The sequence below is a fragment of the Phocoena phocoena genome, chromosome 11 (assembly GCF_963924675.1).
Source record: "Phocoena phocoena chromosome 11, mPhoPho1.1, whole genome shotgun sequence".
Classification (NCBI taxonomy): domain Eukaryota; kingdom Metazoa; phylum Chordata; class Mammalia; order Artiodactyla; family Phocoenidae; genus Phocoena; species Phocoena phocoena.
The window spans coordinates 9,521,400-9,591,215 of record NC_089229.1 but is presented as its reverse complement, the minus strand read 5'-3'; the positions used below and the strand labels follow the sequence as shown (position 1 = coordinate 9,591,215).

At 53.4% G+C, this 69,816-nt stretch overlaps 2 protein-coding genes across 3 annotated transcripts; both read right to left on the bottom strand.

Annotated features, from left to right (window-relative positions):
- Positions 1–17,852: 17,852 nt before the first annotated feature.
- Positions 17,853–36,112, bottom strand: NPTXR (neuronal pentraxin receptor). The gene is made up of 6 exons (XM_065888127.1): positions 36,002–36,112; positions 34,876–35,778; positions 22,227–22,452; positions 21,148–21,395; positions 18,396–18,575; positions 17,853–18,083 (listed from the first exon to the last, which is right to left on the bottom strand). Exons 1-6 carry the CDS (start codon positions 36,110–36,112, stop codon positions 17,853–17,855), a joined length of 1,899 nt encoding a protein of 632 aa, XP_065744199.1.
- Positions 36,113–55,561: 19,449 nt separating this feature from the next.
- On the bottom strand, positions 55,562–61,791 carry CBX6 (chromobox 6). Of its 2 annotated transcripts, none has more exons than XM_065887556.1 (5): positions 61,723–61,791; positions 61,499–61,542; positions 61,279–61,344; positions 61,070–61,136; positions 55,562–56,563 (listed from the first exon to the last, which is right to left on the bottom strand). In XM_065887556.1, the coding sequence occupies exons 1-5, from the start codon at positions 61,789–61,791 to the stop codon at positions 55,562–55,564; spliced, it is 1,248 nt and encodes a 415-aa protein (XP_065743628.1). The 2 variants fall into 2 exon arrangements, with proteins under 2 accessions (XP_065743628.1, XP_065743629.1); XM_065887557.1 differs by having other exon boundaries at positions 55,562–56,509.
- Between the last annotated feature and the right edge of the window lie 8,025 nt (positions 61,792–69,816).

The window sequence follows — 69,816 nt, the reverse complement described above, 5'->3', positions numbered from 1 at the left end:
GGCTTCTCCTAGGCAACAGGAGGCAGAGGCAGGGCTCTCCATCTTATCCTCTTGTCAAAGCCTGTGCCCCTTGTTCTTCTGTGGCAATGACCTCAGGTCACTATTTATTACTTTGCTTTTGAAGTGTTTGGGAAGAATCCTTAAGAGGGTTAGGGGATGTGGGAAGGAGGAAGGAAAACTGAATGAATTCTGGGAAATAAGGCCAAAAGTGTCAGCCGGCACCCCGACCCCCCACCCCAAGCCACTCAGCGCCTGGAACACGCTTGGCTCGTGGACCACGGCTCGCCACCCCTTTACCGCCTTCCAGCATCCGAGAGGTGGGAGGACACGCTTGGCACACGGCATCATGCCCCGCAGGCAGGTCTGACTTCACACCTCGGTCTGTCTCGGGTAAGTGTTTACATCTCTAGGCCTTGGTTTTCTCATCTGGAAACTGGGCCTAAGAATAGACTCTGCCTCACAGTAAACGTCAGCTCTTGCTACTGGTGTGGAAGGAAGGGGAAGTGCAATGCCCTTGTTCATATCCCAGCCAACTAGACAGCTAAATGCTAGGCCAAACAAACCAACACTCACCGAGTCCCCCCCGGCGCTCTTAGTAGTGAAGCAGGAAGGACTCACAAGGAAATCTGGTAAACACAGTTGGGCCGGGGGCTGTGGTGTGGTGACACTGCGCTTTCACACTTACTGCCTCATTTCATCCCGTAACAACCTGTGAGGGCAGCACCCGCTCCCAGTTCTCAGACAAGACACTGGGGCTCAGTGAGGTTTGGGGGCTGGCCTGTGGGCACACAGCCAGCAATGACAGAGCCAGGAGCGGAGCCCACGTCTCTTCTTCTGACGCTACCTTCTGTGCTTGCTTTCCTGTCACAAGCAAGTAGGAAACAAGACAGTAACACAAACAATGTCAAACCTCGGCAGCCACTGGTCCAGCCCCTGTCCAGGCAGGCCTCCGACTTCCAGCCGTATCGGGGCTACACACACACTCGGCACCTTGGTTATCCTCCTGCCTTTCCCTGACACGTCCGCCCTCTGCCTTCTGGCAAACAAAGGGCAAAGCTCGTAAGGTGAGGAGAAAGGAACCTAAGGACTTGAGAGCGTTCGTCTAAGATGTCGGTGGTGACGTCAGGAAACAACACGGAAGATGTGGATTCCACAATCAGTTTAAAATGCACCTGGGACTTCCCTGGTGGCGCACTGGTTAAGAATCTGCCTGCCAGTGCAGGGGACATGGGTTCGATCCCTGGTCCGGGAAGATCCCACATGCCGAGGAGCAACTAAGCCCGCGCACCACAACCACTGAAGCCCACGCGCCTAGAGCCCGTGCTCCACAACAAGAGAAGCCACCGCAATGAGAAGTCCGTGCACCGCCAGAAAGAGGAGCCCCCGCTCGCCACAACTAGAGAAAGCCTGCGCACAGCAACAAAGACCCAACGCAGCCAAAAATAAATAAATAAACGAATAAATTTATTTTAAAAAATGCATCATCTACTATAAAAGGAAGTTTTAAGAGTAAGAAAGAGACGATCGCAGGATAAAGAACAGTCCTGCTCAAGAAAAGAGTTACCTTTCATGCACACAAAGCCTTTTTTTTTTCACATCACCCTTCTTTTTTCTCATTTCACTGAGGTCCAGTGAAAACTTCTGATGTGTCTTAAACCAGGGGGAGGGAAGGAAAGAAAGAGGGAGAGAGGAAGAGAGAAAGATGAGGAGGTAGAGATCAAGACATTTTCTTTATGTATAAGATGATGCGATAAACAACACTGACTCATGTGGTACACCCTCACGGACATACCCAAATCCAAACATTTTTGTCAGGATACAAAGTACAACAAAAAGCCATAACTATCACAGACATCAGCTCCACAGGAGAACAGATGCTTACTACAGACAGCGGATTCCACAGTCTCCCACCCCCCACTTTCCCACCTACCCCCTCCTTTCCCACTCGAGAGAACAGATTTGAACGTAAGGGACTGAGAATGACGTTATCACAGAAATGAGTTGGAGTTAGCCCTGATTTACTTTTTTAAAAAATCAGTCACAATCGCTAACTATTGGTGACATCTCACAACCAGTCACGACTCAGCAGTGCTTCGTGAGTCCAGACAATCACCTGGGGCTGAACGACTTGCTCCGTTCTCCTGGACACCAAGAGCACCAAGTCCAATGTCTGACACATGGCAGAAGCCCAACAAATATCTAAACTGTAATTAAATTATATTTCATTTGCACCCTGGGAAGGGAGAGGACCTATCAAATCCATTCAATAACATTTATTAAGCACTGACCCTGAGCAAGACAACAGGATGGGTGTTCATTTACTCCCCCTAAGAACTCTGTCAGATGGGTACTATTATCCCTACTTCTCTGATGAACACTCAGGCTGAGAAAAGCAAAGTGACTTTCCACCCGGCTAATAAACGGAGGAGCTAGGATTCAACCAGCTATATATGACTTCAGGATTAAGCTTTTTCAACTACTCTGCTATAAACAAGAGGCGGTCTCTGCTTTCAAGGAGGATACAATCCAATATAAGAGACCCACACACATAAGGAATTAACTATGGTTCATGGCAGAAAGCAGTAAGTGCCACAAGTAAGTGCAAAGATAGAGGAAATAGGAGAATTCTGGAGGTGGCAGAGGACAGCAAGAAAAGCTTGGTGGTAGGGGCAGCATTTGAGTCAGACCTTAAAAGGTGAGTGGGAATCCTGATGGGTGGGCAAGGTGAGCAAAGGCCTTCCAGGCAGAGAGATGAACAAACACAGTGATGTAAAGCAGAAAGCTCAAAGCGTTTTCTGGGAAAGTCCAACAGTCCAATTAGGCCTGAGGACAGAACTTGGCAAGGGAGAAAAGAGAAAGTAGGCTGGGAAGAAAGACTGGGGTCAGGTTGTGGATATACAGCAGGGCCCTAAGACCCAGGCTTAAGAAGTACGGATACTGGGGTCAGGTTGTGGATATACAGCAGGGCCCTAAGACCCAGGCTGAAGAAGTATGGATATTTTTAGTGGAGAAAGAGAAGCCCTTTGGAAGTGTCTTGGGGGCTGGTGACATGGTTGTGTTTTGGGGCAATTATTCTGATGGGCTGGGTTAACAGGAGAGACTGGAGGTAGGAACACCAGTTAGGAAGCTACAGCAATGGCCCGGGTGACAGGCATTAAAAACTTGAACCAGGACGGTGGCTTTAGGCGTAGAGAGAATGTGAGACCCTTGCAGAGGCACGATCAAAGACGACACTGCCTAAGTGGGGTGGGCGTGGCAGAGTGATGGAGGATGACCCAGGAGGATGGTGATGCCACTGAGACAAACAGGGGAAGTCAGGTAGAACACATGGATAGATAAAGACGCGGGCTGGTCTGATTTTTGAACTCCTGAGTTTAAGCTGTTGGTGAGATACACAAATGGAGATGTCTCATCAGGAGCAGGGAATCATGGAATAATGGATTATCAGGGCAGGAGGAAAGCCATCAAGGCCAAGCACCACATCAATATATCAATCTCTACTCCAACCCCCACTCCCAAAGTCCCTCTAACCACGGAAGCCCAGGAGAAAGATCAGAGCTAGAGATGTGGATTTGTAGGAGAAACGGAGAAATGACAGCTGACCATAAGGGAGCTGGTGACACTTCTCAGATGGGGAAAATGTGTGGAAATGAGACAAAGGAAGGAAGTTCATATTATCCTCAGAATCCCCAAAGGAGATGTGCTGCAGGTTCCTAATTCTATATATACTCAGACTGGACTCCAGAGAGATTAGGTAACTTGCTAGGGTCCTGTAATTGGGAATCCAAATTAGGTTTGCCAAGTCCTTTTCACTACACCCGAAACTTCCCAAAAGGACCACATCGTCAGGGAAGCCTACAGTTGGGTCAAAGAATCACATCTTAGAACGTCAGCGTCAAAGAGACCTTAGAGATCATTCAACCTAACTTCCCGTTTACAAATAGGGAAACTGAGGCCCAAAAGGGAAATGACCATCCTCGAGTCCCAGCACGTCGTCAACTGCCCAAGTCAAGCGGTCTGGGGGGAGGCTATGGCGACCACCGGCCCACCCGCGGGAGGAGGGGGTTACCCGGCGAAAGATAGGGGATCAAGGCGCGAGGAGGAGTTGGGTTAGGGAGGACGGGGGATCGTGAAGCTGGAGGGGACCTCGGGAGGGTAGGGAGGGGCGGCCTGCAGAGTCGCGACGGCGAAACTGTCTCGACAGAGCTCGCGGGTCCCCGAAGTGGTGGTGGAGGGAAATGGGGGTTGGGAGGACCTGGAACTGCGGACCAACAGGCAGGAGGCTGAGGTGGGGCCTCCGCGGTGGGAGAGGCCCCGCCCGCCCGCAATGCCTCCCGGCCCCGCTTCGGGCCGGCCCTCCCCACCCGGCTGCCCACCGCTCGCCCGGGCCTCACCTGCTCCCGCGGGGGCCGGAGCCAGGGCCTCAGCGAGCGCACCCCCGCCAGGGTTGTCAAGGAGGGAAACAAGAGTGTCTTAGCAACAGCAAGGAAGTCTTGCCCCCTCACCGGACGTTGACGGAAATTTTACTTCTTATTGGTCAATAAAAACGTCAATCAATGTCGAAGGGCCCACAACGTAGAGATTTGTGCGGAAGGGGGCGTGGCTTAGAGGTTGGGTAGGTGGGGCTTCACTTATAGTTGTCTTAAGTGGGCCTGAGGAGCCGGGCACCTTAAGAAGTTCTCGTTTTAGAGAAACTTTGAAAAGCAGTATTGCCTGGGGAGTTCCTTTTAGTCATTCGAAATAACAAATGCAATTTGTCGGTGTCGTGACCCTAAGATGCCACTTTATTGGGATCTCAAAAGCCTAATATTAAGTAGCATTATGTAGGGCTTTTACAATGAGTATCGCACCTGATTCTCACCACAATGAGATGTGGTTACGAATACTATTCGAATAGTGTTCGTAACCACATCCATCTGAACTAAGGTTCAGAGAGGTTAAGTAGCTTGTGAAAGGAAAAAATCAAGGTTAAGTTCCTGGAGAAGGAACCCAGGGGCCCTCGCACAGCAGCACACCCTCTTATAGTTGCCTAGTCCTAGCCCGTGGGAGACATTGTACCATCTGACCTAAAGATCCCATTGTCCAGAGCCTGCCTCTTCTTCCCCTTAGGAGAAATTAATCTGAACATATGAGTACAACTAGGGAGAAGGGAAAGGGGGGAGGGGAGAAGAACCTGCAGATTCAATTATTTGATTGGTGGATCAAAGGGTCAGTGGGGTGCTCCATATTTTAACCATTTACCCTATCATGATGGGTCCTTAGGGTGGAACCCCACTTCACATTCACTGGCGTTTACTGGGAACTCAGCCCTGGCCAGGTGCTGATGATTCAGAGAGGAGTAAGGTGAGGGCCTTGGTCCCAGAGAATGCACAGTCCAGTGTGGGGAAAGTCATGTCAACAAATAGATAGAGAGTAATTCATTCTACCTGTGCTCTGGTAGAGGCGTGGGCAAGCTGCCGGTTCTCTCCAAGGAGGGAGGAACTAACTCTCGGAACAGGTGGTGCTTGAGCTGGCTGAGTCTAAGATGACCAGAGGCTAGGAGGGCACACACAGTTCACTGGGGAACTGCTGGTGGCTTCACGAGGCCTGGGGAGATGATGAATGTGGTACAAGTGGGAAGGGGGATGGTGAAGACAGTGGAAGTGAAGATGCAGAGGGAAGTAGGGTTTTGAACGCCAGGTTCAGAGAAGGGAGGTGAGAGTGGGGGCACGTAGCTGCTGGAGGGTTTTAAGTAGGGCAGAAACATGGGCAGATTTGGGTTATGGAAAGATCACTTGGATGGAGACGATGGTGGACTGGATTTGGAATGGGTAGGTGAAGGCAGGTACAGCAGGTTTAGCTTTGAGACTTGGAAGCTTGAGGTGCGCCAGGCCTTTGCCGATTCCCAACTTGCCTCCCTGGTGTGTTCTGAGGGTCCACGGGACGTGTGACTCAGCCTCCAGATTTCCTCAATCCTCTTTGCCAAGTTTCTCCAAGAGATGGAAGGTGGCCTTTGAGGGGGATGAAGCTCTTGCTTCCGCCTCTGATCCAAACTTCTCCCAAAAGGGGTCCATATTTGTTGTCTTCTCTTTCTCACCTCCCATTCATTCTTCAGCCCACTGCAATCTGGCTTCCACTCCCACGACACCACCAAAATTCCCTCTTCCATGGTTACCAGTGACCTCCTGAAGAGTAGAATCCAATAGACCCTTTTAGTCTTTATCTTAGTGGACCCATCCCCCTGCTGGCATAAATCTGTCGACTACACCCATCTACCTGAAATTCTCCACCCCAAAGATAGTGCCTGCAGAACCCTTTACAATGCAGATTCCAAGGCCCCAAAGTATCAGAATAGTGAAGGGCAGTAATCTGTATTTTTCACAAGCACCCCTGGTGCGCACTCACCATTGAGAATCACTGCTCGATCCTAACACCTGGGGCACCTCATTCTCCTGGGTCTCCTCAAAACTCCCTTCCTTTCTGGCTCCTTCTTCCTTTGATCTCTGTGCCCACCTTGACCCTCCTCTTATCAATGGTCTCAAATTCCTTCCTACCCTAGGTCACCTCCTCATCAGCAAGAGTTTCCCTTGGTCATGCTGCCTAGAGTATTTACTGGAATTGAGGGTTGGGTGTGTATTTTGGAAAACCTCTCTGGTGATTCCAAACACTCTTCCAGGGAGTTATGCCACCCCCCACACACCTTGTTGAGAATTGCCACCTTAAGGACTGTCCTTTGGGGATCTCATCCACTCCCACGGTTCCATTGTCAATGTCCTTGTAGATTCTGATGGCTCCTGTGTTTCTCTCTCCAGATTAGGCCTCTCACTGGAGCTACAGGCCTAAATATCCAAATGCCCCCTGGCCATCTCCACCAGAATGTCCCACAAACCCTTCAAACTCAGTGTCCCAAAGTGAATCCATCTTCCTCCAACTTGCTCTCTTGCATCCCTGTCTCAGTAAATGGCACCACCACCACCTGCAGTTGCCTCCATCAGAAATCAGGGAATCTTGTCCTTCCCGCTTCCCCCTACCATCACCCACCTCAAATCAATCACAAGCTTGCTGATTCTAACTCCTATGTCCTGATTACAGCCCCTTCTGGCCATCTTCATGGCACTCGTGTGCACAGCGCCATGATCCCACCTGTATTATTGCCAATAACTTCCTAATAGGACTACCTGACCGCAGTCTTGCCCTTCTCTAATTCACCCTCTATACCACAGTCAATGCGATACTTCTAAAACCCAAATTTCACCACTGCATTCCTCTCTTTAACAACTGCTTCCCTCCCTCCACAGTTCCCCAGCGCCCACCAAGTGACATCCAGATGCCACGACCTGGCATTCAAGCCTGTGACATGGCCCGTGGGCACCTCCATCTCCTTGCCTCTCCTTCCCCTGTGTTTATGTTCCAGCCACTCCAGCTCTCATGGCTCTCCACACACTCTACACTGTTCCTCACCTCCCTGCATTTGCTCACGCATCCTCTCTGCCCACATTCTTCCTCTGCCCGTCCCTCCTTTTTTGGCTATCGGAGCCCATACTCTTTTGGTCTTAGCTTGCACACGTTGGGATTCCACCACTTACAACCAGAAAAGTCCTTTGTACTCCCGTCTCATCTGGTGCATGTTCCTGCCACTGCTCTTCTCCACTGTTTTGTACTTGAGTTTAATTCTCCGTCTTCCCCTGTGAGCTCCCTGAGAGCAAGGACTTTGTCTTATTCACGTCTGCATCTCTGTGCTTCACACAGGATCCAGCAGAGTAGGGGCTTTGTAAATGTTTCATGAATAACTATATGAATAAATGAATGGGGGGGATAGGATCCTACCCTACTTCTTCAGACTCAGCTCTTGTCGGTCCCCAGGATTCAACCTACATTCTAGCTACGCCTCTTCATGCACTGCTCCTGCTGTTTGGAGTGGTTAATGGTGGACACCCTGGAATCAGTTAGCAACTGCATCAGCTGCAAGTAGTAGATATTGGAAGGACAGTGACCTAAAATGACGTAAATTTATTATCTTACAGTTCTGGAGTCAGAAGTCTGAAATGGGTCTCAGCAGCCTAAAATCAAGGTATCCCCAGGCCTGCGTTCCTTCCTGAGGCTCTAAGGAAGGCTATTTCTTTCCCTTTTTCAGTTTCTAAACACTTCCTGCCTTCCTCTGACACTGACTCTTCAGCCTCTTTCATATCTAAGGACCCTTGTGATTACCTTGGGCCCAATCAGATAATCCTAGTTAATCTCTTTATCTCATGGTCATCTGATTAGCTACATTAATTCCATCTGCAACCTTATTTCCCTTTGCCATGTGACAACATATTCACAAGTCCTGGGGATCAGGAAGTAGACATCTTTGGTGGGGGGAGGAGGGCATTATTTTACTTACTATAGTCAGTATGGGTAAAATTTTCACATGTAATTGAAAAGAATGTCTATTCTGTAGTTGCTCTGTTAGGTCAACTTTGTTTATCATTTTGTTCAGATGTTCTGCACTCATGCTGAATTGTTTTTCTTCTGCTAGCCCTATACATTATCGAGATTACAGACTTGTCAACTTTTCCTTTGTTTCTATCAATTTTTACTTTATATAATTACGCTGTGTTAATACACACATACAAATTTGTAATTGTTATATCTTCCTAAGAGGCTGACTCTTTATCATCATGAAATGTGTCTTTTATCTCTAGCAGTGATTCTTGTCTTAAAGTCTACTTTGAACTAAGTAGAGCTACACCAACCTCCTTTGAATTAGTGTTTGCATGGTATATATTTTTCTACCCTTTTAATTTCAACCTTCCTACAGACTTATTTTAAAGTCCAGTTCGACAATATTAATATTTTCGTTGGGATATTTATCTTTTAATATTTAATGTAATTACCCACTGACATTAAATTTAGGTTTAAATCAATCACCTCACTATTTTCTACTTATCCCTCCCTTTCTGGGTTCCTTATTTCCCCCTTTTTTGGCCTTCTTTGGATTTTTATTATTCTATTTCTTTCTCCTGTAGTAACTGGTTAGTTACATATTCTTTTACAGTCTTTTTAGTGACTACCCTAGGAAAATTCAATATCGATCCTAGACTTGTTAAACTTGAATGTAAAATTAATACTTTTACTACTTCCAGGACCCTGCAGGGACATTAGAATATTTTAATTGCCTTTACCTCTTCCCACTTTTTAATTCTGTTGCTGCCATGCATTTCAAAGTTCACAGACATACTTCTTTTCCAATCAATATTAAGTTAGATTTAGCCACATATTCACCCTTTCCTTTGTTCTTCACTGGAATTTCCATACTTCCTTTCAGGACCTTTTCCCCTTCTCCCTAAAGAATTTCCTTTAGTCTGTCCTTTAAGAGAAGCTCTGTTGGTAACAAAAAACTTTGGTAATAACGATTCTGTTTTTCCTTTGTCTGAAAACATCTTTACATCCTCCTTATTTCTGAAGGGTCTTCAATGAATATAGAGTTCTAGGGTGGCAGTCATTTCCTTTCAGCACTTTGAAGATGTCATTTTATTGTCTTCCTTTTTCCATTCCTTCTATTGAGAAGTTAGCGGTTGTTCTGGTCATCCATCCTTGGAAGGTAATGCATCTTTTCTCTCTGAGACCATTTAAGAATTTTCCCTTGTCTTTGATTTGCAGCTGTTTCACTATCAGAGTCCTAATTATGGTTCTGTTCGCACTTCTCATTCTTGAAGTTCCCTGAGACTCTTGAATCTCTGGCTTAATGTCTTTCAATGGTTTTTGGAAAATTCTCATTGTCTATTCAAATATTATTTCTGCCCTATTTGCTCTCTCCATTTCTGGGGCTCCTTACATGTTAGATTTTTTCATTATGTCCCATATTAATCTTTTTAAAAAAATATCTTTATTGGAGTATAATTGCTTTACAATGTTGTGTTAGTTTCTGATGTAAAACAAAGTGACTCAGCTATATGTATACATATAGTTTCTGATGTAAAACAAAGTGACTCAGCTATATGTATACATATATCCCCATATCCCCTCCCTCTTGAGCCTCCCTCCCACCCTCCCTGTCCCACCCCTCTAGGTTGTCACAAAGCATCGAGCTGATCTCCCTGTGCTATGCGGCTGCTTCCCACTAGCTATCCATTTTACATTTGGTAGTGTATATATGTCAATGCTACTCTCTCACTTCGTCTCAGCTTCCCCTTACCCGCCATGTCCTCAAGTCCATTCTCTACGTCTGCGTCTTTATTCCTGCCCTGCCACTAGGTTCATCAGTACCGTTTTTTTTAAGATTCCGTATATATGCATTAGCATAAGGTATTTGTTTTTCTCTTTCTGACTTACTTCACTCTGTATGACAGACTCTAGGTCCATCCACCTCACTACAAATAACTCAATTTTGTTTCTTTTTATGGCTATGTAATATTCCATTGTATACATGTGCCACATCTTCTTTATCCATTCACCTGTCGGACACTTAGGTTGTTTCCATGTCCTGGCTATTGTAAATAGTGCTGCAGTGAACATTGTGGTACATGTCTCTTTTCAAATTATGGTTTTCTCAGGGTACATGCCCAGTAGTGGGATTGCTGGGTCATATGGTAGTTCTATTTTTAGTTTTTTAAGGAACATCCATACAGTTCTCCATAGTGGCTGTATCAATTTACATTCCCACCAACAGTGCAGGAGGGTTCCCTTTTCTTCTCACCCTCTCCAGCATTTATTTTTTCTAGATTTTTTGATGATGGCCATTCTGATGATGAGAGGTGATACCTCATTGAGGTTTTGATTTACATTTCTCTAATGATTAGCGATGCTGAACATCTTTTCATGTGTTTGTTGGCAATCTGTATGTCTTCTTTGGAAAAATGTCTATTTAGGTCTTCTGCCCATTTTTGAATTGGGTTTTTTGTTTTTTGATATTGAGTTGCATGAGCTGCTTGTATATTTTGAGATTAATCCTTTGTCAGTGGCTTCGTTTGCAAATATTTTCTCCCATTCTGAGGGTTGTCTTTTTGTCTTGTTTATGGTTTCCTTTGCCATAGGTCCCATTTGTTTATTTTTGTTTTCATTTCCATTACTCTAAGAGGTGGGTCAAAAAGGATCTTGCTGTGTGTGATTTATGTCATAGAGTGTTCTGCCTATATTTTCCTCTAAGAGTTTTATAGTGTCTAGCCTTACATTTACTTTTTTTTTTTTTTTTTTTTTTTTTTTTTTTATGCGTTACGCGGGCCTCTCACTGTTGTGGCCTCTCCCGTTGCGGAGGACAGGCTCCGGACGCGCAGGCTCAGTGGCCATGGCTCACGGGCCCAGCCGCTCCGCGGCATGTGGGATCCTCCCAGACCGGGGCACGAACCCGTGTCCCCTGCATCGGCAGGCGGACTCCCAACCACTGCGCCACCAGGGAAGCCCCCATTTACTTTTTTAAAAAAGATTTAATTTTACTTATTTTTGGCTGCATTGAGTCTTTGTTGCTGCACGCGGGCTTTCTGTATTTGCGGAGGGCAGGGGCTACTCTTCGTTGCGGTGAGCGGGCTTCTCCTTGCAGTGGCTTCTCTTTGTTGCAGAGCACAGGCTGTAAGCACGTGGGCTCAGTAGTTGTGGCGCACGGGCTTAGTTGCTCCACGGCATGTGGGATCTTCCCAGACCAGGGATCGAACCCGTGTCCCCTGCACTGGCAGGCATATTCTTATCCACTGCACCACCAGGGAAGTCTCTGGCCTTACATTTACGTCTTTAATCCATTCTGAGTTTATTTTTGTGTATGGTGTTAGGAAGTGTTCTAGTTTCATTCTTTTACATATAGCTGTCCAGTTTTCCCAGCACCACTTACTGAAGAGGTTGTCTTTTCTCCACTGTATATTCTTGCCTCTTTTGTCAAAGATAAGGTGACCATATGTGCGTGGGTTCATCCATATTAACCTTATGCTTTTTTTCCTGTACTTTCGTTCTTTCCCCTCAGTCTTTCTTAAGGATCATTTCTTTTGAGGTCATAGAGTTCACAATTCCTTCTTCATCTGTGTCTGGGCTGCTGTTAGACGTATGGAGTTCATAAGTTCAGTTAATGTATTTTTCAGTTCTAGAATTTTCATTTGATTATTTTTTTAGTTTACGGTTCTCTGTTGAAATTCTATTTGTCATCTACATTCTTAGTTATATTAATCATAATTATTTTCAAGCCTGGGTCTTATAACTCCACTCTATGAATCTCCTATAGAGATCATTTAAAAATTAGACTTTTAATTTTGAGATAATTATAAATCTACATTAAGTTGCAAGAAATAATAGAGAGATTTTTATGTGCCCTTTATCCAGTTACCCCCAATGGTAATATCCTGCAAAACTATAATGCAATATCACAACGAAGATACTGACATTGATACGATATTATTCCAATTTCCCCAGTTTTACTCGTACCTGTGTGTATATGTGTGCATGTGTGCCTGTGCGTGTTTATTTACTTCCATGCAATTTTACACGTGTAGGTCTATTGGCCCTTAAAATTTTTCTTCTCTTGATTTTCAGTCATTCAGTTTTGTCTCCAGATATGTCTGATAATTTCTTATTGAATGCCAAACTTTGTGTAACAAAATATGTGAGTTTGGGTGACGTTATTTTCCTCCAGAGAGACTTTACTTGCTGGAAAGGAAGAAACGCCCCTTGGAGATCTCTGCCCATGAATTTAAAATGAGAGTCAACACCCCTCGGAGCCCTGTGCTTTTCCACATCAGCGTTCAGCTGTGCGGGTGCTGGCACGAGCAGGTAGACAGCGGGATTTAACCAAGGTTGGACAGTGCCAGCTGAGTGGGACAGAGGGAGAGAGGGTGATTGTAAGTAAATCAGTGCAAGAGAGGATAAACAAGGCATACCTGCCTGCAGCTTCATTTTGCTCAGTGGTAAGTAATTAAAAGCAGTATTTTAAAACAAATCTGGATTCGTTCTGGAGTAGTATGTGGAAAGAACAGGAGTTTTACCGATGACTTGGTAGACTTGAAATATGGTTTTCCTATTTGAAGTGCTGCTTCCGGCTATACCCCCTGCTCCTTACGGGGTGAATTCCTCTTGTTGGAAGTTTGGGAAACTTGGGAAAAGTCTGAGAAAGCTGTTCTGCTGGTGTGACCCCCCCCTGTTACCCCTGACTGGTCCCCTGGCATTTCACAGGGACCATCTAAGGTCCAACTAAGAGCAGTGACAATATTGCTGGAGCAGGAGGGTGGAGGCTGTGCCCCTAAGATGGTGGGCACAGGGAGGGCTGGGGGCTAGATCAAGACCTCTCAGGGATGGGGTGGGTGCCTGGAGGGGTGGGTGAGGGTAGCAGACCCTGTGGCCAAGAGTAAGTCTAGAGGCCACACGAGTCAGAGGAGTTCACGTAGACTGTGGGGAGGGGATGGGTTGAAATACAACAGGGCCCTCCCTCTCCCCTACCCGATCTCCCCAGGACCCCAAGGGAGGCAACACTCTGGGGTCCAGGCAAGTAACTCAGGCAGATTGGGTCTCAGGGAACAAGTCAGGGACCTGGTTCCCATAACTGGGGCACGAGGTGGGGATGAGGCGTTAGGAATGAGGCCAAAGCCCAGTTATCAGAACTAGGGCACTTTCCATGTGGGACCTGTGTTCTTTACATCCTTCCTGCATAAGTCCTGGGAAAAGTGGTGTGTCTACACCTGGGACCTGGCAGAGCCTGGTTGGGGGGCACAGGTGGGTTTGGGTGAGGCTTTGGGGCCCCAAGGTGGCACCTGTTCTGGCTTTGCCTACTGCCCCGCCCCAAGTAGTAGCCACTTCATTCCCTTCTGGCACCCCCAGGGTAGCCCCACACTTGCAAGAAGAGCCTCAGAGTAAACATGTTTATTTTGAACATTCAAATTTACAGAAACAAAAAAGTAACAAAACCTTGACATATCATACACACATACACACACGCACACGCACGCACGCATGTTGCATCTCATGTCACTTTATGTACAAAATCAGGCAGGAGAAGGAGAGGGGGAGGCAGGTCGCCAGTAGGATGCACTAATTTCACAGTGTCTGACAGCTCGACATGCTCTCTCACTGCTCAGCCTGGGCCCACATGAGCCCCTTCCCCACCCAGCGGGGTCGGGGGTGGTGCTGGGAGGAGGGGTTTAGAGTGGTAGGCAGCTGCGACAAAGAGGGTGAAGAGAGTGAGTCCATCTCTGGGAGAGGTGTCCCTTCTCCAGTTTGCTCAGAGCAAGGGTGCTGGGAAATGTAGAAAAGGAGGGACCGTTTCGGGGGGAGGGGGGACGGGGACTGGGGCCACTGCATCATGGAGAGAGCACTGAATGCAGAGTCCGAAAGCTGGGTTCAGGTCTCCCAGTGTCCCGGCTGGGTGTCCCCAAATGCTGTTCATCTTCCCTGGGCCCTGGCATCCTCACCTGTAAAACGAGGGCTTTAGAGCCCTTCTTGCCCAAATCTGTGGTCCTAGGTCACGCACAATGGTGGCAAGGTGATCTGTCCCCTTGGGATGTTGATTAGGGGCACCTTGTGCCACAAGGTGGGAAAACTGGCAGATGAGAGCTGTGAAGCACCTGGCGCAGGGCTGGGCCCGAAGCAGGGGTCTGAGAAATATCAACTTTCTTCCCTTCGCAGCCTGGGATTCTCAGGAGACGCCCAGCTTCCTCTCCCCTTTCAGCTCTCCTGGAAACTCCAGCTGGTGAGAGAAGGGCACCCCGCACAGGGACATGTTCCCTGAAGGGGCTGAGAACCCTCCCACGGCCTCACCCAAGGGGACCCTGGCCCTGGGGTCAGCCCATCCTGCATCTCTGTTCCTCTTGGTGGGGTGAAAGGGGTCAGGAGCAATGGATGACCAAATCCCACTGCACGGACGGTGGTAGTGCCTGCCCCCTCAGGCTGAGGGGTGGGTCCTGGATGTCACCTGCCTTGGTTTGAACTCTGGACTCCGTCACTTGCTGGCTGATTGACATGGGCAGGTTACTCAACCTCACTGGGTCCCAGTTTCTCTACCTGTATAACGGGGCTAAGAACAGTCCTAGCTTAGAACTGTTGTGAGAATAAATGAGTTGATCCCCGTGAGGTGCTCAGCGTGACGCCTGACACTTAAAAAGGGCCTAACAGACATGGCTCCAGCCTCGTTTTCAGCCAGGAGTAGCTTGAGGATGCAACTGAGCGCCATTTCTCTTCCCCGTCTTTTTGGCTGTGCCTGGGAGCAGCTGAAGGTCAAATCTGGAGTCCAAACAGCAGGCATTCGGCAAAGGTAAGAAGGATGAATAGTAGATGAAGGAGGGGTGGGGACTTTGGGGCGTTCATCTTTCTGGAATGGAGATGGGGATCCAGGCCACTCACCAACGGCCCAGACTCAGAGCCTACAAGTGTCTCCAGTTTGTTCCTGTTCCCTCTGGAGGGATGACCAGGGTGACTCGGCACAGGTCACACGTCTCATGATCACCATGAGAAAGCATAAAGGATCTGGGATGATGCCTCTGGGTGGGCTCAAGTGATCAAACAAGTTCTTTCACCTCCTTCTCAAGACCCTTTCTTTGCCCCAAGGCCTCCACAAAAGCTGTTCCCTTAAAAACAATAACAGAAACCCAATAAAACCCAGTGTTCCCGAAATCTAAGTTCCAAATTCTGCCGTCACCCCAGCAACAGCGTATGTCATTATGAGACGCTTGACACCGCCCCCCCCCCCCCCCCCCCCCCCCGCACTGGGGCTGATGTCATTGGCTGTTACCGGGACAACCCAGACCTTGGCAGGTTCTGGCTGAAGTGCACCATCACTCCTTCTAGGCGGAGTTGGGCTGGAGGGGCTGAAAGGTCTTTCTGTGCTCTTGAAATGGAAACGAGGATCTGGGGGCTGGAAGCGCCAAGTTTTGGAAAAGCCTCCATGGCCCTGGGACCCACAGTCTGCAGTTCTTGCCTAGTGCCTCAGGCTAAGTGGACGTGGGGAGTGGAGACAGGGACCCAAAAGGGGGGCAAAAAGCCACCAGTGCCCATCTGACTCAGGTAGCCAACAGCTGCCCAGACACCTGGCAGGTGACTGGTAAGGGGGGGGACACCTGTGTTCTCAGGTCTCCATTCCTGCCAGAGTGTCTGGGGATCACACCTCTCCTCCCCTACCTTCTGGGAGTGGGGGGTGGGAATGCCAAGATGTTTGTATGTTTCATAAAGGAAGGTGGGCCAGTGGGCATGCTGGAAAGCATTCTGACCTCTCAAATATCCATTCTCTCAGGTATAGGCTGGACTCAAAAGACTCTCATGGGCAGGAAATAGGGTGTGGGGGAAAGAGCACTGGGTTCTAGTCCTGGCTCTGCTCCATCGTGCTGTGTGATCCTGTGCAAGTCACTTGCCCTCTCTGAGCTCTTCCCCATCTGTACAAGCAAGAGGTCAGACTGGGTGGCTTTTCTCAGCTCTGATATTCTCCTACTCTCTTGGGGGAGCTGGTGGGGACTTAAGGGTAGGAACCAGGAAGCCACCAGCCCTTTGAGACCCTCAGATAGGCAAGGGTGCCAGGCTGGGGGAAACCAGAAGAGCTGATCTTTACAATCTGTGTGTGAGGTTGGTCTGCTTTGACCCTTGCCCTTGCCCCTGACTCTCTGGAACCAGCTTCTGACCCTGACCCAGCCTAGCCAGATCCCATTGGCTGCCCAGTCCCAGGACCTGCCCCTGCTGTGCCCCTCAGTCCTTAGGCAGGTTCTCAGGCTTGTCCCACCCTATCCACCTGAAATCACAGACCGTCTCACTTTTGATCTGGAGAGCTCTCAGAAACGACGGAAGCAAGGGCCTCAGTTCATAAATGAGGAAGGTCAGCCCGGAGAGGGCAGGGACTTACAGACGACCACACAGCAGGTCAGCGGCAGGGCTGACCGGGAACCAAGGGCTCCTCCTCCCTGCGCAGCGCTCTACACACTACGCCACGCTTCTCCCTACCCTCTCGGCTCCTCCTTTCCATCCCCCAAAGGCTGCAGGGCCATGCAGAGCGGGTAGGTATTGTGGGTCCCCTGGGGCATGTGCCTCTGTCCCATGCTGTCCCCAGCCCAGGCTGAAGTGGCCCAGGCCCTGTCCTGGCTGCCGAAGGGGAGAGGTGACCATGCCAGTGGGCACAGCTGTGGATGGGCGCAAGGGGTGACTATGGCCCTTTGGCCTCCCAGAATCTTGGTCCCTAACCCTCCAGGCTGGAGCTGGGAAGGGGGTGTCCTGGAAATTGAGGTGGGGCTGGGCCAGGTATGGAACCCACATTCAAACCACTGCACACGAAGAAACAAGGAAAGAGGAGGAAGAGAGGGGTGTGGGTCGGGGTGGGGTGGGGGGAGAGGCTCCATCAGGATCCCACTGCCCTTGACAGGCAGCTGGTAGAAAGATAAAGGAGGGCTGAATCTGAGTTGCCCATGGTTCTGTCATTCCCTCTCAGCTGGGGGACAGCTCTCCAGCCTGTTATGGCCCTGAAGGGAAGGGGACAGGCCTGTTGCATGGAGGACAAGAGGGCAGATAACCAGCCGTGCCGCTGAGACAGGGGGCCCGTCCCCCATACACGACCTCATAGGAGGAGCTGTGAGATCAGTGGAATCAGTTGTGCTTGACGGACAGGGTGGAGTGGGAGGTGAGAGACGGCTCCACTCTAATGCCAGCAGCCGTTGGGAGGGAAGAGCCGTGGGCACTGCTACGCACCCACTGCCAGGCCCTGGACTCCTCCCAGGCTTGACCTGTTGATTTGAGCTGCTTGCTCTCATCCGAGTGGGATGAAGGGAAAGCCATCAAGGGCAGGGCGTTCTGGAGGTGTGGGTAGAGGCGGCGGAAACGGGAGGCGTGGCCAGGAATGGGGCAAGAGAGGAGGCCAGTATGTGGGTAGGCTGAGGAAGCAATGTGACCCCGCCCCGGAAGGCCCCCGAATTGGCAGGCAAGGGAGGGGCCCTGGACGAGGTGGCCCCTCATGCCTTGGCCCTGGCCCGTCCCTTGCAGACATCGAAGGCGGCCTTCTTTGCACCCCCAAAGGCCTCCACCAGCTTGTCTTCCCAGGGGATGACGTTGCCCAGCAGCGGCCCCGTACAGTTGGCAATGCCCAGGACCTGGGCAGGTGTCAGGATGTGGTCCCAGAGGTTAAACTGGGCAATGTCACCCACGAAGGCCTGGGTGGCATCAAACCGGCCACCTAGGGTATCCTGGACCAAAAGAGCAGAGAGAAAGAAGAGAGACATGGAGTGAGGGAGCAGGAGAGACAGGCAGGCACTCAGAGACTCAACCCCTGTCCTGGCTGAAGTCCCACCCCCTCCAGGTTCTAGCCCCGCCCCAAGGTTCTAGCCCCTTGGGCGAGTCCCTGCTCTCCCTGGGTCTCACCCAGTCCGCCCATCTGCAGAATGGCTGGGCCAGACTGAGAGCTCACTGCTGTGCTTTCAGGGGCCCTCTGCCTACCCCTCCTCCTCAGGGGCCCTAAGTGGGTGGGATATCTAGCTGCATCCCACCCTGAGCCTTACCTGCTCTTGGCCCAGGATAAGGATCCCATGAGGCCTGACGGGGTGCCAGGCGGCTAGGTTCTCACCAGAGCCCTGCAGCTCTCCATCCTGGTAGGCAGACCACAGGCCATCCCTTGTGGTCCAGGAGAGGCAGATGTGGTGCCAGCCATTGTCCTTCAGGCTCAGGGGCAGCTGGGCCACCTGAAAAGAGGTTCCCGCAGCCCCAGGTCAGAGGTGCCACAAGGCCCAAGGCTGGAGCAGTGGGATGGGGAATGGGGAGACCGGTGTCCCTCCTTCCAGGGACTGACCCAAGGCTTGACCCTCCCCTTCCTCCCAGCTCAGTGTCTGTCTGACCACTCTTTCCTCTCTCCCCACAATATATCAGTATAATCAGGCAGCTTCCCTCAGATCACAAGGGACTACTCAGTGTTGGTTTTCAGTTGTTTCCAGGTGGTTTATTCACTCTCTAACAGGCCTGCAAGGTCATGCAGGGTGGGAGCTGAATCTCACAAGGCTACCTTCCCCTGAATACCACACACAGTGCCTGGCACACAGCTGGGCTCAAGAAGTACTGGCAGTGGTAGAACAAGCCTTAGACTCAGAGGCCGGGCACTGCCAACCAACCCCCTGTGGGATCCTGGGGAGGTTGCCCTTTCCTCCCTGGGCTTTAGTCTCCTCATCCGTAAAGTCAGGGATTTGGGCAAAGGATAGCAAATATGCAGCCACCTCTGCCTCCTTCTCCACCCAAGGCAGACATGGCTAATCAATCATGAGTTCTCACCCTAGGAACCTTCCTCATCACAGTGCTCTCAGAAGCCACCGATGATTGATTAGAGTTGGCCTGTGATATGAAAGGTACTTGCTGCCTCTGGATTTGGGGCTCCCAAAGGGCTCTTTCATCTCCCAAATTCTCTGAGATCACAATTTATTGCAGCATTCTCTGAGGCCTACTTGGTGCCAGGCCTTGTTCTGGACACTGGGGGTATGGATTTGGTCCTGGTCATAAAAAAAGCTCAGTCTGCACAGGAGGGAAGGACTTCAGGGACAATAGTACAAGACAGAGTAACATAGGGGCCATCTGCGAGGTACAGAGGCTGTGAAGGCCCAGAGGGAGAGACGGGTGTGGGAACAGAAGATGTGAAATTTAAACACATCTGGAAGTACAATGGGCTCTGGCAACTCCGCTGCAAGGCAAAGCAAGTGGCGGGGGGCACAGCAGAGGCGAAGGCTTAGAGGCTGGAATAAAATGAGCACTGAGCAGCTTGTGAGGCTGGTGCTCAAAAGGCCCCAGAAGTTCAGGGAACTGGGCCCTGTCCAGGGTGCTGAATTCCTTTCACTAGAACTGAGTGCTAACCGTGGGCAGAGCCAAAAATGGCAGCCAGGGGGTGTATGAAGGGAGCCAGGAGGCAGGATCTAGATGTCATCCAGCTACCCTGGTGGTCTTAGGACCTACTGGGCTACAAGGGAAATTCACTGTCCCCTGGGCCCCTCTCCCTCCGCCTCCTCCAGGACACCCATGAAAGGCACCTCCTGCTAAGCAGGGTTCTGCTGGGCGTCAGCCACTCCTAGCAGCTCTCTGTGGCCGTGGCCTGGTCACAAGTGGGTGCAATGTATGTTGCCCGCATTTTCAGGGAGTCTCAAAAGACCACCGTGCCTGCAAGACCCAAAGCGATGTGGCAGGCCGGGGAAGATATTTTGGGGTAATGGGGTGATAAGATGCTCCCCTTCCCTCCCCCTTGATCACCACGCTCCTGCCACATCACTCCCCCCAGTCCCCCTCCCTTATCCTCCTGAAGCCAGGCTGGGGGAGGGGGGAGGGGGTGGGAGTCCTGGGCATGGGGCAGATGGGTGACCCAAGGGCAGAACAGTGGAGGGATTAAGAGGTGGTCTCTGGAGCCCAAGACCCCAATTCACATCATCACCCCTTCGCCAGCTATGTGGCCAGGCTGCATTATTTGCCCTCACTGAGCCTCAGCTTTTCCATCTGCAAAATGGGGATAATAGGGTGTCTACCTCCTGGTGCAGTTGCGTCAAGGGTGATAATATGGGTAAAGTATTTACTAGCACAGGGCACATTTATCGAAGTTTGTTAAATGCTAGGCTCTGCTCAAAGCCCTTTACATGTATTTAAGCCATTTATTTCTCCCCACAGCCCTGTGAGGTAGAGAGTGTTATTCTTGCTTTACAGATGAGGGAAGTGAGGCATGGAGAGGGTAAGTGACGAGTCTAAGGTCACGAAGTGGGTAAGTGGCAGAACGAGGCCTCACATCCAGCATGCAGCCCAGAGCCTGGCCATGGCAGTATCCTACTCACCACGTAGGGGAGGCGCGTGGGGCTGGTTGCAGGGGGGAGGGGGGGCGAGCAATCCACTAGCACTCCCTCCCGCCCTTCCTCCCTCCCTCCCCAGAGAGGTCCTTCATCCAGAAGAATGAGCAGGGCCCTGGGGGCAGATACTTGCAGCCCTGCTCCCATAGCTGCATCGCTGGGGAAGCCTCTGAATCTCTGTGAGCCTCACATGCCCCTCTGTAAATGGTGCACCACCGCTGACAGCCTCTCTTGGACATGAGCTCCTCTTCGCAGCCCCAGGTCTGGCTTGTCTTGAAATCCCAACACCCAGCCTGGCACACACCAGGCATTTCATGTGTGCTGATTCTGCTGAGCAGGAGAACTGAAAGGGCCCAGCTGTTTGGGGCCCAGCACAGTACAGGTGCTCCTGAAAGGACCCCCCCCACCCCTCCCACTCGGCACCCCCCCCCCCCCCGCCCCCGCTCACCTTGTCATTGATCAGCAGCTCCATGGGGTCATGGCCCGCCTCCAGCAGCACAATCTCGTTGGCCTGCCCAGGCACCGAGTAGGAGAAGGGGGTGCCCTGGCCAGTGCCGCCCGACCTGGACCGCAGCCACATGCAGACGCTGAAAGCGTAGAGCTCGGGCAGCGCCTTCCGCACGCGGGCGTACATGTAGTTGTTGCGGATGGGGATGCTGAGCTTGAAGGCGTCTGGGGGACTGTAGGCTGAGGACCCTGAGGGGGTGAGCAAGGTGGACACAGGGGGGGGTCAGCGGACACTGATGGGGGGTGGGCAGGGCATACTCCAGAATGAAGGTTACTGGTCCCCTGGTAGCCCCAACTCATCTATAAGCCTCTTAAGGGCGCTCCTCACAAAGTTTAAAAGATGAAAGGTCCCTGAGAGCTCATGAGTCCTAAATCCACATCTTTCAGATGAGGAAAATGAGGCCTGGGGAGAGGAGGTGAGCTTCCAAGGCGACAGAGCAAGCCAGTGACAGCCGTGGAATGAGGAGCTAGGTCCCCTGATGCTCACACCTGTACACTGTCCAATATGTCATGTTTTTCTGACCCCCCCGGCGGTGCCAGCCCCAGGTGTTAAACAAATGACAAAATTCTGACATTGAAGGTGCTATTGTGGTGGTGGTTAAATGCATGGACTTTGGAGTCAGACCTGGTTTAAGGTCTAGATCCGCTACTTACTGGCTGTGTGACCTTGGGCAAGTCACTTGACCTCTCTGAGCCTTATATTCCTCAGTTGTGAAATGGGGATAATAACACTACCACCCCTGTCTGGTCTGTGAAGATTAAACCAGCCGATGAATCAAGTACTTAGCCCACTCCCAGAATACAATAAGGGCCAGAAAATGCTACCTGTTAACAATAATGATAACGCCCTCTCCCAATTATTCTCTCTTTCTTGTGTTTCACAGCCTCTTCCCCACCATCCCATCTACCTTTAGCCTCTGGAGAGCATGAAAATGCTTTCTGAGTGAATCTGCCACCCTGAGGACCCATCTGAGGACCAAGGCCTCGCCTGCCACGCCCTCTGTGGGGCTCAGGACCCACCGCGCTCCAGTTCCGCTACACGGTCCTGCAGGGTGTCCAGCTCCTTCGCCACCTCCTGCCGCTGCTGCTGGCTGCTGTGACCGAGCGCCACGCGCTCCTTCTCCAGCGCCAGCACCTTGGCCAGCAGCTGCCCCTCCAGCTCGTCCATCTCGGAGTGCAGGGCGGTGGGCACCACGGGCGCAGGGGCTGGGGCCGCTGAGAAGTTCACCCGGGCTGGAAGCTCCTGCTGCTCACGGGGCACAGAAAGGGACCACGAGGTCACTTGGAGGGAGGAAGGAAAGAGACAAAGGGCCCAGAGATGCCCACCACCCCTGCTGAGTGACCCCAGGTGAGCCTCAGCTTCCCCATATGTAAAATGGGATGGCAATACCAGCTCCGGGCAACAAACGTGTACTGGTGTCTAGCAGGCTGCTTCCAGTGCTGATGCGTGATGGGGAGCTGAAAGCAGGCTGGCTTCTGCCCTCAGGACGGCTCAGCATATGGTGGGGTGGGGAGCTGGCAGTAGAGAGCTGTAGTAGTCCCCTGGGGGGTCGAACGTGCAGTTGGGGTTGAGAGCCACTACTGAGTCCTTCATCGTGGGCAGGCTATCTCCTGATGGGCCCTGAAGGGGTGGACTGTCTTTGTCTTCACTTAGTCACATGTCAAGCTTCTCTAAGGGGGTGCAAGGCTCTGTGAGAACACTGGGCAGACCCGGGGTGGGGGCACAAATCAGGGGCTTCTGGAATACTGCTCCAGCGCTGCGGCCACTTCAGCTTAGCATGTGGTTAAGATCACAGACTCTGGAGGCATACAGCCCAGGGTTAAAATCCAGCTTGAGAACCAACCTGCTGTGTGGCCTGGGGCAACTGCCTCCATCTCTCTGAACCCCTGGTTCCTCTCATGCAACACGGGACAACGGTACCTATTCAGAAGGGTTGTGGGGATGATTACATGTGGTAAATGCCCATGAACAGAGCCTAGTTACTGCACTTACTGTCTAAGGCAGCGTGTTCCAGGGTGGTCTCTGACACCCCCATCCTGCCCAGGATGAGGACAAAGTGTTTAGAGTCCCCCTTTTTCCTGTCTTAAGACCCCAGAGGGAAGAACTGGGGCAGAAGCCAGGGCACCTCTCCTTTCCCCTCCCTTGCTGGAGGAAGCCCCTTCTGGGGTGGAGGAAAGCAGGTGAGGCCACGAGTCTTGACTCCGGTGGCGGGGGGGGGGGGCAGCCTCTGGCAGACACATCACAGGAACGTGGGTAGGAAATTAATAATTCAGTGAGCTTCTAGGAGCCAAATTAGACCATCCCTGACCCCTATCTCCCTTTTCTCCTCCTCCACGCTCCCTACTGACAGCCCAATGCTTCCTCACTGCCCAGGGGCCCCGGTGGTTCCCACTCCATCTGCCCTGGGCCCTGACCACAGGCTTAGCCCCAGACCTGAGCTCACTGAATTCTCATGACTCCCTTCACCGAGCAAATATTCAGTGAGCACCTGTTATGGGCTCGGCACTGCACCAGGTGCTGAAGAGACAGCCGAGGGCCAAACAGAAAACCAAGAGCACAGCCTAGCATTCCCTGAGTGCCACGTGCCTGCAGGGATGGCCCCACAGCTCAGGGCAAGTGCAGAAGACCCCTCCCAGCTTCACTGGCCCAATCCTGGCCTTGTTGGTCATTTGCTGTGTGACATTGGGCAGTTCCCTTAGCCTCTCTGAGCTCTATGTGATGAGGGGATAAATGTGCCCCCTGCTTCAAAGTGCTGGGGGTGGGGAGGGCAGTGCAGGCAGAGTGGCACTGCCACACTCAGCGCCTGAGAGAAGGGAGCGGCCACCACAGACAGTGACGTGACCTTGCGCTGAGGAGTTGGAGGCACTGACACTTGGTTCCTCCATTCCATTCCAAGAGCGGCGGCAGGTGGGCTAACCTCTCTGGTGTCATTTGTCCTTCTCTATAAAGTGGGGACTTGGAGTGTTTGGCTCGCGGGGCTGTGATCAGGGGAGCCCAAGCCTGGCCCGGCGTGGGCCACTTTATCCCTCACGGTGTCCCATGAGAGAGGACACAGCCACCCACCCATTAAGACGCCTGCTCTGGCCCACCAGGTGGGGAGGCCAGGTGAGGGGGGCGGGGCACGGATGGATAAGCTGCTCGGTACACCCGGCCCCACCCATGTTACACTAATCTTCACTTTCCACTATCCGGGGGGCTCCTTGTACGAATCCTGACTCTGGTGCTGACTAAACACAAAGCCTCAGTCTCCCCTTCTGTAAAACAGGGACAACGGGCCCCACTCTGTCCATCCACAGGACAGATGTAAGGATGGAACAGTGGAAGTAACAGGTCCTCGTGGACTGTAAAAGCAGAATGCACACTGTGAGGCTTGTATACATCAGCTGATGGGGAGCTCGCTACCTCCAGAATCTTCCCTTGACCACAGACAGCTTATGGAGCGATAGGGCCAGCCACCCACTGCATCTGAGGCGACTGGACTTTCGGGAAACCTTGGGCTGAGGCAATTAGCTCATGGATTGCCTTCCACATCGGCACTGGGAGGGCCGGGACTGGGTCTCCTCGGCCCCAGCACCATTCCAGCCTCACTTTCCCTCCTTCCACTGGGCCTAGCTGGGCATGAGGGGCACACCTCTGAAGAACAGTGTACCAGGCCCGCCCTCGGCACGTTCCATGTATTTACTCGTGAATCCTCACAGCCACTTGTTTTGGTTGGTACTCTTAGTGTCCCCATTTCACAGATGGGGAAACCGAGGCAGAAGTCCTTTTGAATTTTCTACAGTGATGGGGCTGGGCAAAGCTGACCCTTCTGGAGCCAAAGCCTTCTCTCTCTAGCAAAGCGTCTTCCTCCCTTGGAGCGAGAAAGACCTGCCAGGAAGGAACAGGACGTCAAGTGCTATTTACACAAATGCTGTTGCGCGGAGACACTGCGCAGGCCGAGGGAGGTGGGCACACAAGCTGTTCTTTTGTCAGAGCCGCCAGCTCTGCAGGAAGGCCAGGGAGGAGGTGGGCTCACTGGATCCTGTGTGGCCCCCTCCCCACCCCAACGTCTGAATCAGAAGAACATGACTCCCCCCACTTTCCCATCTGCTGCGGGCGCGGGCTCTGCCGCGTGGGCTCGGCCCGATGCCAAGTGGGCCCCCAGCACAAGACGATAGGGAGACGATGATGCCATCACCCCACGAGGGTCCTGATGGGGGCTCAGAACCCACTCCTGTCGTGCTGGGAGTCCAGGGTGGGGTCTGGAGCCAGAGCCCAGCATTCGGGTCCAGCTCAGGTAATGTGCCGGGCTCATTAGCGCTCAGTAACAAGAGGCCAACAGAGGCAGCTGTCCTCCTTGCCACGCACCGCGTGCCAGGCCCTGCACTCCAGAAGCACTGTGCAAACATTCCACAACCCCTCTCGCCAACCTGGGGAAGTAAGGAGGCCCACTTTACAGATGAGAGAGCAGAGGCTCAGAGAGGTGAAGTCATCTGCCTGAGGTCACACCGCTGCGAAGTCGCAGACCCAGGACCCCAGTCCAGCCCCTTCTGATTCCAGAACCTGTTCCCATTCTTCACGCCTACCCTGACAGTTCGTCGGTCTGCCAAATGGGCACGGTGTCGGCTGCACTGCCTGCCTCAAGGGCCAGCAGAAGAGGTTTTAGTGCCGTGAGAAGGCTGGGAGGATACAGCAGGTGGTGTCAGACCGCACCTCGGGGCAGCTTCACAGAGGGGCCTGGATGCGAGGGACCTGCCTATGCAGGGTGGCTCTGAGGCTGGGGGCCGTGGGGAAGACCCTACCACCTTGTCCCCAGTGGGGACAACTCCTTTCCTTGAGGGAGCAGAGGGAAGGTGCTGGATTTCGGGGTCAAGGTCCCACCCTCTGCACAGCTCACCCCCGCCCAGACAGCACAAGGCCCAGCTCCAGGGGCAGCAGGGCAGGGTGGCAAAAGAGCAGGCCCGGCGGCAGCGGTGTGGGTCAGGCCTCCTATCTCCCACATCTGCTCAGCCCCCAAGTCCTGTGTGAGTCTGCCCGGGCTCACACCCAGACTCCACCAGCCCAGTGACCTTGTTATGTAAAGCTTGCATGCCTCGGTTTCCCCATCAGCAAAAAAAGGTACAAAAATAATATCTCATAGCATTGTAGTGAGAGTTAAATAAGTTAATAGATATAATGCCCTTAGAGTTGGCACATGAAGTGCTATGCGTCAGTTATTATTATGGTTATTACTACTTAAACATGTATGTTTAATACTGCTGAAACATCTCTTGAAGGAGCTTCCCCTCCACCCATACATTTTTTTTTAATCATTATATTGAGAAAAAAAGCAAGTTACAGAAGAACAGTTAGATGCCATTCACACAAAGTTGCAAAAATTCAAAACTAGATCACATATATATAAAAGCATGAAGGAATGCATGGAGAGATAAATACAAATTCGGGACAGTGGTGACCCTCTGTCACCTGAGGGAGACGCTGAGGGGCATCAGCTGTTTGCAACTCTTCTGGGTCTTGAGCCTGGGTGGGGACCTGGATGGTAGTCTCTATACCTTTGTATATCTCTGAGGTACTTCCCAATACATTTCTTTTAAAAAACGGGGGAAAATCCAAAAGCAGAGTCTCTGAGTGTGGAATCTAACCCTGAATCTTAACCATAGCCTCACTCGGCTCCTGTGTCCCCCACCCCAGCCCAGGCCACCATCAGGAGGCTTCGACTCTGGCCCTTCTCCACACAGCGTCAGAGGCAGGCACCTAATTGCAAATCCAAGCAGGTTGCTTGAAATCCTTCAAGAGCCCCCTTCTCCCACCAATAAATACCCCGCCCCTCTAATCTCAGCCCTTATGCACCCCCAGAGGCTACACTTCATTCCGACTGAAGTCCCCAGCTCCCTCTCACCCTAGGGCCTCCGCACATGCTGTTCCTTCTGCCAAGAACACTCTTCCCACCCCCATCCCACCTCCTCTGGCCAATGCCTCCCCACCCTCCAGATGGCAGCTTCCCTGACGACTCAGCTAAGATGCGCCAAAGGGAAAGGGAAAGAGGGTGTCTCTGGAGGAACTGTGAGTCCTCACTCACTCATTAATTCACTCATTCATGCACCCATCTGTCAACACGTGCTGTGGCAACACGATGCCATGGGTACCAGCATGACTCTCAGGTCAGACAGGCCCGTGTCATTCCCAGGCTCCCCACTTACTGGATCTGTGGCCCTGGGCAAGCTGCTCAACTCCTTTGACCCTCGGTTTCCTCAACTGTAAAATGGGGATAATTATAGTATCTACATCTTAGGATATACAAAATGAAAAAATATGTAAAGCCTGGCATATAAAAATGGCTGATAAAGAGTCATAACCATTGTTATTTCCTGCTATTACTAAGAGAACAGGAGAGCACGGTGAGTAGTAACTGTGTGGATGTGGGCCCTGGAGCCAGACTGCCAAGGATTGAAATCCCAGATTTCAAGGTTCTTAACCTCTCTAAGCCTCGGTTCTTAACCAAGGTTCTTACCCCTCTGAGCCTCGGTTTCCTCATCTGTGAAATGGGGAGAGTAACGGTCCCATGGTTCTCATGGGACTAAGTTGTAAGGCCCTTAGAACAGGCTGGCACAGAGGGCGCGCTCAGCCCTGATGCCTCTTACTAACTGCAAGGTGCTGTGGCTCCCTAGGCAAATAAGGCCAGCGCCGGCCACAGCAGTGCTCTCAGCTTGGGGGGAGGCTGTCTGGGAGCTGTGACAGGGACAGCACCGGCAAGAAGCTCTCTGTGGGGCGGCGGGGGCATGGTGAGTCGGAGAAGGCCTCTCAGAGGGGCTGTCCTGCTCCAGCCTTCCTCCCCAGGAGCCGTCCCAGCGGGCTGCTCTGTCTCCATCTAACCCTGGCAGGGAAGGGGCAGGAGAGCAGGTGGCAGAGGCCGGACTGATCTTTGTCCTGGTCCCCACTGCCAATTTGCAGCTGGAATGGAAAGAAGACAAATGGACCTCTGTGCACCAAGGGTGCCACGTCAGGGCAGTCGGTGTGTGGGAGGGGAGGAGGCCGGAGGAAGGGGAGATGGCTCCCAGAGGGTGTGCCCATACACCCTCCTGGGCTCTGAGGCCCCAGAGCAAGTGACTAGGCACCCCAACCCCAGGCCCCTTCTCCTCTCCCTTCAAGTACTCCCCGTCAAGCTGCCACAAAATTCTCTCTCAGGCCCTGCCTGCCCACACACCTTCTGGGCCCTGGCCAAGAATCTGCAGCAGAGGCTGAGGACCCCACCCTCAGCCCATTTTCATAGAAAATCCCGGCTGTCATCTTGGCTCAGTTCTGCCGTGCTGTGTGGCCTTGGGCAAGTCACTCAGCCTCTCTGAGCCTCAGCTTCCCCTGGAGTCAAACGAGGGGTGTGGGGGGGCACCTAAGAGCTTCCGCTTCTGGTTGGCTGCCTCGATCTCTGTCCCGAGTTCAGGAGGGATCACGTGCCCAACTGTTGGGAAATCCAACGGCATTGTCACTGGGGGGAGGGGCGGGGGGGGACACCAGCCACTGATCTCGGTCTACCTCCCACAGGCAAGGTCTTCACAAAATGGCCAAAACACATGCGAAAAGGTGCTCAACATCATGAGTCATCAGAGAAATACAAATTAAAACCACAATGAGTTCACTACACACCCACCAGGACGGGGAGTGTCTTTAAAATGACCGTAGCAAGGTTGACAAGCTTCACAGCAGGTGGGTGTGCAAACACTCACTGCCACTTTGGAAAAGCGTTTGGCAGAAACTCCCAATGCTAAATATATGCCTCTCCTGGGACCCAAGCATCCCACTCCTAGGGATTCATCCAGGAGAAATGAGGACTTCTAGCCAACCAGAGATATCACAAGTACATTCACGGCAGCTTTATCCGTAATAACCCCAAACCAGAAACAACCCAAATGTCCATCCACAGAAGAATAGGTAAATAAATTAAGGCATCTCCACACATTGAAACACTACACAGCACTGAAAAATAACAAACCACAGACACACACACCACGACTGAAGGTCAGACAATGTTGAAAGAGAACGCCAGACACAAAGGGGTGCAGCTTCTCCGAGTCGATCTGAGTGACGTTCAAACACAGAGAAAACTGCCCTACAGTGACCGAAACTGGAACAGTGGTACCTCTGGGGAAGTATGGACTTTGGGGTCACAAAGGAGCCTTCTGGGATACCAGAAATGTCCTGACTCATCTGGGTGGTGCTTTCATGGATGTAGCCTTACATAAATTTTCACTGAGCTGTACACTTAAGATTTGTGTCTTTTTAAAGTAAGATATGTGAGCTCTTACATATATTGAATGTAAGATGTACCTTAAAAGAAAAAAAAAAGGCCCACAGGTAAGTCCCTGTCTTCCGCCCAAGCGGCTCGTGCCAGGCTTGGAACGGCAGGAAGGGTCTCCTTTCCCAGGCGAAGGCCTGCCAGGGATGAGAGGCCTCCAGGGTACAGGATGACAGAGAGAGGGGTTCTCTGGGTGTCCTGCCCACGCTTGCATCTGACAGATGGGGAAACAGGATCAGAGAGAAGAAGGAATTTTCTGAGGTCACGGTGAGCAGGTGCCAGAGCTGGGGTTTTTTAAAACCAAGGTTTCTCGCTAGAATGCAGGTTCCACACTGGCAGGAGCAGGGGTTAAGGGCTTCTCAGTATGGGTGCCCCACCTAGAGACGGGGGGAGGCCAGCCACAGGGAGAGGGGCCATCGGGGTCTGCAGGTGGCCTAGAGGGCACTAGGTTCCACGTCCTCCAACAAAAGGCCGATGGGCAGAAGCTCTCTCACTGCACTCTGCTGGCCCCTTTTGTGGCCCAAGAGGCAGGGTCAAGGGAACCAGCCCCTGCAGAGGAGAAGTTTCCAGGGTGGGCAGGAATGTAAGAGGAAAGCAAAAGCAACCAACAGACTTTTTAAAAGGCACCGAAAGATTCTATAAGCCACTTTATCTGCAGACTCCGCTAAGGAACTGGCGGTCTGAGAGCGTGTGGCTGGGGAGTCGGGGGGCCACATAAACATGGAATCTCCATACTCCCCACTACAACTCCTAATCAGGAAACATCGGCCCAAGAACTCAGAATTTACAGCCCAAAGGGCCCAGACCAAACCCAGCCCCTCCTAACCATTTTACAGATTAAAAACATGAGGCCCAGAGAGAGAAAGTGATTAGCCTAAGGTCACAAGCAAGAAGCACTCAACTTTATGCCAGCCAGCCTTCCTATTCCAGTGAATATGTAGAGCTGCAAGGTGCTTAGGGAGCATCTGCCCACTGGTCATTTTACGAAGGGGAAACAGAAGCCGCGGGTGGGGAGGGCGGGAGGTGATTTGTCTGGCTCTGGTTCCTCCAGACTCTACGAGCCTCCATTTCTTTATCCGAAGGGTGGGAATGCATACAGCCTGCTTCATAGGCCTGAACACTGAATAAACTAACATGTACATAGTAAGTGCCTAATAAATGTCACTTGTTGTCATTATTTATTGTTCTCAGCCTCCTGATTATCTTGCCAGCCAGCACGACAAGCCTTTGAGGACGGGCCCTCATCACTCTCCTTCTATATGCTCTGAGGCAGAAGTGGTCCAGGGCACTATCCAACAAGAGGCACTTCCCTCACCTGTCTTTCTCACTCTCCTGAAGATAGGTGAGGTCTGACCCCTCCAGATGGATCTAGAGCTAATGATGAAAAACAAGGGCTCTGGAACCAAACACTGACAGGGTCAGATCCAGGTTCCAATGCTGTGTGAACTTGGGCCAGTTTCTTAACCTCTCTGAACCTTGGTTTCTTCATCTGTGAAAGGGGGATAGAATAGTACCTTCCTCATGGAGATTTTATCAGGATTAAATGAGATAGCGAGCAGCACCTGACACATGGTAAGTGCTCAGGAAGCATGAGCTATAATTGTTGTTAAGTCCAGGAGCCTCTGCGACCATCATCAGGGTGTCCCTGTTCATGGCTTCCACCCCAAGATGAGGGGAGGCAACTAGCTTGCCAGGCAGGATTAACACTGTGATTTATGTCCAAAAATTGCTGCTTAAATCTATCTCGAAATTTCATTTTACACATAAATTACTGCAAAAACAGAACGCTGTAACATGCATACATGGCTGGCTGCCCCACAAATGGTCCTTTGGAAAAGTGGTTTTTGGCCACAGCCATAAAAGTCAATAGCATCTGACCCAGTAATACCACTCCTCGGAATTCAGCCTAAAGAAATACTTCAACAGACTTAAAAAGAAAAAAACAAACAGCTATTTGCATGAAATCGATCCTGCAATGAGCGTCTAGAAGCAAAAATAATCAGAAACAACCTACATGTCCAGCGACAGGAGACAGTCAAAGGACTGATGGAGGGTGGAGCCTGAGATGGATCCCAGGATATTACGGCCATCATTAAAATGGTAATTACCAGCAACCCAGCAACTCAGGAACAACGTCTACACTTGGATAAAGGACCAAAAGGGGGGCTGCAAAAACGAATAAAATGGTGGGATTAAATATAATTCCCCCCGAAATCTTTTGACATTTTTTCAATTAACAACAAAAATAACAACAAAGATAAAAACATAGAAGACAAACAATTTCTCCTAAGCCCTCAAATGTGACTCCAGCTTGAGGCCCGTGGAGAGAGGGTGGGCGAGGGGGACCTTTCCTCCCCTTTGGTAGTCAGCCCAGTGGGGTGGGGAAGGGAGTGATGCAGAGAGGTGGGCAGGGGTGTGCTGAGATGTGCAGGGGTGGGGCTAGGAAGGAGACAGAGGGTGAGCAGGGAAGGCCTCTAGGAGGAGGTGTACTCAGAGCAGACTTAAATGATGAGTATGGATATGTTGGGGGTAATCTAGGCAGAAGAAGAAGAAACTGGGAGATGGGCCAGATACAAAACGGCAGCCTGGGGGCAGGCTTGAGTTTGCACCACAGGGGAGCCCCACGGGGTGGGCTTAAGGAAGATCCCTGGGGCTGCCTGGAGGAGGAGGGATGGAGGGGTGTGTCTGGGCAGGTGGGAGACCAGCAAGGAGGCTGCTGCGAGGAGCTGTGGAGAGATGAGGCCGACTGAAAGGGGGAGGGGAGGGGAGGAGTCAAGCAGGGCTTCTCAGAGCGCACCTGAGTTCAGGCTGGGACATGATGAAGGTAGGGGGTTGGTGGGACATCCAGAGGGAGGTGCTCAGGAAGCAGCCGGACCTATTGGTCTGAAGCTTGGAGAGAAACCTGGGCTGGAGACGAAGTTGGTTTGGGGCATCACGGTGGAATGGTGTTGGAAAGCCTCAGCGTGTGGCTGAGTTCACCCAGGGAAAGTGAGAGGAAGGCCAGGAGGGGCGCACATGTTACAGGAGGAGGACCCAAGAGGGGACAGAGAAGCAGAGAGGGTGGAGGGGCAGGTGACAGGTACCTAGAAGCCAACCGCATGGAGATTTGTCGGCGGGGATGATCAACGGGATCAGATGTTGGAGAGGGGTCCAGCAAGATAAGGACTGAAACATTCCCATTCAATTTATCAACTGTGGTGACGTCACCACGAGCACTTTCAGTGTACCAAAGTGGGAGAGAGGCTAGTGGTGAGAAAGTATACCCTGAAAACCTGGGGCATCCTTCTGAGGCTTCTGGATGAGAAGGCAAGGGAAAAACTAGTCAGCGGCTAAAAGGTGCATGGGGTCCAGCTGAGACCAGTAGTCTGACCCCGAGTCTGTTGGGCTCCAGATCCTGTCCCCTGCCAAACACCCCAAAGAGACTGGCTCTGGTGGCTGCCAGGCTCAGAAGGACAGGCAGCCCCTCCACGTCCACTGCACTCAGAAAGCAGGAGTGTGTATAGGGAAGCAGGACTCCCCCACCTAGGAGGCTGACCTGGTGCCAAATCCCAGCCACCAGGATACCCCCAACCTCAGCGGGCTAACCGGAAGGGAGCCCACCCTGCCAAATGCACAGGTGCAGGTCCAGGGCAAGCCCAGCCCTGCCAGCCCCAGACGTGGGAGGGACCACGGGTGCCATCTGGGTGTGGGGGCAGGGACTAGGGCAGGCAAGGGGAAGTTTATTGAAGACCAGATCTTTTTTTTTTTTTTAATTAATAAAATCTATTTCTAAAAGGAGGATTTGTTCCCATTTTAAATTTTGGCTATTTAAAAAATTGGTAAGATTAGAGCTTAATGTTAAAAATAGCAATCCAAAAAGATTAACTCACTTAATCCTCCTAACACTCCAATGAGGTAGGTGCTAATACTGTCCCCATTTTACAGGTGAGGAAACTGAGACTTCCCTTCACTGTTGACTTTCCGTGTTTCCCTGATTATTTTCCTGCTCTCAGCTCTCATCCTAGAAATCCCCAGAGCTGGAGTGGGAAAAGGGATGCTGCCAGCAGGTAAGACTCTGGGCTTTCCTCCTGTCTCTGTCACTCACCTTAGGAGGTCTCTAAGCCCCAGGTTTGGGGTTGGCTGTGATAGCTGCCTGGCTGTGCTCTGACACCCTGCAGGGTGGGTGCTGACACCAACACGGACTTTCTGGAGGGCCACTGGGCCATGGGCACGGCCAACCTTCCATACCAGCAGCATTTCCTGTGCTGCTCGGCCAGGGATGTAACTGAGAAAGCCATGGAGAGGGAGAAGTCCCTGTCTTTCCTTCCTTCCAGCCATTCTCTTCCCTTTGACAGCTGCACTCAGTTTCGAAGGAGGTAATAAAGGGGGCAGCTGGTGCTGTGGCCTCTTTCTCCCCCCTCCTTCCACCGATCCAGTTTTGTTGCTAACCCCCTTCCCTGCAGTCTGAAGTCATGGATAGCTGGGGGTGGTCAGTGTCTCCAGATGTCTGTCCTACCTAGTGTGTCCAGCTTCCCCTCCAGGTGGCCCCAAATAAGTTCTCACAGGGAGGTAGGGGTCTGGCAGCTTCAAAGGAGAAATGGCTGGCCCAGGATCACAGGACAGCCAAGAGCGGATTCCCCCTGTTGGACCCCTTGTGTCTGATCCTGAGCCTGGGCCAGGAACATCTGAAAAAGGTGAGTGTAGGGGGAGAGACCCAGGTGGGGCCCTATTCTCCACTCAGCCCCCACCCTACAGCTGCCGGCTTCCAGGCATTTTGTCTGGGCTACCACCATCTGAGCTCCTGCTATCAAGCCCGCGGTCCGAGCCCAGGTAGGGGGCTTAGGGGTGGAGGCGGTGAGGGGCACCCACGTTTGGCTTATGAGACACTGTTCCCTGCTCTTCCACAGGAGAGGAGGACCCCAAGTCCCTTGGACAGCGTTCCTATCTTCTGACCATAGGGACTGAGTGTGTGGCTGGTGCTGCTTTGGGGGTGCCTGAAAGAAGGAAATAAAACGGACATTTAACGAGGTCCTAGTTCGTGCGTAGCATTTTCACGCACCTACACTGTCATCAATCCACACTACAGGTGGACACCGTTATACCCATTTTACAGACTCAGAAACTGTGGCTTACAGAGGAAAAAGGATCTGGAGCGAGCCTTTCCCGTGTGCCTCCTGTGCCTTAGTCACAGTGTCAGTCTCCGGCCTGTGTGCGCTACCGGACTCCTCCCTTCTCCCCCTGGGAGGCAGGACCAACCATCCCCTTTGCACAGACGGAAACACGAGGCTCCGAGACTCGCGGGGGCTCCCCAGGGTCCCTCAGCCGGCGGTGGCGGCGGGACCCCGGGACGCTCTCGACTCCCTCGAGCGGCCCCTCCCACCCCCCGGCCAGGTGCCGACGACGCGCGGCGCGGCGCTCACCTCGATGCGGTCGATGCGGTCCCGGAGGGCGCGCACGGCGTCCTCCAGCTCGAGGATGAGCGCGGGCGAGTCCCAGGGCCCGTCGGCCATGGTGTCGCGCCGGGGACCGGCGTCCTGGAGGCCGCGCGGCAGGCCGCTCTCGCAGCGGCCCAGCTTGCCGGTGAGCTCGCGGATGGTGTCCTGGTCGGCGCGGATGCGCGCTTCCTGCTGCAGCGCCGTCTGGCGTAGCTGCTCGGCCGTGCTCTGCAGCAGCAGCAGCTCCTCGCGCTCGCTCGGCGCCGCGTCCCCCTGCTCGGCCCCCGACGGGCAGGCAGCCGCCAGAGGCGTGCACAGGAAGCGGCTGAAGAGGGGCACGGGCGGCAGCGGGTGCGCGCTGGCCGCCGGAACCCCGGGCAGCGCTGGGGGCCCGGCCGAGCCGCCCGCGCCGTGCAGCGCGCTAAGGCTGCGCTGCGGACCCTGGGACGCGGCGGCGCCCGAGGCGGCCGAGGCGTTGTCGGCGCCACCGGGCAGCGCCCGCGCCGGGCTGGCCGCCAGGGGCACGCTGGCGATGATGCAGATGACGGCACCGAGGAACGCCAGCATGCCCGCGGCCAGCAGCACGGCCAGGAACTTCAGCGTGAGGCGGGCGGCGGGGGCACCCGAGGCCCCCGGCAGGCGCGGCGGCGGGGTCGGGGCGCGGGGCCCGGGCGAGTGGGGCCGAGCGGGGCCGGAGCGGGAGCGGGAGGAGCCGGAGCCAAAGCTGTTGCCGCGGCCGCTGCTGCCGCCGCTCTGAGCCCGGGAAGCGCGAGGAGGAGAAGGCGACGGGCGGCGGGGAGGGGAGCTGGCGCGGCGGCCCCGCCCCTCCGGCTCCTCCGGGCCGGCCCAGCCCCGCACCAGTTCCGTGCCGGGCGCCGAGTGAGGGCGCTGCCCGGGACGCGGCGAGAGCCTTATCCGCTGCCGTCACCGCGCAGAGGGCGGCGACCCGGTGGCCGGGCGGCGGGACTCCCGGGCGACCCCCACCCCACCCCACCTGTGCTCTGGTCCCCTCCCGGAACCCATGATGCCGCCTGGCACCTTGCGGGGAGCTTTTCTCCGCGTCGGGCCCTGTGCTGAGGGAGCCAGGAGCTTGCTTACAATTAAGCCTCACCGTGGACACACTCACGGTACAAATGGGGAAACTGAGGCCCACAGGGGTCAGGTCGCTGTCCAAGATCACGCGGCTAGTATGCGCTGGAGCAGCATTTGAGCTCGGGAGCATCTGACTGGACCCAGACTATGGAATGGAGCTGGGGTGGGCGTGGGGAGAACAAGGAAAGAGGCCAGTGCTGGGGGCAGGGGACTGGAGATTTTGATCCAACCTCTCGTTATACTATGGCCACCTGCCTGTCATTTCCCACCCCCAACTCCCTGAAGCAGCAGAGGTCACTCCCCTTCAAAAAAAAAGAAAAGGGCTTCCCTGGTGGCGCAGTGGTTGACAGTCTGCCTGCCGATGCAGGGTACACGGGTTCGTGCCCCGGTCCGGGAAGATCCCACATGCCGCGGAGCGGCTGGGCCCGTGAGCCATGGCCGCTGAGCCTGTGCGTCCAGAGCCCGTGCTCTGCACCGGGAGAGGCCACAACAGTGAGAGGCCCGCGTACCGCAAAAAAAAAAAAAAAAAAAAAAAAAAAGAAAGAAAAGAAAAATCTTCCTGTGATTTCAGAGGGCAGCAGAAGTTCCCTCCTCTGAATCTTTGGGAGCACAGAACATCGAGGGTCCCAGAGAAGAACTCTCTCCCCACTGCAGACTACATTAGCATGGCAAGACCCTGGTGGGCATGTGGATCAGGCACTGGCAGGAACAAGCTGGCGTGGGAGAGGGCTCTGGTGTGGGGGTGATGCAGGAGGCTTTTACTTTCTCCTGTCAAAAAAGTCTATATATATTTTGTTGCAAATTAAAAATGTTTAAAAAAATTCTACCATCCTTCACAGTCCATCTCCATCTCCAATTTCCCACAAGGTATCTCCTGACCAGCATGGGTTCCCAGAGCTGGAAGGGTGTTCGCAAGGCTGGGATAGAGGAGAGGGGCTATGGCTCGAGCGCGAGCACTGGCCGAGGCCATACCCAGGCCTGTCAACCTTCCAAGCCTGCATTCTTGACTTGAAGGGAAGGCTCACCCTGGGGCTCTGGACCACCATGGCTGCCGTGTGGTCTCTGCAGAGTGGCGGGGAGAGACCAGAACATTCCTCAGGAGGCAACAGCCCTGGGAGACCCTGTTTGGCTACGGGGCTCCTGCCCAGTGGTCCCTGGGCACATGTTCCACACACCCCACCCCACCCCCAGCCTCAGGATAATGCCTGCCCTGCTTACCCGATCTCTGGGAGTCAAAGGTTACCTGAGTTGTAAAGTAGGAGCAAATCAAATGACAGCTCTGTACACGATGAACCCCCAGAGCTGTATGTGCGTGCATGTGAGTGAATACTCATTGGAGCAGTGACCTGGAAACCTGCCAAGCAGCACAGCTCGGAGGAAGCGCCTCCCCGATGGAGAGGTGGGCCAGGATCTCTGAAGGTGAAGGCAGGCAGTAGGGGGGGCGGTGAGGTCCTTCAGGTGCGTGAGGCATCGGGACTCCTGGTGCATCTACGTGTGTTCTGTGAAGACAGAAGCACACACATTACATCCTGGAAGGACAGAGGAGGCCAGGACAGGGGGCTGCTGCCAAGAGCAGCAAACCCTCTGTGGCTTGGGTACCAAATGGTGCCACCTTTACGTGAGCTGCTCCATGAGAGATGGACAGCAGTTGGATAAGTGGGTCCAGAGGCTGGAGTTGAATTTTTTTTTTTTTTTTTTTGGCTGCGCTGGGTCTTAGTTGCAGCATGCAGGATCTTTAGTTGTGGCATACATGCAGGATCTAGTTCCCCGACCAGGGATCGAACCCGGGCCCCCTGCATTGGGAGCACGGAGTCTTACCCACTGGACCACCAGGGAAGTCCCTAGAATGACTTTTTAAATCTATGATATGAACACGTCACGCTCCTGCTTACAAACCTATTAGTGGCTCCCCATCCCCATCCCTCTGTGGAATAAAGTCCAAATTCCTTAAGAAGCAGTAGTACCTAGTGGTCAAGGGTATGGATTCTGGAGCCAGAAGGCCTAGTTCAAACCCTGCCTCTAGCTGTTACCGGTTGCATGACCTAGTTTCCAAAGAGGGTAAAGTCTCAGGTCTTTGATAGTTCCTGACACCCTCTCTGTGCCTCAGTTTCTGCAATCTGTAAAATGGGGGAATAAGAGTACGTGGAAAGCCTTAATAAACGTTGGGCCTTATTATGTTAGCTTCTCTTGGTTTATGAGACGGTTGGTAATCTGGACATGGCTCACCCTTCCAGCCTCATCTCCTACCCTCACTGGCTGGAGCAGGACCAAACTGTGCATAATTCCCCCCAAACACCAGAATGTCTCCTATCTCTGCCTTTGTTCACGCTGTCCCCTGCCTGGAAGGTCACTCCCTCCTTCTTCTTCTCTATCCCCAGCATCCAGCATGGGGCCACACCCAGGGCAGCTGCTTGGTGAAAGTTTGTAGAACTGTTTCCTCCACGGGCAACCCTGGCTTCCGCTGGAGGTGGAGGGGGGAGATTAGGACAGGAGCTAACCCATCTCTCTGGGGCTCTGGGAGAGACCCCTCTTGATCCTAACACAGAATTCCTCAAGAGGTGGTCAGAACAAGATTCTCAGGAGAACTTCCATAAGACTGCAACAGTCCTCACATTTTCCCTCTAAAGCTCACGTCTCTGAGGCTTTTATTTCTTTACTTTCATTCCATCCTTAGGGAAAGGGAATTCTGCCCTAAATGAACAAATAGAGTCATTCATTCAAAATATATGTTTGGAGACCAACTTTGGACTGGGCATAGTGCCAGGCACTGGGGAGAGCTGGAAACGAGAAGCTCTCAAGTTTTATATTATAGTGGGGAGGCGAGCGGTAAATAAATGAATAATTAAATAAACAAGTTAATTTATAATAGTAATGAGAATGATAGGGAAATTTTTAAAGTGACATGATAGAAAGTTATAGGAAGTGTGTGTGGGGTGGGGAGTTAGGAGATGGGCATTACTTATAATGTTGTCAGAAAAGGCGTGCATTTGAGCTGAGACCCAAATGACCTGAGAAACCAGCCACGTAGAAACTTGGGGAAGGACTGAGTGTTCTAGACAAAGGCAACAGCTAGTGCAAGGGTCCTGAGGCAGAAATGAGTCTGATATATACCAGGAACAGAAAGAAGGCCAATGGAGCTGGAGCAGAGTGAACTCCCAGGGAGAAAGGAAGCTGGAGAGGAAAGCAGGGTGAAGTCATGTGGGCCTTTACAGGCCAGGGGAAGGGAATGGGTTTGATTGGAAGCCCAACTGGAGGGCTTTAAGCAGGGAAGTAACAACACCATATGGTTTGTGTTTGTAAAAGGTCAATGGTAGTTGTGTGGGGGCTGGGTCATAAAGGGATAGGAGAGGAAACATGGAGACCAAGTAGGGACCATGCAACCATCCAGATGAGAGGAACAAGGTCATGATGATGGAGAGAATTGGGTGGATTGTGGATTGATTTCAGAGGAAGAGTTTGTCAGTTGGGTCCTTCGGGAAGCACACTGAGATGGCACTAGACATGCAAGTGATTGACTGGGGGCTAAAACCTGGGAAAAATAAAGAGGAGAAAGACGAATTGGGAAGGTTGAACCTCAGACCTCCATGCAGATCTGACAAAGCCTTGGTCAACTTAACTGGGTGCTCCAGGGCCAACAGTGCCCATCAGGGAAGTTTTGCACTGGGCACAAATGCCCAGTCCCTAGTACCCTTTTCATGCCCAGTCATTAATTGGGCACTGCCCCGGAAGAGGGTGGCTTCAGCTCAAAAGCTGGGGTGATGTCCACACAAAAACCTGCATGTGGTTGTGTACAGAAGCTTTGTTCGTAATTGCCAAGACTTGGAAGCAACCAGGAGGCCCTGTGATATATCCAGACAATGGAATATTATCCAGCAAGGAGAAGCCATGAAAAAACAAGGAGGTACCCTAAATGCATATTACTAAGTAAAAGAAGCCAGTCTGAAAAGGCTACATACTGCATGATTCCAACGGTAGGACATTCTGGAAAAGGGAAAACAAAGGAGATGGTGAAAAGATCAGTGGTTGCCAGGGATTATGGGGCAGGGAAGGATGAACAGGCAGAGCACAGAGGACTTTTAGGGCAGTGAAACTCTCCATGTTACCATGATGGTGGCTACATGTCAATATCCATTTATCCAAACCCTTAGAAAGTACACCACCAAGAGGGAACCCTAATGTAAACTATGGACGTGGGGTGCTAATGATGTGGCAGTGTAGGTTCATTGATTGTGACAAATGTACCACTTTGGTTCAGGATGTTGCTAACGGGGGAGGCTGTGTATATATAAGGGCAGGGGTTGTATGGGAAACCTCTATACCTTCTGCTCAATATGCTGTGAACCGAAAACTGCTCTAACCAACCAACCAACCAACCAAAGCTGTGATGCATCCTGAAGGTGCCCTCCAAGGCTGCCACAGCTCACCCCTTCCCCCGTGAAGATCTGCTTCTCCACACACGACCAGGGAGCAGCCCCTCTGAGGTACCCTGGGCCTCTCTTCCTTAGGGGACATTTAGAAGTGGGGGGTGGTAGGATGAACCACAGCCCCCATCACGGTTGGTCTCGGGACCCCAAAAGGAATTCACTGTCTCCCTCCTTCACCACCGAGTCTAAATTCCCCCTGCCTTCTGTTATTAGCTCTGCTGAGTAAAGGGGGGAAGAATATTCTTTCCTTCCCTAGCCTAGTAAAGTCCATGCACAACAGATCTGCAAGCAGGGGAGGGAGGAAGTAGAATCGTATGGGGGCAATTTCAGACCATAATAAAGTCATTGTTAAAAGAACGGGGGATTGGGTGCTAGAGGTAGTTTCTGCCACAGGCACAACGCAGAGCCAGACTTTGATCTCAGGGCTTAGGGTGACCGACTCACCCAGCTTCAGCACTGCAGGTCCTGTGTCCCAGGAAATCTCTCAGTCCTGGGCAGATCCGGCCAGTTAGTCATCCTAACTATCCCCAGATCGCACTCCCTCAGTGCTGGTACCACGTGACTCTCTCTCTCCCTGCCTTCCTGAGCCCCCGGGCTTCCCTCTACTACAGGATCTCCCCCTTTACCTGTCTCCTGAAGGAGTGTGAGCTCCTCAAAGGCAGGGACCAGCTGTCATCCTCATCTCTGGGTCTCCGGGTCTGGCCCTTGTGGATACTCCAACTCCCAGTGAATGAAGACAACGCCTCTTGGGCTGTGCTCCTGGGCCAAAGAACTTCCTTTCCCCAGGGGGTGGGGTGGTGGGGGCTGAGGACAAAGAGAGCTCCCTGTGCCCATCCTGGACATCCCCATCCCAAGGGTCCAGTCTCCGCCCAGGGATGGGCTGTCCCTGGACTACAGCCACCTCAGTTTCCTCATCTAAAAAGTGGGGCCGTGGTACCTACCTCATAGGATTGTAATGAGAATTAGAAGACCACGTGAGATGTCATATATGAAACCTCCCAGGGACTCAGGGGCAGGGACCCTTACCATGCTGCTTTGTATTCCCAGGGCACTCAGTATGCCTGGCACTCAGTAGATGCCCAGTACATGCTACCCCCTTCCTTATTTATTCCTAGCCTGTAGTAGGTGCTCAGTAAATGTTCATTTCCTTTTTTACTTCTTTACCTTGATTCCCCAGGTACGCACAGTGCCTCCCTCCGTAGTTGCTCTGCCCTTTCTTCGTTCCCCTCCCACCCCCTTTCCGAGCAGAGTTGGGGAATGATCCAGACTAAGGCTCATATATGTGTTCCATCAACACATCCCAGACTGGGGCCTTCCGGGGGGAAGCAGGGCTCTGGTAGGGCCCAGAAACGTCTGTGTTTTAGCAGCAGATGCTGGGATTAGGAGCCCAACCAGAGAGGAGGGGCAGAAGCCTCGGAAGAGAGAGAGCTTTCCTCTCTGGGGAAGCCCAGAGAGTTCCATCCAGGGTTTTTACTTCCCTGGAAGCAGCGAAAGGAGCCAACCCACCTCTCAGGCTCGGGCAGGAAGCGAGGACATCTGTTCCCAGCTCAGGAGGGGCTGAGAAACAAGGAGGAAACGGGTGTCCTCCCTGTGGGGGACCTGGGAGTTGGCTGGAGCGTGTGTGCCTGAGTCCAGGCCCAGCCAAGAAGGACCAGAGGAGTGGCTGCCTAAGAAGGCTGCGTCCTCTCTCTGAGGCCGTAAGGGCTGGGGCCGGGGCTCTCACTGTCTCACCAGCATCTCACATGCTCCCAGTTCCTCCTCGCCGTACTTTTTACCCTGCCAGATCCTTACCTGTGGCAACCCTGGAACTCCGTATTCTAACCATCCCTATTTCACACATAAGAAAGTTGGTTCAGCAATTTGACCAAGGTCCCCTGGTCACTGGGTGTACACCTGGAATTTGAACCCAGAAGTTTTCAGACCCCCTGTGGCATGTTCTCACTCTAAGAGTCAATCAGCCCCTGCCCCGTGAGGAAGCAGTACGTCCTGGGAGCTTCCTTCTGCCCCCCGCTTAGTGCCGCCCCCTTTTCCTGGCGTTTCCCTGACCCCAGGAGCCCGCCTAAACCCGTCAGCCACTGCAGCACCCCTCCTGCCCTCGCCAGTGGTCCCAGTGCCAGTTTCCGTTGCACTGATCTGTAACTTGCGTTCCCCACAAGTTCAAGAACTTCTTGAGGTCTGGGACCGAGGCTGCTTCCTATCTGGGTCACTGGCACCCAGCCTGAGTTCAGGATGTATTTGCTTCACGCACGATGGAACCTCAGGGCCAGTGGCCATTACTCTAGCTCCTCTAGAGAAGGCAGTTTTTTGATGACTCCCAGGATTTTGCAGACACTGCACTTGGAGGCGGGAAAGCTGAGTTTTAGGGAACCTTCCTTTCTTAGTCTGTAAAATGGGTGTGGGCAGTCCTGTGCTGCCTACAGATATGACGAAAGAGGAAAGGCTTCCTGATGAAGGAGGATCAGGGGCAGATGGACACTGCAGGCTCAGGTAGAGGTGTGTGATGGGGCTCGAGCCTAAGGGGGTGGGTACCTGGGACCTCACCTGGATGGCTGCTCACGTGTGTCCAGTGAGGAACCAGGGGTGCCTGGCAGCTACTCCTCAAATATCATCTGTTTCCTGATCTAGCACTGGGTGCCCAAGGTGGCCCCTAGGGGAAGGTGGGGGCGGGTTGGGGAGACCCTCCTAGAGGCTAGAAGAAGGCAGAAGGCATGAGACCAGGGTAGAGTGGGCAGTCCTGCTGGCTGGACCCCTCCCTACTCCTGCCTGCCAAGCCTGCCAGCTCTCTTCTCGGTCCACCGTGGGGTGGGTCCAGGCTTGGGTCTCTCTCCTCACTGAAGTTTGTCTGCCACCAGCATTAGCTGTAGCCACAAGCAAATTGTACCCACACACAATTCATTTTTCAGATACAGAAACTGAGAAGCAGGGAAGGAAAGGGACTTTCCCAAGATTGCACAGCAAGAAGGAAGCATTTGAGAATAATGACGGTCACTGACACTGAAATGCTTCTTCCTATGTTCCTGAGGGCTTTATATGTAACCATTTAAAGACTCACAAAACCGTAGTGGAACAGGCATGCTGCTCTCACGATCCACATGCCTCAGATACTGATGCTGAAGCACAGAGAGGTTAAGCAACTCGTTTCAGGTCACTCAGCTGCCAAGTCAAGGAGCTGGGATCCAAAGAGAGACACCCAAGCTCATGACCACTAGGATAGACTGTCTCTCTGGACGAAAGCACAGTGCAGGGAAGGCTGTTCCGGCAGGCCTCAGCCCGGTAGACTAGGATGGGTTCAAGGGTCGGTTGGAACAGGAGAAGAAAGTAAAAGGGCCTGTTAGGAGGCTGAGGCAGTGAAGGGAGACACAGGATGAGCTGTGCTTGGCGGGCAGCAGGCAGAAAGAATTTTACCCTTTCTCAGTGGCTGCCTTGTTAACCTATACTGTTGACCCAAACTTCCCTACCTCTGGATGAGATCCTAGGCATATCTCAGAGCTTGTTCAGTCACTTTTGGGCTTTATCTTATTTTTTAGGTATTAAAATAGTTGGGTCTAATAGCAAAGCTCTAATCTCTAGTCAAAGCTTCTCCTCTCCCCCAGCTCAAGTCTGCCTTAAATTCAAAGACCTATATAGCAGGAGGAGGCACTGTGGGCTTTTCCTCTAAGACCCCAGTTTGGTCTGTTCTCCCCTTGCCCTTTCCCCCACTAGTTGCCTCTGGTTTCTCCAGGGCTGGAGCTTGAAGCAGGGAGGAGGGAGAGGTAACAAGGTAAGTCTGGCTTGGCCGGTTCAGGTGTCCTCAGGAAAGTCTACGTTCTCAGGTGGGTTAGGTGAGTGCCTGGGGGCCTGGCTCTTTCTCCTTAGGGGCATTTTTGTGGGTTCCTCAAAGAGCCTGCATCACTAGGGATGTCCCACCTGCAGTTCCTACCTGGGCAAAGCATCCCCTGGCTGGCACTCACAACACCCCTTCAGCACCCGTCACTGGGGGTCCACCCAACATGAAGTCTTCTGATAGGATCACGTGCACCTTCCTTATTATTCCTCCCCACCCCAACCCTCTTGGGGCTGGATCCTAATTCAAAATGACCTCAAACCAGCCGCCTTCTCCAAGGTTCCCCCTGGGACCCCAGGCAACATTCTTGCATCCTGGCCCCCAAATGCTGCGAGTGTGGACTGTCCCCAAAGCAGCTCAGTCCCTGCCTGCCTTGTGGAAAGAGGGGACTCAAGCCAGCCTCTCACCTTTGTCCCTAGTCGCCTCACCTCCCAAATCCCAGCGGAAACATGCCATGCTCCCGTGCTCTCTGAGGCGCCCTCACTTGGCTTGAGGCTGGGGAGTGATGCCAACTGTCTCTAAAGACAGTTCCCTCTCCAACCCCACCTCCCACATGGCTTCTTAGCCCCATGGCCTGGGAGGGCTGAGGGGACAGGAACATTTTTGTCCAGCTCCTCTGCAAGGCTACCCTTTGGAAGGGGGGTACTTGGTATCCATTGTCCCTAGCTTTGGGGTCTGGACTGGAGCAGGCAGCAGGGCTGAGGAAGAAGGGAGGGATTGGAGTGGCTTTTCCATTCCGGGGTCAGTGAGTCACCACGCTGGGGACTAGCTGGGAAGGGCTGAGTCAAAGACAAGGTGCAGGGTTCAGGCCCCTGTCAGGGAGGGTGGTGAGTCAGGCAGCTGTGGGGAGTGCCAATTTGCAGTCCAGAGTTTGGTTTTGAGCGTGGAGTTTGAGGGCATCACGTGGAGATGCTGCAGAGGGGTTGAAAGCACGGACGCTGAAGTCGGCGCTTTTGGATTTCAGTCCCAGCTCCACAAGTCAGCACCGCCTGGAGCAAGTGACCCAACTTGTCTCTCCAGTTTCCTTGGCTGTACCACGGGAGGGTTAAGGCCGGAATGAAACTCCAGTGGGCAGCTCAGAGCCTGGCCCGTGGAGCCCGCATCAGAGTTCCCTGCAACCCCACGAGGAAGGGAGTTATTACTCTCCTCCCCCATTTTATAGATGGGGGAACGGAGGCACAGAAGAGATGAGCAACATGCCCAGGGTCCCACTCAGGCAGGCAGTTCAGCTGCAGTGATTGGGCCCTCACCTACTAGGCTACACAGGGAGGATGCTGGCATGGTAGGTAAGTATGACTGCATGGGTTCAAACCCCACGTCTACCACGTAGGGATTTTTGAGCAAGTTACTTTGCCTTTCTGAGTTCAGTTCCCTCATCTATATGTTGTGGGTACTGTGCTGTCTAGATTGTGAGGATTTAATGAGTCAGTCCTTGCGAAGTCCACTCTGTATGCATTAGTTATCCTTAGAGTCATTCTGAGTTGGAAAAGACAATTAGGGGAAGCCCTCTCCTCCATTTTACAGAAGAGGTTACAGAGGCCCAGAGAGGGTGATTGACCAGCCTGAGATCACACAGCCGGCAGAGCTCAGACTTGTCCACTATTTTTCTACCATCGTCAAGCTGTTACACGGGAGGAGGGCATCCAGAATTGGTGAGCAGAAGGCTAGAACTCCAGGACGGGAAGTCAGAGGAGTGGTTGACTCTGGGTACATAGATCGGGAAGATGGCCCTTCTTACCCATGTGGTACTTGAACAAAACCCTTTCTGACCCATCACGTTCAGTCCTCCCAAGTAACCGTGCCAAGCAGGGAGTCCTGGCCTCTTTTAATGCTGAGCAACACCGAGGCCTTGAGAGGGGAGTGTCCTGGCCACCTGAACCTGGACAAGGGTCTCTTCACAGTGCCTGAGTTGTGAAAGGCAGGCAGGCGATGAGCCAGGGAGGGGGCCAGGGATGGGGAGGGCAGCAAGCCTCAGGACGCTACTGCTTGGAAACCGAGCTGTGAATGCCTGCAAGGGCTGCCTACGGAGCCAGTGAGATGACAGTCACTCTAATGAGTCCCTGTGGGGACAGAGTCCACGTGTGCCTCTTCCAAAGTGTGTCCTATTTCCTGGCTTGCGGATGGGAGTATCGGAGCCTTAACAGAGAACCCCTAGGGACCTCCAAGTCCACCCCAAAAGAGCATGTTGCTCGTCGGCAGGGGCCCTTGGCATTATGACACAGCACTGAGAACCCCTGCCACCTGCTCTGTCCCATTTCTATCAGCCCACCTTGGCTCTGCATAAATGTTTCCCAGACCCTCTGGCTCATAAAGGCTGATGGCTGATGGCTGTCATTTAAATGCAGGCTCATGTCTTTGTCACACACTGAGCTCATTTTTGGAAGACGGAGAAGAATTTGGTCTTTTGCTCTAATGATCACATCCCGTCTGGAGACCAGGGAGGGACCTGTTCCCACACAGTTTCAACTCACACTGGCTGTGCTCCTCCCCTGTGACTGCCGTCTACTAGCAGCTTTACATCCATCCTGGAATCTCATTGTTCTAAAGAGATTTCAGACGTTTGGGGAAGGAGCAAGATGTAGGTGAATGAGAGATCTGGGTTACTGTCCAAGTACACGAGGTTTTGTCTTTTAGTTATAATTTTGCTATTGATTTTTAACTTCTACGTGATCTGTGATACCAACTTCTTGAAATTTATTGGGACTTGCTTTATGTCCTACTACATGATATTCATGATCATTTTTGGAAATCTTTGACGTGTGTTTGAAAATAACACGTCAGATGCAGGATTCTATATATGCTGTTTGTTTTTCTGCTGTTTGTGGCTTGCTTCTTTGTATGTTTTGTAATTTGGGATTGAGAGCTCATGTTAACAACGGTTTTATCTGTGAGTATCCCACGTGGCCTTTACTATGGGAACGTCCCTCCAGAGAGGGACATGCTCTGTGGGTGTAACTCACTCCACATTTGCTTTTTATATTAATTTCCAGACTTAGGAGTTCTGGGACTGTGTGGGCAATGCAAATCCAAACCTCAAATTTTGTCTGAGGGAAGGTCTAGAGTTATAATTTCTCAAGAGAGACTTCATTTTTATTTTTCCCACAGAGCCAAAAATGAGCCAACTTCTTTGACAACTCCTTCTGCTTTTTGCAAAAGGATGGTTTTTTCGTTTTTGTTTTTTCCCCACTTGCTCTTTCACTGAGGATACGGGTCCAGCTTTACTCAGGTGTCTTAGCTCCAAATCTCTCTTGGAAGGGACCCAAGGCCTTGTCTCCCATCCCTACATAGATGTAAAATCCAAGCTTCTTGGTTACCAAGATCGGCCAAGGCCAACACCTCCCCACCCCTGTCCCCGCGCCACCCACCCTGCGGGACAGCCTAAGGATTGGCATCTGCTTGTCACCCTGATTTTGGCTTCCTCTTTGTTTGTTTTTGGTCCCTGGGGATTTCTTTACTCTCTTGGAAGCTCAGTTGGGTGTTTCAAAGAATGTTCTATTTTCTTTAGTATCTCTAAGTATTGGGTTGAGCAGCTGGCTCTTCAGAAGCTTCTATCCATCACGCCCGAGACCTGGGTTCCACTCTTCTGCTTCTGAGCGGCCCTGGCAAGCCCCCTGCCCCTCCTCCTCACCTGTCTGATGGGGTTCATCATCCCCCCCAGCCACCTGCCTCACAACCTCACCCAGATGAAAGGCATGAAATTGGGAGGGTAGGGGTGGCAGGCAGGGGCTGTATCTCCCAGTGGCCTCGGCAGCTAAGCACCTAAGTCCTCCATCCTGGTCCTTCCAGGATGTCTGGTGACCAGTCATCTCAGAGCTGAGGTGCACCTGGGGGCAAAGACTCTTCAGCAAAGGGACAGATTTCTCCAGCAGCACCTGGGAAGGCAGGAGTCTCAAATCTCTGGATGAAAATTCCTCCTGGCCCCTCTGTCGGATTCACACCCAAGGTGTCCCAAAATGCACTCAGCTTCACCCAGGCTGACTCCCCTGCCGGTCCCCCAGCCTGTGATGCCAACACCCACTCATATGCCTACACCAGATACCCAGGAGGTTTTCGGAGGGCCCCTCTCACAGCACTCAAAGCCAATCACCAAATCCTCAATATTCTAAATCTCTCTGGCCACTTCCTGTCAACCCCACTGCCTCGGCCACGTCCAGGTCTCATCATAGCTCACGAGGTGATTTCAAGTCCCGGCCTTTGTCCCTCCTCTGACTCTCAGAGGCTCAGATGTCTGGAGGCCAGGACGCCCGCTCACCCGCTGCTCCCTTCCAGGCCCCACCCTGTGGGTGAGCTATCCTTGTGGGGCCTCTCCCAGCCAGAGGCCTTTGTGAAGTGTGAACCCTCAGAAGCCAGCAGCCTGAACAAGGAGGGTGCAGATGGGCACACAGGCTTGGGATCTGGTTGAGGGGGGCTCGGCATTTAGACGCTGCCACTCTGACCCACCCCCTTCACTTCTGGTACAGCTTAACAAGGACAGAAAAACCATTACACTTTCAGCTTCTATGAAACGTCTGAATAATTTTGCAAAATTGTCATTCTCATACCATCTCAACCCCTACTCTCTACACCTTGCCCCAAATCCTGAGCTTCACCCCGTGGCTGACCCGCACTCCTGGTGACACCCAGGAATAGGGCGAGGGACGTGGGTGGGGTGACTGGTCAGGCACTGCCTGGCAGGCAAGCCCCACGACGCCAGCACCGCATGTACAGCGCCCTCACTGACCTCAGACGGGGCACGTCGGGCTCCCTGAGCCGAGTTGCGTGGTCTTGCCCTGTCCTCGTCACGAACCCTCCCATCCACCTTAAGGAGCTGCCCTGGTCACACTCATTCATCTGCGACTAATAGGCAGACATAGCTGCTAAGAGATGGCAGCAGGACTCGTGATAAGGGACAGTCGTGACACTAATCCCTGAACGCACCTGCCTCCCAAGGGCAGCCCCCGTGTTCTCAATCCCAGAGAGCTGGGCAGGGGCGGGGGGCAAAGGCATGTGCTGGAGGGAAGTCCCCCTCCACTGTGCCACTTGGGGCAAAGGAATTTCTTCAACCCGCGGGCCCTCCTCCGTGACACTGGCTCATCACTGGAGGCCGCACTGGTCACCGGGGAGGGTGGGAGGGGTGTGTGTGTGGGGGATGGGAGAGTGCTCGCCAGTGTTGCTGTTGCTTTAACTAAGTACCTACCGAATGAGGATGTCTGGAGAACAGAGCACTGAGCCAGGCAAGACGACAAGGTGGAAGCAAGGTAGGGGTGCACGTGGAGTAGGTGCCACGGAGGTCAGCCCTGACTCCACACCGGGTCCCACCCCCCTCACCCATCTTCCCATCTCCCTGCCCGGCTTCTGCACGGAGACCAGTCTCGGACAGAGACATGCTCTTCTTTGACCAGGGCCAGCTGGATGAGTCACACTGGTGCCCCATGTCTACCGCTCGGCCGCTCCCAAGCCTCACTGACCGCATTAGTAAGGAAGAACCGAGCTTGGTGACAGAAAAAGACGAATCAAGGGTCCACGTGCCAGGCACGCACTGAGCTGCGACTCTTGCGTAGCGAGATGGGGCACGGAGCGGGGGCTCAGGCGGGGAGCTCTCCCCGGATAGAGTGGTGGGGAGGACTTTAGACTCGATCCTCAGGGCAGTGGGCTTCCTGAAGGCTCTGGCAGGGCTGCCAGGCCCCTGTGGCAGCTGCACCATGTGGAAGAGTGCGGGGAGGGGGAGGTGCAGGGCGAGTGCGGCAGATCAGGGAGGTTTTGCCAAAGGAGTCGGGGTCAGGACAGGTGAGGTGGGCGTGCAGGTGGGGAGACCTTTGAGAGGCGAGCCTTGGGGGTTTCACAACAAGGGGGTGAGGGTGGTGGGGAAGGGGAGGGTTGGAAGGCGACACCTGGTGACACCTGTTCCAGGCCTGGCAAACGGGTGGCCGTGGAGGGATGGAGGTGCCGCTCAAGGACATGGGCGGAGTGGCAAACCCTTGAGGAAGGCACGGGAATTTGCGGGGTCTGCTGCTTTTGGATCCCTGTGGGCGTCCAACGGGCTCCCCAAGGCTGCTCGTCTCATCAGAGGCGGCACACGAGCGCCCAGAAAACAGATGTTTCTCTGAGCCGAAGCAGCTTGTTAGCAAGGGCTGCTACCGACAAGGGTAGCCCGTGCCCCCAACCCTGGCCTGCTCCTTCCCAGGCCCTGTGATGACTGGCTGGCTAGGGATCCAGTTCCCGGGGCCCCCTCTCTGCAGGTGCTGTGACTCCAACTGGGGGGCGGACAGTGGCGGGAGCCCCACCCCTCCCACGTGCCCGCTGACCAGGTAGTCTTCGGGTTCCAAGAAGTGGCCCGCGCCGCAGCTTACCTGTGTAGGGGGACTCCTCTCAAGCTCATCTCCCTCACGAGGTGGACGTGGGGTGGGAGGCGGGGAGCTTGGAATCTGGCCGGAGCGCTGGCCTGCCACCGCTGAGGGCCAGGGGCCCCCTCTCCTCGCTGCACCCGCACCAGGAGAGGCATGGCCTGAGCTTTCTAAAGACCACAGTCCCAGCCGGAAGAAATGAGACAGACCCGGAGCTAGACCTTAGCTTCGGAATGTGACAATTTATTTGGGGGGGGGGGGCAAAAGAGGCTTTCTGTGCCCCCTTCCTGGCATTGATACGATATTGAAGAGCAGCAGAACGAAACATACAAGACAAAGTAATCAGCACAGACGCCCCTCCCCCGGCCCAGAAACAACCGAACCCGGCACACAGAACCAAAAGCCACACCCAACACAAGGCGTCTTCTCCACCTGCAACCTTTGGGAGAGGGGCCTGTGGCCTGGGGACCCAGCCCCACGCTGAGGCGGCGTCCCCATCTCCGGTCTCCCGCTCACCCTACTAGTTTCCTGTCTTGAACCACTGGAGGCAAAGTTTAGCCAGCTGGGAGCTGGATGGTTGAACCACAGACGAAGGCAACGACACTTCATTTTTAAAATGAGAGAGAGAAAAAAGAGACAGTGCCCCTCCCCAAATATAGAGCTATATATGTATATTATATATATAGAAATCATTCGTGCGCAATTCATTAAATGAGCTTTTCAAAACTTAAAAAAAATTATAAGATACATTTCTTTAGGCCTTTGTGTTTTTAAATTAAAACCAACAACAAGAAGTCTCCATCTCTACTCCGCCCTACAGCAGGGGGAAGACCCAGAACCCTTGGTTCCTTCTACTGTGGCCTCTTGCAAGGGGGTCCCTCGTCAGACCCCCAGCCCCCCTCTGCCTAGCCAGAGCTCTGCGCACAGTAGGCGCTCAGTCACTGTTGGAGTGGGGTGCTGACTCCTTCAAGGCGGGATGGGGGGACCCCACAGGCCTGGGAAGTGGGTGCCTCAGTCTGCACCCAGCCTGTCCCCCCTATTTTGGAGTCTTGGTGACTATCAGCAAGACAGGGTCAGGCTGGGGACACCCCCTCTCCTAGTTTTAGCCCCTAATTCTGGGCTTTCTGAATCTGAGAGGAGATGCAGACAGAGACAAAACAAAAACCTTTAAACACTTTTCTTTCTTTCTTTTCTCAAAAGTGATTCCTTAAACCATACAAGCCCTCAAGAGGCTGCCTTGGGCTAGTGCATGGGAGCCTGGAAGTGGAACTGACCAGGCGGGTTCCACTGTCCAGCGTGGGCCAAGTGCAAAAAAAACCAAAAAAAAAAAACCAAACCAAAAACAACCAACAAAACCCCCAAAGGCAGAAAAGGCGGTGCGTCCACTTGGGTCCACCCAGAGGCTAGAAAGGCTGGTGGCAGCCCAGCTCCCCGAGCTAACGGTTTCCTCCTCTGGGCTGACTCCTCACCCGGGACCGCCTGGCTCAGGGGTACCCCCTGGCTTTGCAGTGGCTCCAAGGCCCAGGTCCCCACCTTTTAAAGAGGCTTCCCCCAAAAGGCCAGAGCAGCTGGGCTCTTCGCTCCAGTGAAGCAGCTTTGCCTCTCAGAGCCCCAGTTTCCTGGTCTTGTAAGTGGGGTAACCCCTCCCACTCTGCCGTCTCACACTGAGGTTGGGGACTTGATCATCACCTCTTTCCAGAGCAGACGAAGGCTGAAGCCCATTTTGACCCTGACCACTTTGCAGGGTGAGAATGAAACGGGACTGTGGGAGGCTGGAGGCCCCAGTGCCAGCAACCTCGACCGCCACCTAATCTTCAGCAGCTGCCTGGACACCAGCAGTGCTTCATGAAAAAGCTGTGTCGCCCAATACACCCATTTCACAGAAGGGCAAACTGAGGATCCGGGAGGGGAATGAGACAGGAATGGGTCCCAACTTCCCACCTCAAACCAGAGACACCAGACCTCATCTGTTTCCTATGACATGGGAGTGGGGAGAGGGTGGCATCAGGGGGAGATGACCCCAGCCACTACTGAACATGGGAGAAGATCCGGCTTTGAGGGGTATTTCACATATAAAAATAAAGCAAACCAGACTGCAACTTCTGCTTGGTAATAGGCAAACGGAAAAGCAGCAATGGGGGAGGAAGGGCCCATGGGAGGCTGATCCGTGCAAGCGTGTGCTGGGGGGCTGTGGGACCCCGCTCAGAGCCACCCTGGGAGAGAGGTAAGGAGGGCTCCGCTTGCGCTTGACCAGGTGCCCACTCAGGCCCTCAGGGGAGCTGCCCACCTGGGAGCAGTGTGCATGCGTGCCTCTGCATGGGCTGGGGCAGGGCTGCACAGCTGGGGGTCAAGGGCAGCACCCTCCCTGTGAAAAGGGGCAGGTACTCCCTCTCCCTACAGCTACCCCCAACCCCTCTGATCACCACCTAATACTCTCCCAGAGTCCATAGCTCCTGTCTTCCTGAAGCTTTGCATCCCCTACCTGGCCAGGGAAGCTCGGGGGTGTCTTGGTCATTGGGGCGATGGGGAGGGAGATTCCCCCACGGGGTGGCGGTGGAGGGACCATATGGCCCACCCAACAGGCTGGCAAAGGAATGGAGGAAGGCAAGGAACCCAACTGTACCTACTCACCAGCCTTCCTGGAGAGTCACCAACGATGGGTCCCGGTGATGGTGGGACCCCTGTTGACTCTTACGTCCCCTAATCTCAGCTCTATTTGCCTGGCCCCTGCAGCTTCTGGCAAGTTCCCTTGGGATCAGGAGTCATCCTTCCCCTCAAGCGGGGACAGGTGTGGAGTCTGGGCCCAGCGCAGGAGGGAGGGCTTACCTTGCCTCGGGCCACGGAAGGAGGGCAGTTGCTGTGCCTGGGAGCCTCCCAGCTGGGCCTGGGCCTCTATCCACGTTCCTAACATTGCCGCCTCACCTGTGCAATCACTGCGTTACTAGTTTTTCTTTAAATATCTCTTTCTCCCCACCCCCCCCAAACCCCATAGGAATCCCACAATATTTTTTTCTATTTCTTTTTTTTCCCCTCTTTTTTTGTGTTTTTTTTTTCTGTTTTTTGCAAAACTAATTCTTTCACTTTCCTGTCATAAAATCACCTCTTAAAACACAACTTCTTTACAAAAAAGGTCACGAATGACACGGACTCTCAGGAAAACACATTTCTATGGTCTCTGGAAACACCTGTAACTGGCACCCAGGTGGACACTCACCTGGGGTGGGGGTTGGGGGGGAAATCCCCTCTAGGGACAGAGGAGAAATACCAGCCCTTATTTGGGGGGAAGCCAATTGGCACTTGGACGGCCACAGAGCCAACACAAAGGGTGGGGGGGGGGGGGTCCAGGAGCACCAGTGCCCCAAACCCTGTGACGGCCCCTGTTCTACATCCTGGGACGGGGAGGGTTAGGGGCCCTGCCACAATCCCTGGCGGGGAGATTCGGAAGAAACAGTCCTCCCGTGCTTAGGACCAAGGCGTTTGTTTCTGAACTGGAATTCCCTTTCTGCCATCATGGCTCTCAGCCCACACACCAGGAAACCACCTTGAGCCACGTGCAAGGACCCGCCACTCACGGCAAACTGAGTCCGGGCAGCGCCTCAGGGCTGGCCAGCAGGGCTGTCTCCCCTGCCCACCAGACCCCTGGTCCCGCACGTGCCCGCTCTCCTGAAGGACACAGGCCCCCTCTTCCGTTCCCCCCGCTTCGGCCACCCTGCCCTCCCAGTGCCCAGCCTAAAACTGGGGTTTTGGTCTCTGCCACTGGCATGGACACCTCAGCTCCCTGGCAGCAGAGGAAGGAGAAGCTGCCCAGGGTACCAGAGGCTTTGAGCTGCTTCAGGCCGGCTGGGCTGTGAGAAAGCCTGGGCGGTCAGAAGCAAGAGAGAGGGGGCCGGAGACCCTCGGAACGGTGTCCAGGCTTCCTACTCCCCCCGAACACCCAGGAGGAAGAGGAAGCTTGCGACGGGGGTCTCCCCTCTGCTTCGGTCCCCACCATGCCACGTCTGACCGCCCCAAAGGAGAAGGGCGTGGGATGCGTGTCCCCAGCACACGCGGGCTGGGAGGATCGGCCTCCACAGCAAACTCCTCAGACCTCGGCCAGGTCCCAGGCCCGGCTGATGGCAAGGGAGGGTTCCAGGCCTTCGATCCGACGACCTTACTGTGAGGAACCCTAAAGGGCGCAGCCTCGAGAGCCGGGCCCAGGGGCCAACACACACACACACACACACACACACACACACACGGATCCACGCAGACCCGCCCAGGACGGCATGCGCAAACGGAAGTCCGCGCAGCAGGCTCTTGTAGCACCTTTGGTCGAGAACTGAGGGGCCTTTAGATGCTGGGAGGCCGTGGCAGGTGAGGTCCGTGCCAGTCCCTCCCGCCTCTGAGCGCGGGATGAGGAAAGAGATGGGTGGGTGGGGCCCACGGGGGCCTGCTTGGGTCTCGTCCGAAAGTGGGCCCTGCTCCTGCCGCCCTCGTGGGTGTGGGGGGGGAGGGGCCAAGGCCGCCTTCACCTCAACCTCTGTCCGGGCTTTCCCATCCCTGCCCCTCCTTCCCAGGCATCTGGAGGAAGGAAAGGGACGGTGCCCATGCTGGGAAGGGGTCCCCAGCAGCTGCCAGGTTAGCACCGAGAAATCAGATGCTGTGCGCGAGAGCTGGAAGCAAGCTGGGGAGAGATGGGATGTGGAGGGGGCAGCTGAACCCCGAGTTCCGGGGCTCCTCAGGAGCCACCCAGCAGGCCCCACCGTGCTTGGGCAGGGAGGGGGCCAAGAGACAAGAGGGAGGACTTCCCAGTGTCCTGGCCCCACCCTAGCCCCACCCCGTTCCAGGACCGCCCCTCCCACTGGGCTTCAGGGGGCTCCAACTGCCCAGCCCCATCCCGGGGTCAACACCGAGCCATTTGAAACAAGCAAAGCACAGGCAGGGTTGTCTGAGGGCGGGGGCAGGGGCGGGAGCAAGAGTAAGACTTTGGGCAGGAGGGCCCCCCAAACCCCCCTCCTTGGTGGAGCCCCTCACTTGCTCTGCCCACTGCTGCCACCCCCCACTGCGGCGCCTGCGACCCCAGCAGCCACCTTCTCGAAATCCTCAGGGTTGCAGAATTCCTTGATAGTGACCGTCAGGAGATTGCTGGTGACATCGGTGACGACCACGTTGGAGCAGGGTGACATCTCAGGGCGCCAGCCTCCAGCCTCGGGCTCTGAGGCGGCGCCGGCAGGCTGAGGGGCCGCGGGAAGGGCCTGGCTGGCAGCCGCAGTGCCGTCGGGAGGCGCCCGCTTGCTGGTGGCCGCCGCCTCGGGAGGGATGGACAGGTCAAGCACCTCGGGCTCCCGCCAGTCGGGGGCAGATGGACTCGTGGTCTCGGGGAGCAGCTTGGGGGGCACGTCATCCGGGTCGGAGGAGGACTGCGGGGTCGGCGAAGGGCAGCCGGAGGAGCTGGAGCTGCGGGCGTCGTACGGGGCACTGGGAGCTGCCAGGAGCAGCCCCTGGCCAGGGGAGGCGGCGATGTCGGCCTTGGTGGCTGGCGGGGGCGTCAGAGGGCCGGGCGGGGGCTTGTTGTACATCGCGAAAGCGCCGAACTTCATGTGGCGGATCTGCGTGCGCAGGACGCTCTCGCTGAACTTCTTGCTCTTGCCGATGACGCGGTTCCGTGAGGGGACTTTGGGGCGGGCAAGGGCCCCGGCCCCCTGCCCGGCGCCGCCTCCGCCCGTGCCCTTGTCGATCACCTTCAGGTTCAGGATGATGCGGTTCCGCTTGGGCTCCCGCGGCTTGACCTTGCGGTTGATGATGCGCACAGTCTCAGAGAAGGGTGAGATGGGCGGGCGCAGGCCGGGGCTGCCCCCCTGGGGGTCTGGGCGGGGCAGGGGGCGGCGGGACATGCGGTGGCAGCGGCGGATGTCCTTCTTGAGCCGGTGCACGGCAGCGCTGGAATGCAGCTTGGGCGAGGAGGCGCTGGCGGTCGGCTTGACCGAGAAATGCACATCACTGATGCGGAGGGCCTCCGCCTGGGCCCGCGCCTGTGGGACAGAGGGAGGCAGTGGCTGAGGGTTCGCCGCCCGCTGACCTCCTCTGGACACCCCTGCACCAGCCACCCACAAGTATGGTCTCAAGTAACCACCCTGAGAGCACTTAAGAAATCAGTGATGCTCGTGACCTTGCCTTAGCGATAAAAGGAAAACAGGTTCAGACGGTGATACAAAGTGTGGAAGGTTGGAGAGCGTCAGACCCTCATCCAGGCCCAACTCCAAGACTAACTTTCCAAGTTTGGCCGTGGGTCTGTGGGACAGACAGACGGGTCGGTGGCTGCCCTTGCTGACAGAGGAGTGTCAATAGCCAGGACACTGCACGGAAAGAAGCCCCTGATCAACGCCCCCCCCGCCCCCAGCCGGGAGGATCCCAGCCCAGTGCTCCTCCATGGACTAATTTTTGGTGGCAGAAAGGCGAGGGCGACCCCTCCCACCTTCACCCCATACCCCAGCCCTCCGGACCTATTAGCAGATGCCCTGAGCTCCTTTTCTGCCTCTGAACAGGAGGCACCTCCAGCTCATCATCAGCTCTGGGACAGACCTTGGCCCCTCCTCCTCACTCCCAGCACCCCCCCGCCGCCACCACTTCCCCTCCTGGGTCTGATTCATCTGACTGCCCAGGGTCTGGCTCAGGGCCTGGGTCTGAGCAAATTGGTGCCAACAGACTCCGAAGCCAGCACCTAAAGCCTGGTTGGCATCCACCCCAGGTAGACATGGGTTTGGTGGGCATGGACTAAGAGGTGGGATCAGCCACTTCATATTCTGTGCCAAGATGGCCTGGGGACAGGATGGCTGAGCAGAAGTCTGTGGGGAGCAAGGGATACTGTCCCAGGCTCCTGGGCCCAGCTGTACACACTCCCAGGGGTGAAATCTATAAAGCCCCGCCAGGGCCCTGCAGCAGCTCACCTTCTGTCTCATGGAAGATGCGAGGGTGTGTGTGTGGGGTGTGTGTGTGTGTGTGTGTGTGTGTGTGTGTGTGTGGCAGGGCCCTCAGAGACTCCAGGTCTAGGGCAAGAGACTCACAAGGTTATGTAAGCCATCCTCCATGACCAGTCCTTCCTTCACTGAGAAAGTACCGATGAGTTACGTGCCAGCTGCTTAGGGCTACGACTGTGACCACACACGGCTTCTACCCCTAGGGGGCTGTGCTCCACGCAGGAGACAAGTGACAGGCAATTAGGGTGCAGGGTGATTCAATACAACAGAGAAGTACAGGGTCCAGAGGAGCACAGATTAGGTCCCAGTTGTGGAGAATGAAGCCTAAGTAGTAAAACCCTGGTCCTTCCTGAGCTGACTGTGCCCCAGGTAGCCTGCTGAAGGGGCCCTGCTGAGACAAATGGTGGAGGCAGAGAGAGCCCAGCGATGAGAGGATGGAGTGGCCAAGGGACTGAAAGCAACGGCTGGACAGAGTGTAGAGATGGAGGACCAGTCTGTGTTCTATACAGATACCCTGGTTCCTGGTGGGAAGAGGGACCATTAGGTGGTGACTGCCTCCAGCCAGGTGAGCTAGGGGTGGCTGAGAGGAAGAACACATTCCCATCGTCAGTCTTTGAGCTCCCCAAGAGTGGGATCTGTGGTTTAGGGTCTCTCCACCTCCCATCCCCACAGTGCTGGATGCTTGACCAGTACCTGGGAGGTAGCCTGTACACCTCTCAGACAAGACTAGACTGTATTTGACCACAACCCCCAGAAGAGGTGTTTGTGGACTTACATGCTGAATCAGCGAGGATGTCATTTAGAATGTAGGAGAGGCACACTTTACTGCCACATGGTCCTCCCAGCCCTGCTGGGGGTTTCCTGGGGTGGCTTAGTTAACCATCCCTCCAGCCACTAGGTGGCAGCACACGTGGGCCCGATCTACCCTGTGCCAGGGCTGCCAGCTCCTCCTGCCCCGAGCCAGTGGAGCCAGGGACTGGTTCCCTCACACCCCTTCCCAGACAAAGGCAGGGGAAAGCCAGCCTTCCCTTGGTATGGCAACAAGGGCTTTTTGCAGGTTCGTCCCCCATGGAGTTTAGGGGATTCCCCACTCTGATCCCCAGGGGTTGGTGGTTATTCTCTCTGCATGCTGTCTGAGCGGAACCTCTGTAAGTATGGTTCTGCCGGAGTCCAGCAGTGATGCATGGCCCCTGGGGACTGGCAAAGAGCGCAGGCAAGGCAAACACCAGATCCAGGATGAAACCCCGGCTTAGTGGGCCTCCTCTGACCACAGTGTATGTTACCTGGTTAGCACAATGCCTGGCACACAGCAAGCACTCGAAGAATACTAGACTATCCAAGGGGCGGGGCAGGTGCTTATGAGCAGTCATCTTTTCTAATGTATGGTTTCCAGCCTTTCTACAAAACTATTTCTTACTTTATAATGTCTAAACATTATTAGTATTTTTTAAAACGGGCTGGTTCACCCTTCCTCCTCCTCTCTTCTCCCCAGGTTGAGAATTCTTTGAAGGTGGGACCTGGGTCTGCCTGTGGATTAAAACTGGTACCACAGCCCAAGGCATTTATTGCACTCTGACTGTGTGACAGGCATGGCTCTGAGGGGTTGGCATGTACTATACATAGATAACGTGGAAGGTTAAAGACCTGGACTCTACCACTCACTCTCTGTGACCACGGGCACGTTATTTAACCTCTCTGGCCTCAGTTTTTCTATCTACAAAATGGGGATAATGCAACCTACCTCAGGGGCTCCTGTTCTCTTCAGAATAGTTCCCTGCGGAAAGTGAGTGCTATCTGAGTGTAATATGTTTACTATACACACTTGGCCTCTTGGTGACCCACAGAGCAATGGGTTCAGACCAAGCTGATCTCCATCACCCCTTGCAAATATCTCTCTCTCTCATGCTATCTGTTTTTAAGGTCCAGATCAAGGTTCTCTCATCTGCCTCAGCATCCCCTGCCCCACCAACTCTACAGCCTTCATAGTTTCCTTTTTGTGTGTGTATGTGTGTGTGTCCACCTTGCTCCCTTAACCTGACGTGCACTCTCTGAGGGACAGGGTTAAGAAAAGGAGACATGATGAAGCCAGGAAGCTGGGTGGCGGGAGCTCAGGTAAATCCCCTCCCCTCCCTGGGCCTTGATCTTCTCATCTGCAAAATAGGGATAATATTCCCTACTTCATGGGATTGTTGAGAGATTTAAAGGAGATAATCCATGTGGGGGTCAGCACTGTGTTAGGCCCATAGCCAGCTCAGGAGATACAGCTATTAAAAAAGAAAAGCATTTTGTGAATCAATGCTCATGGTCATTACTCACTTCCCCGCTAGAGGGCACTCCAGCTGCACTGAGACGCTGTCACACAGCCCACTGGCCCTCCAGCTGCTCTGCCCCATCCCTCCGAAGAAGCGTCAAGAGTTAAGGTTACTCCATAGATCCCCTAAGATGTGTGTAATTTGGCGACAAGGGTCACAGAAATATGTAATTCTGGAAACCATTATTTCTTTCACTTCTGCACAGTTCTTTTGGGGGGTGGGGAGCTGGAGAGCCCCCCCAAATTGGGCTTTGAGCCTTTAGGACAAATTGGAGATTCTGAGTTCTGCATTGTGCACAGCCTCTTTTCTGCAGAGTCCTGCCTGCCCTTCCCGTGCCAACTGCCACAAAGTCACAGGCTGTCGGGGTGGGAAGGGGCCCTGAGACAACCTTAGCACTAGTGGGGGGGGGGACTATGGTTGCCCACGGAGGCCCTCCTGCAGCCTTGCCTGCCACCTTGGGTCATCTCACCTTCCCTTCCCAGACTCTGTTCTTTCTCACTAAAAAAAATAAAATAAACACCAAAAAACCTCTAAGATGGCTTCCTCTGGAGCTAGGTCGCCCTCCCTTGCCGAGGCTAACGTGCCCTGCTTTTACTCTCCCACTCTCCATCCTCGTTAGAGCCTCCAGAGACAGCCAGAAGTGGGCAAAACTGAGAACCAGTGGCCCAGCCTGGGTGATAAAACTCAAAGTGAAGTGATTTAAGGTCAAATTCAAGTTAGATCCCTCTGTCAGGAGGGGAGGCATACAGAACAAATCCTGAGTGAGGGAAGCTGCGGGCAGGGAGGCAGGTGCCCCCCACCCAAAGCCTCTCCCTGTTCCCCACGATGAGGGAGACCAAATTCACCCTCCCCCGGGTTCTAATTCCAGGCAGAGCCCTACCAGCTCAAGGCTGGGGGAGATGAGGGCTCTCACGTGCAGAAGCCACCCCTCCCTGCCACCCCCTCAGATGGGCACCCCACCTGCCTCACCCATCCCCTTCCTGTTGGCCTCCCCAGACCCTGGTTTTGTCAGCGAGGATTATCCTTCCCCCTTGTCCCCATTCCCAGGCCCCTCTTGCTGAAGCTGGAGCTGGCCAGGGCCTGCTGCCAGGGGCTCTTCGGGGGCTCACAACCACCCCTTGCCCAGCTGGGGCCCCTCTGGAAAGACCCGCCCGCCTGGGCGGCCGCGGATCTGTCCCTCCCCTGCAGGCCCCGTGTTGCGCCCGGGCTGGGGGCCCGAGAGGGGCCTGCTGGGGCTGGGCCAGGTTACCTTCAGGAGGAAAGTTTTGGGTTTGGGTCCCCTCTTCTTGGGCCCATACAGCTCACGCTCCCTCTCCCTGCGGCCGAGAAACGCCAGAGGTTAAAAAGAGCCCCTTCCTGGGCCCCACTCCGCGCTGCCCTCCCCGGCTCTCCCGCTTCCCCGCGCGGCGCCCCAACCGAGCCTCAGCCCCGCCGCCCCTGCCAGCTTCCCAAACTCACTTCTGCTCGAAGGCTGCAATGAGCCGCGAGTCCAGGATGTTCTCCTCCGGCTCCCAAGTGCTGTACCTGCCGAGTTACGCATGCACAAAATAAAAAAGAAAACGAGGGAGCCAGAGACACATGCCAGGGAGCAAATGTGCGCACCCTCCAAGGGAAAAAAAAAGGCCCCGGTGTGCGCTGCCTCCCTTCCCCCCTCACCCCTGGATCCCGTGACACTCACTTGATGGCCCACCCCTTCCATTTCACCAGGTACTCGATGCGTCCCTGAAAAACAGAGAAGGAAAAAAGGGGGGAGTGGGGGTGGGGAAGATGCGGGGACGCGAGGAGGCGGCTGCGCGGGGGTGGGCGAGAAAGCCCGGGTTAGCGGGACCGCTTCGCCCCGATGGCCCGCGGATCTGGGGACCGGCTGCGGGGCTAGGCGTCCCGCCCTGGGAGGCGGCTAACCTTTCGGATCCGCCGTTTGATGATGGATTCGGCCGCGAAGACCCGCTCGCCCACTGCAGACAGCTCCATCTTGCTCAGCGGCACCCACAGCCCATAATACTCCCTGCTCCCGCGGCCGGTGCTGCACCGCTCGCGCACGCGCCACAGCGCCCAGGCTCGGCGGGCGGGAGCGCGGCGGGGCGCGCGCTCGCGTTCCAGCTGCGGGCCATCACGTGACCCTCTGGGCTGGCGCGCCGTTGCCAGGACCTTCTCCTCCCCCGGGGCGGTTGCTAGGGAAAGTGAGCGCACGCGGGGCGGGGGCGCGCGCTGGTTCTTAAAGGGGCCTAGCCTGGTTGGGGGAAGCGGGCCCGGAGGCCGGGAGGGAGATGCTTGGCCTGCGCGAAGCCGGGCTGGGGGCGGTGCAATCTTACAAACACTTTCTCATTCCCCTCTGCATCTTCTCGGCCCCCGCGAGCTGACAACTTCTCCCTCTGAATCCTGCCTTGCAAGTCTCTCCCGGCCCCGGGCGGGGAAGGGCAGTGGAGTCTCTGCAGCCGCTGCTCATCCTTCCAGCAGAAGTTTGCAAACAGTTAAATATGATACAGCAGAAATGCATTTGCTGTTGCCTGGCCAGGCCCTGCGGGAATTTCTTTAAAACATTGCCCCCCACCCCACCCCTTATCCATTATTTATGTATTCGTGGGAGTGTGGTTTTGTAACCAGTTCAGATGAATTAAAACAAAAACGCCACCGCAGGAAAGGGTGGGGGAGGCAGTGAATGGGGCCGAGGAAGGCCGGGGTGATCCTTTGCATCTGTTTTTCTGCCGGGGTCTTGGGCGGCACCTGCCCTCGCCCGGGAGGTCGGGTGAAGACGCAGCGAGGAAGATGTGGCCGTGGGGAGGTTCGGAAGAGAGAGGCCGCGGGGTGACAACGAACTCCCCACATACCAGATTGGGCCCGAAGCGGGTCATCCTTGGGTCATTCGGCAGAAGCCGCCCTCGCGGTCACGTCTGTATGTTTTCTAATTCCCAGGCCCCGTGCCGCGTCACCCTCCTGCCCCCTACAGTTCCTCTAATGGTTCCGCCATTGCTCACGGGGAGACCAGAGCCCAGCTTCCTATTTGGGGAGGGGCTGGGAGACCTAGGCTGTCTTGGAAGGGACGCAAAGTAGCCCTGCCACACAAAACGCTCCATTTCTTTTATTTTGTATTATTTAAACTTTATTTTTTTTTAAATCACACCAACAGTCCTGTACTTTGTAAATTTTTTTAAAAGTAGGAAAAAAAGCAACCGTCTGTAATCTCCATCAAACCGTTAACCTCTTCACGGATTTTCTTGCAGCCTCTGTCCTATGCCTATATAAACACACACATATATGCACATATATACACTGTATATAGATGATATAGATATATTTAAATTCTTTCTTTTTAGCAAAATGGGATCATATCACACTAGCTGGAATCCATTTGTCTCTCTTTATGAGATAAAGTGGACCGCTTTTGGTGTCACTAAGTACAGATTTCCCCAACATTTTAGTGGCTGTGGTGGGGTTGCGACGGAGGTGGAGAGAAACGGGAATGTGGTAAGGCTCGGGGGTGTCTCTTGCGCTCATTATTTATTTATTTATTGGAAAGGAGGAATTTTACATGTCTGTGGTGCAACACCAATTCTTGTGGTTTCAAGTCAAAATTTCTGCTTCTCACTCCTGCATGTCTGCTGATTTGTCCAGTTATTACCTTGGGAGAAATCCCCCTCCCCCCTGAAAATCGGCATGCTCTTGAGAGATAGCTATTTGCTGGCCAGCCCAAAGTGGGCTCCTGTGTAAGGATAGAGCTGCCCTCCTCGGGGTGGTGTGGGTGGATGAACAGGTAAGCTATGTGGATATGAGTGTGTGTGTGTGTGTGTGTGTGTGTGTGTGTGTTCTCAGGCTGAGGGACACAGGCAGCCGGATGATAGCAGGTAAGCATCAATCCATTTGTTAGTTCATTCGGCAGCTTTCGTGAGCCCTTTTTGAGGCTTTGTGTTAAACTGTCAGAAACAAAGGTGCCCCAGGCTTGAGGAGCTCTCAGGTGAGAAAGGTAACTGCTATGCAGTGGGATTAGTGCTGGAATAAAAAATGTATTCATTTCTTATGGTTGCTGTAATGGTACCACAAACTCAGTGGCTCGAAACAACACAAATGTATTATCTTACAGTTCTGGAGATCAGAAGTCCCAAGTTGGTGTCATTGGGCTCTAGGGAGAGAACCCATTCCTTGCCTCTTCCAGCTTCTAGCAGCTGCTGGCATTCCTTGGCTCATGGCTGCGTCACTCTAGTATTTACTTTTGCCTTCCCTTGACTGACCAACTGCCTCTTTCTCACAAGGACCTTTGTGATTACATCGGGCTCATCCAGATAATCGAGGATAATCTCCCCATCTCGACACCCTTCCTTACCTTGTCTGCAAAGTCCTTTTCACCATAGGGTAACATATTACATAGGGTATATAAGGTATCATGTTCATAGGTTCTGGGAATTAGAATGTGGATGTCTTTGGGTGGGTGGAGCATTATTCAACCTGCCACAAACAGCAGGTATAGGATGCCCTGGGAGTCTAGATGTATTAGTCAAAGTTCTCCAGAAACAGAACCAATAGGATATACGTAGAGATATGTAAGAGGAGATTTATTATAGGAATTGGCTCACATAGTTATAGAGACCTAAGAAGTCCACTGTCTGCAAACTAAAGAACCAGGGAATCTGGTAGCAGAAGGCCTGAGAACCAGGGGCTGCTGGTATAAGTCCCCAAGTCTAAGGGTGTGAGGAACTCCAGTGTGTGAGGGCAGGAGAGGATGAATGTCCGGGCTCAAAAAGAGAGGGAATTTGCCGTTCCTCTGCCTTTTGGTTCTATTCAGACCCTCAGTGGATACCATGGTGCCTGTCCACATTGGTGAGAGTGGACCTCTTTATTTGGTGTACTGAATCTAATGCAGACCTGCGAGCAATAATGTTTACTAGCTATCTGGGCATCCCGTAGCCCAGGCAAGCTGACATAAAATGAACCATCGTACTAGTTAAGGGAACAGCCCACTGCCTGGAGGAAGGGAGGCTGGGAAGGCTTCTCAGAGGTGGGGACATTTAATTTGGAACTTGAAAGATGAAGAGGAGTTTGCCAGCTAGTGAAGAATGAGAAAGACATCCCAGGTAGAGGGGTGAGTAAAGCAAGAGCTTCCATGAGAGAAAGTCCCTTCCACCTCTTCCACAGTCTGAGATTTGGTCCAACACCACAAGGTGTTCAATAAATATTTGTTGGATACATGAATGGGCCATTGAAGGGATTTTTCTTTTTCTTTCTCTTTCTTTTTTAGTTTTTATTGGAGTACAGTTGATTTACAATGTTGTGTTACTTTCTGCTGTACAGCAAAGTGAATCAGTTACACATATACATATACCCTCTCTTTTTTAGATCCTTTTCCCATATAGGTCATTACAGAGTACTGAGTAGGGTTCCCTGTGCTATACAGTAGGTCCTTATTAGTTATCTATTTCATATATAATAGTGTGTGTATGTTGATCTCCACCTCCCATTTATCCCTCCCCACCTTGAAGGGATTATTTAAGAGTAAGTTTGACCCTATAACATACGTGTGGATTCAGACCCAGAAAACACCACTGAGTGTCCCCTTCCATCCCTGTGTTGGGCTCTAGGAACTGAGGTGCACAGAGGGATGAAGGTGCAAACAGATGTGATGTGAGCTGTGCAGCTTTTAGTTGTCAGCCTCTCTGAGCCTCAGTTTTCTTCATCTGTAAAATGGGGGTAACCATGCCTATCTTGTAAGTTTATTGTGAGGATAATGAGATAACATAAGTATGGCACCTGGAGCTCTGTCTGGCACATAGTAGGTATGTGATAGTGGGAGTGTATGTATATGCCCTAGACCAGCTCATAGCTAGAGAAATACACATACATACACACACAATGTATATACAAGTTTTTCTTCCACTGAAACTCAGTTTATTGGATCAGTTCTAGAAACTGAAACTGCATTGGTCAAAACTAACACCAAACACTTCACGTGGCATTCATCGTGTTTCAAGGATTCCTCCAAGTGCTTTACATATGATATTAAATAATTGAATTCTCAGAATAATCGTATGAGGTAGATACTATTATTATGCCACTTAACTGTTGAGGATATTGGGTTTCCACCCAAACACGGAAGATGCTGAGATGAACAAAACTTAAGTTCTACATCCATTAGATGCCCTTCATCTCCTCCTGGTACCAGATGAGATCTGCCATGTGATGTAATTTGACTTACAAAACTATGGACACAAAAAGCTGAAGATGTGCAGTCAGGTAACAACACGAGTCCCAAAGAGTGGAACCATGTATAGTTCCTTCTGAAGTATTGTGCTGTGAAATTATGTGCCCCCAAAGAAAGGCTAACTATTTTTAGAAAGAGAACAGTAGAGACTTTTGGAAGTATGCCTGAATACGGTCATAATTGGGCAAAGGACACAGGGAATGCAAATTTTGGCAGAGGGATCTTTTGGGAAGGCAGTTCTGACCAAGTCATTCCTCCATGTAAGAGTGTTCAACACTGAAAGGAGCTAAAATATCAACAGGGTGGGGGAAACCCTCTCAGTGGCTCATCGCTATCTCTAGAAAGCAACCTGAGTTCTTTCTCATGGCGAAGGGGCCCTTCATGATGGTTTCCACTCCATGCCCCCCATCCCAGACAACCCCTTCCTTTGGTCTCATCAGACCACCTGCTGTTTCCTGAATGGTCTCTGCTTTTTCACATTTTTGCATCTTTGGTTCATCTGGGAAGCATCGCATATCTTTCAAAACACAGTCCTGGGGTGTCCTTCTGTATGAAGCCATATCTGGTCCCCCAGATGGAACTGGCCAGGCTTCCTTGGCCCCATTTGAGTATTTGCAGAGTTCCAGGAGCACTGAGGAGTTCTGTTGGGTCACTTGTCATCTCCTCCTACAAACCATGATCTCCCTGAGGGCAGGGTCCCCTATACCCCTCACTTCCCTGACATTGGGTAGCCAACCAACTGAGTGCCACCCATGTACCCAGCACTATTCTAGGTGTGGAGATCTGGCAGAGAAAAGACAGACCCCTGCCCTCAAGAAGCTTAGATTCTTATGAGGGCAGCAGACAGACATCGAACACACAAGACAAGGAGGTGATTTTCAGGCCAGATATGTATTATAAAAAGACTAAGGTCGGGCTTCCCTGGTGGCGCAGTGGTCGGGAGTCTGCCTGCCGAGGCAGGGGACACGGGTTCGTGCCCCGGTCCGGGAAGATCCCACATGCCGCGGAGTGCCTGGGCCCATGAGCCATGGCCGCTGAGCCTGTGCATCCGGAGCCTGTGCTCCGCAACAGGAGAGGCCACAACAGTGAGAGGCCCACGTACGCCCCCCGCCCCCAAAAAAAGACTAATATCGCATGGTAGGGAGGAACAGGGTAGGTGGATGGGGTGCTCAGCTAGGGTGGTCAGAGCAGGTCTTTTGCGGGGCTATATCTGAGATGAGCCCTGCATGAGGAAAAAGAGGCAGCTACATAGACCTGGGAGTTTTCCAAGCAGAAGGAGCAGCAGGTGCAAAGGCCCTGAGGCAAGGATATGCTCGGCATATCTGAGGGACAGAAGGAAGCCTGGGGGGCTGACGTGGAGACTGAGGTCTTCCAGGAAGGCAGTGCGCCCACGTGCAGAGACCACGAAGGAGAGCTTGGGCGTTGTTCTGAGTGCAGTAAGGAAGCTCCAGGAGAGAACTCACGGCAAGAGCAGAAGGGTCCTGACACAGCGAGGTTAACACAGAGGCAAAGCCTTGGGTGGTTGGAGTGGTCCTGAGAGCCAAGCTGTGGCCGCTTCTCAAATCAGCCACAGCCCAGCCTCCTGGATGTAAGTCCAGGGCAGAGGCAGAGGGCTGTAGATAAAAAGGGAAAGAGCTGTGTCAGGAATCTCCAAGCTTGGGCGCCCTCTAACAGAGGTGAGCAAGGGGGAGGAAGCCGTTCCTCTGGTCTGCTGGTTCGTTAAGCTTCTCTACAAAGACACCCCAAAGTAGGACGATTTGTTTCTCTCTGCAACAACCATCTGGCTGTTGAGGCTGGCGGCCCCAGCGAGGTCAGCAGGACCTAACTGAGGGGAGGTGGTCAAGGCCATGATTGGGAGAAGCTGACTCCTGACAATTACAGATAGAATCCAGGGCCGATTCCATCTCCTGTGGGCCCCCTGGCCCTGGCGAACCCTCCCTCTTCTAGTGAATGCAAAACAGATGAGAAGAAATACAAAGTTCGTGGCTGTTCTCTTTCCTCTCCCAGCAGAGTGAAGCCAGCTCTGTGCAAACGTGCCCTTTTCCCGCTCTTCCTGTTTTGCTGAGAAACTCCCCCCGCCTCGGATACTTGTTGGTTGTTTGGGAGGGGATGTTAATTTCTCCAGGTCCTTTTTCACTGGGAGGAAAGGTTAGTGCAACCTGACAGGTGGTGCCAGGAAGCTGCATCTGGGAGAAAGAGAAGCAACAGGCCGGTGTTCCTTTTGGTTTCATCCAGCCAGTTCTGCCAAGCCGCGTGGCCCCCGCCCTGGGGCAGTGGGCCAGCATGAGGGCCAGAGAAGGCTGGCTGCTGCCCTTGGCGTCACCATCCTGGCTTCATCCCCTCTCCTGCTCACAGAGGGAACCAGTGTCACCCCAGAGCTGGCAGACCTGGCTGGAGAAGGGGAACCTCTCACTGTGTCCCATCACCTTTGCCCTTTCCTCTGTCTCCTTCCCTGGGATCTCGAGGGTAAGTGATAGTAAAGACCAAACTCTTACTGTGACACAGCAGTTCTGGGCCTGTTTAAATGATAAACTTCTAGGGGTTCAATTAGAAAGAATCCCTCTGATGGATTTATTGAGTTCTGCCTGTGAAATGCACGCCCCGCAGAGAAAGCTGCTGTGTCCAGCTACGCAGCCCAGATACAGTGGGAGGGGAGTGGGTCTCCAGAGCTTGGGGACACACCTGGGCCTCTCAGCCATTACTGGGAGGGATTTCCCAGGGGTGTGAGTTCTCAGGTGAGCGGGTAGGCCGCAGCCAGAGGACAAAAGAATGTGTCGCCCTGATTATGAAGTTGAGAAGCAGTCACTCTGGTAGAGGCCCCCGGCAGGGGGAGGCTGCCCCTGACCTTTGTCACCAGCCGAGTTCATCACCGTTCCTCCAAGGCTGTCAGAGAGTATTCCAGTATTGTGTATATGACCCCGATTTGTAAGGTGGACTCTTCCACCCGGGCAGTCCTGCTGTCGGGCACAGGCCTTCACCTGGAGGGGGTGCCAATGAGGACTTTGCCAAAGAGGGTTTGCATCCGGATCTTCCTGTTCTGAGCCCTGGAGGGAACAGGAGGCCTGGGGCACCTCGGCCTCAGACTCTGGGTTAGGTCTTCAGGCCACCGTCTCTCAAAGAGAAATCGGACATCTCTCTGGGGGACACCATGGGCCACGACCTTAGTTGCAGGAGGGCTGGGGACGCTTCTGTCCTTCAAGTCCTGTGGGACCCGTAACTGGCGATGGCTGTTTATAGCAGGCAGGGTCGTGACCCATGCCCAGTTCCTGAGTGAATTTAAGAGGGCCCGGTGGTCAGCTCAGGGGCCTGTTGGGATTTGTCCTATTCTAGATCCCGCACGAACAGAAATAAGAGGTGATGAGACTGTCTCAGGTAACTCATACATTACTGTGAATTCTTTGGATATCCTTAAAAGCGGTTTTTGTGTGCAGAAAAGATTATTCAGGGGGTTGTTTCGGTTTTTAAAAATTAATATTCAATTTATTAAAGTTATGCATAAAAGGAAAAACCCTAGTTCATCCTTAGGCTCTTAATTTCAGCTTACATTACCTATTATTTTAATTATAGGTCTAGCAAAGTTTAGCAATCACTTTTAAGAAGGCTTTGATTAATTTTGGTCTCATTTCCAAACCTCAGCTCCTTTAAACATTTCATACTGCATTATCCGGCACATATATTTGCTTGACTTCCTAAGTATAATAGACTGACAAACCTCAAGTAATTAACCCTAACACATTCTTAGAAGCCTAACACATTTAGCTTAAAACTGTGGTGACTTTGAAGTTCGATGAGCTGTCCCAGTTCTG

Coding starts and splice junctions, on each gene's coding strand:
- CBX6 (XM_065887556.1), bottom strand. CDS start 61,791: ATGGAGCTGTCTGCAGTGGGCGAGCGGGTCTTCGCGGCCGAATCCATC. Junction 61,137..61,278: donor ATTGCAGCCTTCGAGCAGAA/GTGAGTTTGGGA, acceptor TCTCGGCCGCAG/GGAGAGGGAGCGTGAGCTGT. Junction 56,564..61,069: donor CCAAAACTTTCCTCCTGAAG/GTAACCTGGCCC, acceptor TCTGTCCCACAG/GCGCGGGCCCAGGCGGAGGC.
- NPTXR (XM_065888127.1), bottom strand. CDS start 36,112: ATGCTCCCGAGCTCAAATGCTGCTCCAGCGCATACTAGCCGCGTGATC. Junction 22,453..34,875: donor ACCGCATCGACCGCATCGAG/GTGAGCGCCGCG, acceptor CCCCGTGAGCAG/CAGGAGCTTCCAGCCCGGGT. Junction 18,576..21,147: donor AGCTGCTGATCAATGACAAG/GTGAGCGGGGGC, acceptor ACCTCTTTTCAG/GTGGCCCAGCTGCCCCTGAG.